At 43.8% G+C, this 60948-nt stretch overlaps 1 protein-coding gene across 1 annotated transcript; it reads left to right on the top strand.

The window, feature by feature from the left end:
- Window positions 1–32066: 32066 nt before the first annotated feature.
- On the top strand, window positions 32067–60363 carry SLC26A3 (solute carrier family 26 member 3). Its single transcript, XM_054988594.1, has 20 exons — window positions 32067–32261; window positions 34343–34482; window positions 34611–34721; window positions 36510–36664; window positions 40805–40969; window positions 42320–42472; window positions 44777–44859; window positions 46321–46468; window positions 46570–46683; window positions 46775–46852; window positions 48314–48409; window positions 49865–49971; window positions 51808–51877; window positions 51958–52050; window positions 52891–52986; window positions 54729–54962; window positions 55719–55773; window positions 57788–57936; window positions 58726–58791; window positions 59815–60363. The coding sequence occupies exons 1-20, from the start codon at window positions 32131–32133 to the stop codon at window positions 59836–59838; spliced, it is 2268 nt and encodes a 755-aa protein (XP_054844569.1). The 5' UTR covers window positions 32067–32130; the 3' UTR covers window positions 59839–60363.
- Window positions 60364–60948: the final 585 nt, after the last annotated feature.

Here is a 60948-nt window from a genome sequence, read left to right on the forward strand (position 1 = left end):
TAGCAGTATCTGGATATACAGACACCATCTGCACTGCAGGCCCTGTGCTACCCGAGCGGCACGGAGGGCAATCTAAACTCCCCTCTGTCTGGAGATCAGGGGGTGGGGCCACCAGCCATGTGACCATTTTCAAGAGGTTCCGGAACTCCGTTCCACTGCGTTCCTGCTGAAAAAAATCCCTGGTCGTAACGATAATAATTACACACTTTGTAAACCACTCTGAGTGGGTATTAAGTTGTCCAGAAGGGCAGCATATAAATCTGGCGTTGTTGTTGTTATTATATTATCAAGTCAATTCAATTGCCCATATCCTTTTTAGCTGCTCCCATTATAATTCACTTCACAACCAATATATTACTCCCTGGACTGAACATCTACAGAACATTTCTGAACAACAGAAACAAAAGATTTTACTATCAAGTAAGATAAAAAAAAGTGTACATGTGATCTAGCCATATTTATCTATGCAGTAATGAATTACTTATAAAATACTTCGACAGATAGCTTGGAGGCTGTTAAGTTACAGGGAAAGGAAAGGAAAAAGGAAAGCAAAGAATAATAAACAAACTCTTCTTTAGAACCGATAAAACTGGGATAAATTTGAGATTTTAAACTTCGGGGCGGGGGGAAATCATTAAAGTAAGGACAAGTTATAAGTACATGCATGGCTGCTGAAATAAATCCCCTTTGTGGAATGTCTTCCGTAAATAAACATAGCAGCAGTTTGCCCAGCTGGGAGCAAAGTGAGCCACAGTAGCATATGGATTATCTGGGGATAGAGATCTCAGGAGAGAGAGGGAAAGAGAGAGGAAAATGTAGTAAGGAATTTTTTTAACAGACGCATTTCTTTTTTAAAAGTGGGAGGGTTTGTTTTCGTTTTGATGTACGATTGTGCAATAGTGTGAGAACACATCAGCACAATAACAAAATAGCTCAGCAATGCAAAAATTCCTATTTAAAATTAATCCATTAGTGCTATTTTTTCCCAAAAATATAACACGGGTTAGTTTTGAAGTTTTGGTAATACTAAAAACTCTTATAAGACTATGGGAAATTGTAGCTGCGTGGGGCAAAGCATAAGTTACACGCGAGCACAAAATGCCAGACGGTACAATGTTTATACTGCTCACGTGGGATGGGTGTTAAAAGGGTCGCCTTAATTTGCCTTCCATGTTTGTTTGGTGACATTATCCCTTAATTTTTCTCTTAAGTAAAGTTCCCCCCCCCCAAAAAACATTACATAATTTGAGAAAGTTTTATGGAAAACAGGAACACAACTTCTGAAAACACTCTGAATGCATCTATTTTCTTTCAAATCTGGTAGTACTAATTCATTCATGTGGACTTTGATTTTGTGATGCAGAAATCTCACTATTGAGCAAATAGACTCTCCTTGATGGCTCACATTTATAGACATGTGCAAGTGAGGTAAATTACAGTTTTACAAGAACAGTGTGAACGTTCAGTCGGAGGAAACTTCTTACTACTTATGTAAAACGTGTAAACACTTTCAGGTGTCCAAAAAGATCTGGATGAAGTTTCAGCATGACCCACTTCAGGGACTCATCCAAGCCACCAAGGCCAACGAAGACAAGGGTTGCAGAGGCAGGCAATGGCAAACTACCTCTGTTAGTCTCTTGCCATGAAAACCCCACCAGGGGTCGCCATAAGTCAGCTATGACTTGAGGGTTCTCTCCTCCATCACTCCCTCTTTTATTTCATTTTTTTCATTATTGCAAAGGGGCCTGGTTGGTGATTAAAAAATACAGAATAGTTAAATATCCACAGGAGTGATATTTGCAAATAAAAGTCTGTCAAAGGTGAGGGGGGGTGATGAAAGGAGCCATTGCATGCAACTATAGAATTGGTGGGGGAGAGAGAGAGAGACGGCACTTGAAACTGCTGCTTGGGCACTGGAGCTCTGGTTAGCTTTGAAAAGGAATGTTCCTTATGGCCAGGGCTTTTTTCTGGGAAAAGAGGTGGTGGAAAGCAGTGGGTTGCCCTAGGAGAAAATGGTCACATGGCTGGTGGCCCCGCCCCCTGATCTCCAGACAGAGGGGAGTTGAGATTGGCCGCAGAGGGCAATCTCAACTCCCCTGTCTGGAGATCAGGGGGCGGGGCCACCAGCCATGTGACCGTTTTCAAGAGGTTCCAGAACTCCATTCCACCGCGTTCCTGCTGAAAAAAAGCCCTGCTTATGGCTACAAAGAGAGGTTTGGCTGCTTGTTTCCAGTGTTGTGATTGACTATTGCTGTTGCTTAGCTCATGCAAAGTATATCACTGACTCTAGTCGGCAGGACTCTAATCTGGGGAGCTGGGCTTGATTCCCTACTCCTCCACTTGAAGCCAGCTGGGTGACTTTGGGTCAGTCACAGCTTCTCGGAGCTCTCTCAGCCCCACCCACCTCACAGGGTGATTGTTATGGGGATAATAATAACACACTTTGTAAATGGCTCTGAGTGCAGCATTAAATTGTCCTGAAGGGCGCTATATAAATTGAATGTTGTCGTTACTACTACCCTTCTTAGCTTCTGAGATTTGATGAGATCGGTCTATAGCATGCCGCCTTCCCTCCTGGTATAGCCATTGCAGACAGACAATAAACAAAATTAAGCCATTTCTGGAAAAAAGGACAGGAGAAAACAGTTCCGGGGAAGGGGGGCAGAGAAAAATTGGAACAGTAAGGGACTGTTAACAAAGCTGTGTGGAAATACTGAAAACAAATGTAATGAAATGAACTGAAACTGGTACGTTAAGGCTGTCTAGAAGACGCCATTGTCCTTTCATATTAGTAATTGAAGCCAACTTGCAGTTTCTACAGATCCTTGTTGGTCTGTTTGCTTCCACTAGGGCAACCAGGTCTCCCTTCCAGCTTGGACCCCCCCCCAGCTTGGACCCCCCCACACACACACACACAAGGTGGTGGTGGAGAGAAATGAGGGGGTGATTCAGTATCATTTAAACAATAGAGTTTTTGGTGAATCCTAGAGAATTACACCTATGTGAAAACATTACTTCTGGATCATGCTGGAAGTTGTGTCATTGGCATAATGCCAGTCAGGTTGGTCCCCCCCGCCAGAATCTCTTGCCAGGTTCCAGTGTTGGGTTAGCAATCCTAGCTGCCACATCATCAGGTCACAAGCACAAGCAGTGAGCACAATTAGACCTCTTCTATAGCCATATCACGGCACCTCAAGTACTTTTGCAACTCATTCCACAGACTTAGGCCATTTCCACACTCTCTTAAAAGGACAACCCACTCACCGAATGCTGGCAGCTTTTCCCCAGGAATTCAGACGGCTGCATTTGCAAAACGGCCCTCAGCCGTTTTGCAAACAGAGCCATCTGGATTCCTGGGGAAAGCCACCAGCGTTCGGTGAGTGGGCCGTCCCTTTAAGAGCGTGTGGAAATGGCCTTATTGTGCGTGTGTGCGCGTGCGGGGGGGTAGTATGGCCTCAAATGTCACTTTGCTGATAATCCTAAATTTTTCCGAATATCTTAATATGGTTTTGGATCTCCACTTTTTCTCCTCAGGAGAAATGTGTAAGCATTGCATTGCCTATGTTTGCGTTGCTCTTATCCTGCAAAGGGAAAATGCCTCTTTCAGAATACAGATATCCATCCTGGATGTATTCAGGCCTCTAACCTTTATGGTGCAATTTAATGGCTTATTTAGTCACTTCAAGAAGCTGTGATTTTATCATTGTCATGTAAGCCTATTGGCTCATGCCTGTGAGATCACTAACAATGACTGGCACCTGTCTATTCCATGACCGTGCCATTTTGGGTAGTTTTAAACTATATTCCACACAATTCAAATGACTGGGGGCCAAGCTACAAGTGACGAATGACACTTGAACGGCAAGTGAACAGACTCACGTGTTCGAGTGGAGAGCAAGTGGAGCACAAGTGAACAGGGAGGAATACACGTGAGTCTGTTCACTTGCCGTTCAAGTGTCATTCGTCACTTGTAGCTTGGCCCTTAGTTTCCCCTCAAGTATTGCATCCCGAGTACTAGGAAAATATAACTTCTCCACAACTTTGGGGCAGTTGGAGATTCCTTAACAACAGAGTATTTAATCATTTCTATGTTTTGCTCCTAATTTATTCCCTAAGAGGAACCAACGTGACTTCCAAATATACAACTGAAAGAAACAAAGAAGTGTACCATATGCTAGATCAGAGGTAAAGTGTATTTAGCTGAGTTAGCTCAACAATATTGTTTCATTTAAGAAACTGTGTGCTCTGTGATAGTATGTATTTTGTATTTTGTCCCCCTTTCTACTCCTTTTGAATCCACCCAGCCTTCCCCCTTTTTCCCTATAATAAACCTTCTTTTTATAAAAGGCATTTTTGGCTTCCTTTGGTACATTTCTCAGGGATATTTCTCTGAATCTCTTCTTTACGTGGTTAAGTTGGCTATAAGGTATTTTTCAGGGTTTCCCCCCTGTTACTTGGTAATTTTGGTAGGACTGGGCTGGAAGGGCAGCTTCCTAGTAGATCTGTCTAGATGTTCTCAGAAGGTGCCTGAGTGGTATCCAGCAACTTCTAGGATACTTTCTAGGAGACCTTAGTCTAAAGTTGTTCCCAGCAAGGAAAACCACTTCCCCCCTTTTTCTAACCGTAACAATTTGGTGGTAGCAGTGGGATTTTAATTTGAAGAGATTTTTACCTGTTGCTTTTTGTGGAGGAATCCCATTTTTCCTTCTTGATCTTTGCGGAGAAATCCCAAGTGAGAAATGTGAGGCAAATTTGAAAGTTTTTTGGGAAGCACAGCAAACAAGCACACACATAGAAAGTTTTCCTTTTTGGTTTTGTTTTGTTGGTTTTAGTTAGGAATTCGGAAATGTTGGCAGGTCAGGAGGACCTAGACCTCTCACCATTCCAAAGGGGAGCTCCAAATCTCCTGGCAGCGTCTGCCACGCTGAATGATTCAACAGTGGTCCAAAAGGAAAGCATGCACCTTGCTTCCAGTTGGGAAGGGAGGAAGGAAAAGGAACTCCGGGAGGCAAGAGAACACAAAGAAAAGATACTGAGCTTACAACGGAAAGAGAGTGTTTACAAATGTTGAGAGAGAGAAAAGCACATGAGATGCTGTGACTCCAACTGGAACTTGCTAAGGCAAATGCAGCCTTGCCAAACGTGGGAGCAGGGCTTTTTTTCAGCGGGAACACGGTGGAACGGAGTTCCAGCACCTCTTGAAAATGGTCACGTGGCCAGTGGCCCCGCCCCCTGATCTCCAGACAGAGGGGAGTTTAGATTGCCCTCTGCGCCGCATGGCGCAGAGGGCAATCAACTCCCCTCTGTCTGGAGATCAGGAGGCGGGGCCACCGGCCATGTGACCATTTTCGCCAAGGACGATTTAAACTTTAAAAACCTCCCTCCCTTGTTCCAGCTGACCCAAAGTGATGTCATTGTGCAGTCCTGAGTTCTACCACCTCTTTTCCCAGAAAAAAAGCCCTGTGTGGGAGGGAACCGATTGGTAGATCCCCGGTATTTCCCCAAGTATACAAAGGACAGTGATACAGAGGCCTTCTTTTCTTTCACTGAACGTGCTTGTCAGGACTTTAATATTCCTAAGGAAGGGCGCATAGGTACATAGCTCTCTAACACAGGTTATCGTGGAAAATATTACTCACTGTTATCAAAGTTGAGTCAATACTAAGAGTTAATTAACTTCTGTACAGCTAATAAAAAGAGGACTCTTTCATGTTCTGTTCAAACCTCTGATAAAGCACCAATCATTTTTTTCTGTCTGTGATCCAGGGAACCAGAAACCAGAGTATCTGCGTGCCCAAGTGGGGTTGAGAGCCAAGCTACAAGTGATGCCTGACACAGGTTGGACATTTGTCAGCTTCCCTCAAGTTTTGATGGGAAATGTTGGCGTCCTGGTTTTACAGCTTGGCTCTCTGTTACAGCTGCAAGACCAGGACGCCTACATTTCCCATCAAAACTTGAGGGAAGCTGACAAGTGTCCAACCTGTGTCAGGTGTCACATGTAGCTTGGCTCTTAGATCAGCATTTTTGGGTTAGCAGCAGCCCTCCTTCCATGTCACATGACAATCCCCATTTGAAACTGAGGGGACAGATTGCAAAATGGCATGGGGGGGCCTGTTGATTTTTAAAACTCAAATTCCACTAAGTCTTTGGGTGTGTGTATGACCTTGGGTACATCTAGAAAAAAACGATATGGATCTCAGCCAATATTTGCATAGTCATAAATAAGAACAATCACATTTATTTCCTTACTTTAAGCAGTCATGATTTATCTGAATTTTTCCAAACTACTCAGAGGCAGATTAGCCACCAGGAAAGGTCCCAATGGGCCAATGGATGAGCGAGCCTTTCCTCAGCACCCTTACCCCAGGTCTGGCCATCTATTTCTCAAGTGCGAGACTTTCTTTTAAAGAAATAAACAGTTTACATATTTTAAAATTTCTGTGGTCATACAAGCAATCAGCATAAAGAGGCATGAATGAACAGGCTTCTGCTTTTATGGGGTATTTTTCCGAACTTACACAAGAGACTATAAATCTTATACAAGACAATCACATCATCACAATCTTTTATTTTGTTCTGTGTGCCATTAAATGCGAGATGAGACATGCGCAGTAGATACTTGTGTGCGCCTGAATTTTTTGACCAGCCATTTCTCTATACAATAAAATTTGCTGTTCTGTATTGATCTGTTTTCTGGACATTCAGTCAAGACGAGCCTTTCTGAATGGTTGTTGTTGATTTTGCTAAGAGATTCTAGGGATGTTGTAATGATTTCAGGGCTGAACTCAGAGTGGAAATACATGTTACAAAGAACCTAGGGCTGGGTAGAACAGAGGTGTTCCTGGAAGAGACCTCTGTCCTGGACCCACACTGGTCCGGGTTCCGTTCGGGTCATGGGACAGAGACAGTGTTGGTCGTCCTCATGGACAATCTCCATAGGCATCTGGATCGGGGCGGGTCAGCGCTGTTCATCTTGTTAGATCTTTCAGCAGCGTTTGACATGGTCGACCATGAGTTGTTGGCCCACCGCCTTGCCAATGTGGGGATTTGTGGGACAGCCTTGCAGTGGCTTGTCTCTTTTCTCCACGGTTGGGGACAGAGGGTGGCGCTGGGGGAGAGACTGTCTGCACGCCATCCTTTGGAGTGCGGCGTCCCACAGGGGGCGATACTCTCTCCCCTGTTGTTCAATATTTATATGCACCCCCTTGCCCAGTTGGTGCAGAGTTTTGGACTGGGTTGTCATCAATATGCAGATGACACCCAGTAGTATCTGTTGATGGTGTGACTCTGCCCCTGACACGCTGCTGAGAGCTCTGGAGGCCATGTCTGGGTGGGTAGAACAGAGCAGGCTGAAGTTGAATCCTGTGAAGACGGAGATCTTGTACTTGGGCCGTGGGCCGTCGGAGGTGGGGATCCTTCTCCTGACCTTTGGGGGGACAGCACTTGTGCCTGTACCATCGGTTAGGAGTTTGGATGTGATTCTAGACTCCTCCTTGTCTATGGAGGGCCAGATCATGGCTGTGGCTCGGGTGGCCTTTTTCCACCTTCAGCAGGCACGGCAACTGGCGCCCTACCTCTCGGCCCAGGACCTAACAACAGTGATTCATGCAACAGTCATCTCCAGGTTGGATTACTGTAACTCGCTCTACGCAGGGCTGCCCTTGGGCTTGATCTGGAGACTTCAACAGGTCCTGAATGCTGCTGTGCATGTCCTAACTGGAGCTTCATATAGGACACACATTATACCTATCTTGCAGCAGCTTCACTGGCTCTCAGTAGAATTTCGGATCTGGTTCAAGGTGTTGGTTCTGACCTATAAAGCCCTAAATGGACTGGGACCAGCATACCTAAGGGACCGTTTCTCCCCGTATGTGCCCCAGAGAGCGTTTCGTTCAACCGGAAAACATCTACTGGTGGTCCCTGGCCCTAGGGAGGCTTGGCTGGCCTCTACCAGAGCCAGGGCCTTTTCGGTCCTGGCCCCAACCTGGTGGAACTCTCTGTCTGAGGACATTCGGGCCTGCCAGGATCTTGTATCATTTAGGCGGGCCTGTAAGACAGGGATGTTCTGCCAGGCATATGGTAGAGGCTAATTTAATCCATCAGTGCTGAGCCTTCCACCAGTCTCCCTCTATGAGGGGTTATGGAGGGTTCACTGCTGGCTGCCCCAAAAAGGGATACAGTGATCTATCTGTCCGCTACTACCTCCCCTTTTTGTATGCTGACGGGCAGGAGTGCAGGACTGCCCATCTTGGAATGGTTTTATTGATTGCTGTTTTTATGCTATGTTTATTGTTTTTAAGTTGTATTTTAATCTATGTTATATCTTGCCCTGAGCCCGCTTGCGGGGAGGGTGGGTTAAAAATATAATAAACAAACAAATAAATAGGGATGCTCAAGTGAACCTCATTTCATATGTCCCCCCCTCCAACTTCCCATGCACTCACTCGCACAGTCACACTTCAATTTGCTCCATGTGAGTACATTCACGTGTTTGATATCAGTTCCTGCTCAACTGCTAAAAGTATCCCAGGTTGTTTACAACAGCCAAATTCCCAGTTTCCCCCACCTCCCACATCCATTTATTGAAATGCAGATCTTGACACCTTCTCACACCTTAAAGAAATGCAAATTGGCAAGTCGGAGGAGCCTAAAGTACTTGCCTTATGGTGTCCATCCCTGAGAGTTCTTGCTGGGAAAACAGAGCTGAATTGGAGCTCTGCCCTCCCAACTCGGCGTTCGTACTTGCAAATGCAATCACACAAAGGGAGCTCCCGTGAAAGTGGCATGCACGTGTTCTGAGTAAGACACAGCCTGCATGTGAACAGAGGACCACAGATAAAATCCTGCACTTGCCTGTCCCCAGGTAATTCACAATGTGTATTTCCACTGTCAGTGTGTTGTTTCCCTTCATCTCTATAACATCAAGAGATGTATCCTGAGTAGCTCACCACCTTTCACTCTACTTCACTGGCTACCACTGGCAGATGAGGAAGGTCACATACAGCATAATGACATCAGGACACGGGGTAACCTCTTCCAAATATTAAAGGACAGATGGGGAAATCTGATGTGCAGTTGCCATTTTCAGAAGCAACCCTGAGTTTCTTGTAGCAGCATTTAGCTTTTCCTCATAAAATTACACCCTGCTTATGTGTGTGTGGACACACCACATCTAAAACAGGCCTCTATTTTAATGCTGTAACCACAAGCATACTTGAGAATAAAGTGTTTAATTTGAGAGGATCATACTCTCTATTACTATTTTAAGCTTTCACAAACAACACCCCCCCCCCAGATCCTAGTTTGATACTCTAACCACTATATAGCAGTGATGCTGACCTCTTCCAGTTTGGCATAGTGGTTAAGAGCGGCAGGACTCTAATCTGGAGAACTGAGTTTGATTCCCCACTCCTCCACTTGAAGCCAGCTGGATGACCTTGGGGTCAGTCACAGCTCTTCGGAGCTCTCTCAGCTCCACCCATCCCACAGGGTGATTTTTGTGGGGATAATAATAACATACTCTGCAAACTCCTCTGAGTGGGTGTTAAGTTGTCCAGAAGGGCGGTATATGAATCAAATGTTGTTGTTGTTCTTGTTCTTGTTCTTGTTATTCCTCCATTTGACGAACAGAGTAACCCCTGAGATTCGAGAAACTGGCACCCAGACTGCTACGGGTAAAGGGTTACTGTACCTTTAACTGTCATGCGGCTTGGGAAGTGCTAATCTCGGATATGCTACAGCTACATTTGTTGGGAAGGAATAAGCACAGAATGCTCCTAAAGGCAAAGGTAGTCCCCTGTGCAAGCACCGAGTCATTACTGCTCCTAGGATGTATATAAATTGTCTTTTAACAACAAAACTCAGGTGCTTAGCTGACCCTTTGTTCTTTTGAAATGTTTCCCCTCTGTTGCTAAATTTAGCTAATGGACTTTCCTCTTATTTTCCTTGATTCGTGTTCATGCAGGTCATTTTTCCGCAGAGATAAAAGCTGAGGAATGCAGGCAAGTGCATGTGTTTGCAGTCCTAAGTTGCGACGCTGGTTCCTTACAAGGATGCCCTGCATGGCTCGGGGATAATCCACGTCGCTCAGCTAATGTTCTACACTGTTCAAATTGTGCCCTTAAGATAGTTAATAAGAAACAACAGACTTATTGATTCAACACACCAGATGTGTCAACTATTACTGAAACTTTAAGTCACCATTTCTAGCTTTGAGAAAGGTACTAAAACATTCAGACAGCCATCTGTCCCATCTACCTGTTTAATATGTTCTTATTTTTGTTGACTTTATTAGTACATTTTAAATAGCTATGTTTTATACATATTCCAAATGTCTGAAAATTGTGACGTGATATTGCTGCTAAAATCAACATGATCTTAGTTTCCAGCATTCCTGTTTTAAAAATCCAAGAAGCCATTGTACACAGTCAAATGCACCGAGGCAATTTCTTGACATGAAATTTACATTGGTTTCTTCCATTTGTATATCAAATTTAAAAGGCTACATGGAACACACTAGAATGTACACATGATTAGACATGGGCACGAACGCGAAAAAAGCGAACACGACGAACAATGTTAACCAAACATTGACGAACATAATGCTGTCACAAACATGTTCATTTTTCATGGGGGCCTGAAGCCCCCAGCCACCTCACCCCCAAACCACCCCCACTTAGTCACCCCTCCCCTCTAATCCACTTACCTGGCGGCAGGGGAGAATCCACCCTGGGCCTGCCAGCTGATAGTTCAAAGAGCCCTGACATGCCACTTGCAACACCAGCCCCCACCCTCCTACCCCACCCCAGCGCTGTCGGGCTTCTTCTGCCTGGTGCGAGCCGTGCAGGGAGATTCTCCCCGTCCCACTCGCACCTGGCAGGGCCAGCTCTCCGGGGCTTCACCTGCCCAGGGCTGCTCCTGCCCCATGAGAGCAGGGCAGGGAGAATCTCCCTGTCTCGCTCACACGTGGCAAGGCCGGCGCCCCGGGGCTACTCCTGCCCCGTGCGAGCGAGGCAGGGAGAATCTCCCTGTCTCACTGGCACCCGGCAGGGCTGGTGCCATGGGGCTACTCCTGCCTGGTGCGAGCGAGGCAGGGAGTATCTCCCTGTCCCACTGCCACCTGGCAGGGCCGGCACCCCAGGGCTACTCCTGCCCCGTGTGAGCAAGGGAGAGAGTATCTCCCTGTCTTTCTGGCACCTGATAGGGCTGGCGCCCTGGGCCTGCTCCTGCCCCGTGCAAGTAAGGCAGGGAGAATCTCCCTGTCTCACTGGCACCCTGCAGGGCCGGCACCCCGGGGCTACTCCTGCCCCGTGTGAGCGAGGCAGGGAGAATCTCCCTGTCTTACTGGCACCTGGTAGGACCGGTGCCTTGGGGCTGCTCCTGCCCTGTGCGAGTGAGGCAGGGAGAATCTCCCTGTCCCTCTTGTACCAGGCAGAAGAAGCCACGTGGCGCCGGCTCTCCCAGTGCTAAGACAGGTGGGGAGATTCTCCCCATCCCTCTCGCACCAAGAGAGGGGCAGCCAGCAGCAGCCGCTCATAGGGGAAGCCCTCGATGAGCAGCTAATTCAGGGGTTTAAATGCCCCTTTGGGTGCCGCTGAGCAGCGACATGGAAACGAGCATTTAAACTCTTTGATTCCAGGTTTCCAGGGCAACAGCAGAAGTTCAGATAATCCCTGCCTGAGTTGCCATGGGAATTGATTGCAGGTGCCAGACTGTCTGACCTGATGAACAGCAATGAACAACAATGAACGAGGCTTCCAACGACCACCTGTTCATTTGGAATGAGGCCTCACGAACAGCTTTCGTAATGCTGTTCGTGCCTATGTCTACACATGATATCAAATGTCCGTCTTCTACTTTCTACACTATAAACTACATAGGATGTGCTTATAGTACTGATATCCCTAATCTTCAGATTTCCCTTCCCCATTAATTAGATGCAGCTTTCCAATGGCTGCTAAAAACATATAGCACATGTTTTACAGTAGTTCTATCTTTTGTAAACAGGCTTTAATTTGAATTTTCTTTATTTTAACATTCTCTGTGCATGTTGTCAATGGTGATTCATTTTGAGTAATTACTAAATTGGAAAAGCAGCATATGAATGATTGGCAAAGGAGCATATGATACCCCTAATTAATTGGGTTTTTTAATCTTTTTTTTTATTCGAGTTTTTATTATCTGTTACATATGCAACATACATTGTTCATATATCGTCCATTTCGCTTTGCCATTTTTGCCCCTTCCTCCCCCCCTACCCCTCCCCTTCCCCTTATAGTCTCTAGTCTTTTATCCCCAGCCACGGGCACAAAGTCTGAATCTTCCACCGAATGTCTTTTCTTCCTTCCGTTGACATCCACCCTAGTTAGGTCTTCCATCTACTCCTTATTTCTTCATTCTTTTCTTGCCATGTAGTCTTCTGCCGTATCCTCTCGACAATATCTGACTATATGAATTCATACAGATAATTGTGCCAGATTTCTACAGTCCATTTACTTTTATCCTTCCAGCCCAGCGCAATAACTGCTTTACTTGCTATTAACATAGCCTTAAAAATGGCTTGATCCCCCTTATTTACTGTCAGGTTCCCTGCTATACTCATTACCATTAGGTTAAAGTCTATTTTTAAGGATACTTTGCATATCCTTCCTATACTTTTTAATATTTTTGTCCAAAAAACCTTGACCTCTTGACATTCCCACCACATGTGGGGAAACCACCCTTTAGACTGTCTACAGTGCCAGCACCTAGGGCTTAATCCCGAAATCATATTCGCTAATTGCGCTGCTGTTTTATACCATTTTGTAAAAAAATTATGTTCTAACTCGTTAAATTTCATCACTTTGATTTCCTCTAAACCTTTCATGATTTTGCCTGCTGTCTTTTCTGATATCTGACCCTCCTTACTCCAAATTTTTTGTAAATATGCTATTGTCTTATCTTTATTTGATATCATTCTCCTATAAATTCTTCCTGCTAAACCTTGTTTTGACTCTTGCATTTGTTTATATATTTCTTCCATTGGTTCATCTGTCCATATTTCCTCTTTTCCATTGATCGTTTTAACCCTATTATAGAGACCTATTATTTTTAACCAGTATTTCTTGCCTATCTCTTCTGCTATATCCTGTAGAGATTTTAGGGTTCCTCCTCTATACGTATCTCCCAGTCTATAATATCCTTTTCCTCTTAAGATTTCCCACCATTTAGTTTCTCTTGCCTCGTTGTACATAGTCTCTAACGGTGCCCAACTTGAAGGTCTCCTTAGCCATAAAGGTTGCCATTTCCTCCATACTTCTAATGTTGAGCACCTGGGCCCTATAGTTGACTTTAAATCTTTATTTATAACTTTTGAGAAAATACCAAAACTTCCTATGTCATTGTTAATCTCGTTTTCAAATCTCACCCATTTCTGATCTCTTCCTTCCCCTATCTCTAGTAAAAACTTTAATTGAAAGGCTTCATAATAACTATTCAAATCTGGGGCTCCCCAGCCCAATTCTGTTACCTCTAATTAATTGTTTTCCTTCATAAGGTCGAGCCTTTAATGAGCCTCTGAACAAACTCTAGACCACTCGCTTTGATTTATGCATGCCGCTGATATTTTCCAGTTTCCTGGCCATTCAAACATTTAGAACGAGTTCTTTTACAACCATAACAAATGTTGGCAAGAGGAGGCACATTTTCCAGGAAAGGACAGTGATTCACACAGCACTCATCAAAGTAGAAGAAGAAATGTTTCCTATTTTTTTCTGCAAAGCAAGCAGAAACTGATAAGCAAATGAGGGAGGTGATAAGTAGCTTGGTGCGATATTGGGAAATAGGTTCATATAACAGAAAAGTCCTTCAAGATAAACTTGGGCCATTATTTATCCACCGTGCTCAGCAGGTGGCATCCTTTCTATCACAGGGTCACAATCCAATACTAAGTTAGCGGTAGAATCAGTGAGCTTAAGTACACCTAAATGTTGGTGAATGGCCCCAGTTTTTTTTTAAAAAGGAGCATATACCAATATTACAGCCCTGACCTGGATAGCCCAGGAGAGCCTCATCTCGTCAAGTCTCAGAGCCAAGCTACAAGTGACGAATTACACTTGCCTGGCAAGTGAACAGACTCACGTGTATTCCTCCCTGTTCACTTGCGCTCCACTTGATCACTATGTGAGTCTGTTCACTTGCCATTCAAATATCATTCGTCACTTGTAGCTTGGCTCTTAGTCTCTTGCCAGGAAAATCCAGCCAGGAGTCACCATAAGTCAGCTATGTCTTGAGGGCACTCTCCACCACCAATATTACAATAGTACTTTGGGTCATGCAATCTGTAGACTTGCAAACAGCACTTTGTTAGAACTATAAAAGAGATTCAGATGTCTCACAGGAGAATGTTTAAGGAAATCGCAGCATATTATTTTAGTGAATTAGAGATACATCAACCATTCTACAGGGGAAACGGAAGACAAAAGAGATACCATCGGTGGAAGATTGGATTTTAAAAACATTGAGCTTGGCTGAAATGGATAAACTAACGAGGAAACTTCGAGAGGAAGATATGGAAGAGTATGTAACAAGTTGGGAGAAATTCAAGAATTACATAGAAAAAAAGTGGGACATTAAAGGGAAGGTGTGGTCTTTGGATACTTTCGGAGGGGAGGATAGTGTTCTGTTACTTTGAATTAATATAGAGGTAGTAATCATTATATTATATTAGAGGTAAAAAATCTAGTGTGTGATAATATACCATTTTATTGATATATGTAGGTACAATATGTTATAATTTACTAGGTTATAACGTCATGAATTGGATAAAAATATAAAGGATATTAATAATTTTGAACATTATAGATATGATAGATATATGTAATAGTGCTATCTAAAGATATGCAATGGTAAAAAATATATTACTATGACCCATTCTTAGAATGTAGTATATAGCTATTAATATAGGGGACATATTATATTGTAGGTTATTGGATATTATGGATAGATAGTACTAAAGGATATGGAATGTTAGATAATGGTATTTACCATTAGATAGGTATTATTATATTATATATATTTTAGCTTGGTTAAGGTTTTATTTAAGAGGTAATAAAGGGAATGGAAAACTGTCGGAAGTCAACAGAAAAGGGGGGGAAGGGGGTATTACAATATGATGGAAAGTTAACTGTGTATGTTTTTATATTTGTATAATGACCCATCCAATAAATTTTTTTTTTAAAAAAAAACCATTCTACAGGGAAAATAATTGAAAACAGGACTCTATATGAAGTATTGTACGGAGCCTGTGAAGTATATTTTGATTTAATTTGGAGAAAGCTCTCACAACACACTTCCCAGCTAACCTCATTTCTGGTTGTGGATCAGTACTAACTTCCTGGCCAGTGGCCACACACATTTTTCTTTTCATGAAGGACTGTCTACAACAACAACAAAGTTTATTTAGCCAGAGGCCATCACATTGTCAAAATCAATTCAAAATTACATGATTGCACATCAGCGAGACTGAAGGACTGTCTATTCCCATATAGTCCCGCTCACATTTTAAGTGTTTCATCCGAGATGTTGCTTTGGGTGCTGTGGCCTGTTAAATGGAGGAGGGCAGCTACTCCGGCCTTGTGTATCACAATGTCTTCCCTGAGACATTTGCTCGGCATAATCACTGTTGTTATTTTGGCACTAAGTGAAGATTTTTAAAATCTCAGTTGGCTTTTCCTGTGTTGCTAGTCTGTAGAAACATTGCCTCTGTTAACTGATGAATGAGCACTACATCACTGGAGATGGCATATTTTCTGCTGTATTTTTTATACTTCACTATTTTATTTGAAGTTGCTGCTTGCGGCGGTTATTATTTACTTCTGACTGCTGTGGTGTTTTATGTTCTGGTTTTTATAATTGCTAAGATAGTTCAGGATTGTTTTTATATTATCATTTTAGTATAATTGTTGCTGTATTTATGCTTTGATTTTGGGGTGACACTACAGATTTTGTTTTCATGGTTATTTTAATATGGGCCGATTCCAGATGACTAACCTTAAGGCGCTCCATGCCACCCTCTTCCGGATCGCGACGGGGAAAATGCGAAACATCGTGTTTCCTCATGCGAGTTTTGCGCGTCGTCTCGCAAAACTCGCGCGAGGAAACGCGATGTTTCGCATTTTCCCCGTCGCGATCCGGAAGAGGGCGGCATGAAGCGCCTTAAGGTTAGTCATCTGGAATCGGCCCTGGTATTTTAAGCCAGCCTGAACATAACTAAATAAAAGTTAGTTTGTGATTTGTTGTGTGTGGGGAAGTGAAACTTTCTCTCTCTTCCCTGTATGATAAATACATCTTTGTTTTTGTTTAAGTTTAAATGGCGTATAAAGAGACAAATTTCTAGCTATAATGAATGACTGTGCCTTCAAGCAGTTAATCTTGGAACTGAGAAGAAGCGGTTTAGGTGCACACAAGCACCTGAGGGCCAAGCTACATGATCAAGTGGAGTGCAAGTGGAGCGCAAGTGAACAGGGAGGAATACATGTCAGTCTGTTCACTTGCCATTCAAGTGTAATTCGTTACTTCTAGCTTGGCCCCCAGTTAGTAGCAGAATCCAAGGGACATACATAGGAAAAAGAGGTAAAAAAAATTAGATGCAGGCAGCAAAGAAAGAGCAGGCGATGGTTTGGATTGGGAAGAAGATTTCCAAAAATGGAAGATGACAAATTTTATAGCTTCTTCCTCATACTGCAGATCTTTGACCACACCATATGCTACTCCTGTTGGTCCCCTGTCACCCAAAAGAAATCCCTTCTCTCAACGGGAATTATTGCTGCATCCAAAGGAAAAATTCTGTAAGTGGTATATAAATCTAAATCCATAGCTGAGATTGCGTAAGGTTTAGCCTTTAAAAAAACCAGGAAACTTTTCAAATGAAGTCAACATGAAGCATAAAAAATTTAATAGAAAAAAATAAAATCTTGGTGGCCTTGTATTGTAAATGTATTCTATGACCAGCCCCTCCAAAATTGCAGCCTTTTAAATGTTTATTACTCTCTATCAAGTTATAAAATGAACTAAAATTCCTGCAGGCCAAGGGAAGGGCCTGTTTTTTTGCTATCTTTCACTGGAAATTTCCACTCCAGGCAACCATCGGAACAGTGAGAAAATGCTGCTTGGATAGTTACGCTTTCTACTTTGCCTGGAAAACCATCTCTTATACCTGTGTCCCACCCACGCATGTGCCTCATATTCTTAAGAGGCTTAGACAACCCCATAGGTCACTCTTGAGGGCAGCATCCAAACACCTTTCCCCGTGGCACATAGACGTGCCACAATGATTAACCTCCACATCTGCTCCATGTTCTAAGCCAGTGGCCATACGCACTGCAATAAAACTCTCTGCAGCTTTCTGGGAAAGGGCTGTCAGTGACAAATTTGTAAAAGCAGATCTTTGATCTGCATCTGAGATGAGTATCACAGAGCCAGGACAGTGTAGAGGATAAAGCACTGGGTAGATCAGTGAGGCAAGGGATGCAACAACACAACCATGGATGCTGTGCCCTCATTTGCAATAGCAATCATGCACAATAGAATTTTCTTTCTTTCTTTCTTTCTTTCTTTCTTTCTTTCTTTCTTTCTTTCTTTCTTTCTTTCTTTCTTTCTTTCTTTTTCTTTCTTGTAAATACAACTGAATTTCCCTGTGTGGGCAAAAAATCCAGCAGTGAATACACATGAACCTGCCTTTTACTGGTCCACTGCAATTGGTATTGCATACCCAGACAAGCAGTGGCCCTCAAGGGTCTCACAATGAGGTCCTTCCCGTCACCTACTGCCAGATTCTTTAACTGGAGATGCTGGGGATTGAACCTGGGACCTTCTGCATGCCAAGTAGATGCTCTACCGCGCAGCCTTGGCCCCACATTGTGAATTATTCCTAAAGTGCAACAGCAGTGCAATATCCAGTGATGTGTGAATGGGATCAAACATTTGACTAGCCGGAAGTTTACTAGGAATGTATCTGCACATTTGTCGAATATTGCACAGTTCTTGAGATATAGCATTCATTTGCAACTGGATCAGCTTATCCACACAGGAAAATCTAGTTGTGAATTATTGCTACAGTGAGACAACAGCTCACTATCCAATGTGATGTGGCTGCAGCCAAACTGACAATGGATGAGATGACAATTCCTCAGACTAACCTACATTGAAGCGATGGTTGTAAGGATAAAATGGGATTGCATTTGCACTATGCTGTGTTGTGGTATGTCATGAAAAACAGCCAAATCGAACAGTCGGTCTACCTTGCAATGATTATGATGGGGGTGTATGGAATTTGCATTGATACAGGGCGAAGCTAGAAGTGACGAGTTACACTTGAATGGCAAGTGAACCAACTCACATGTATTCCTCCCTGTTCACTTGCAACCAACTTGCTCCACTACGTGATCAAGTGGAGTGCAAGTGTAGCGCAAGCGAACAGGGAGGAATATATGTGAGACTGTTCACTTGCCATTCAAGTGTAACTCGTCACTTCTAGCTTGGCCCACAGTTCCAAATTCTGACATGAAAATACTTTACATATATCGAGCCAATTGGTACACTTTGATACAGTTTGTGCATTTGTTTTGATGTCACTGGTTGTGTAAGAGAGGGTTTCTGGAAGGCTTTTATTCTTGACACAAGCAAAAGGCTGAGACATAAAAACTTCTGAAGCTAAGAATTATGGGAAGCAAACAATGGCTAAAGCAAATCTCTCTTCAGGGAAAATGAGTAATTCTGCTTACATAGCTTCGTGATTCAGATAATGCACCACAAATCCCTATAGCACATCTATAGCTTAAGGAGAGCCAAAATGGTGTAGTGAGTGTTGGAAATCCCCCCTCTGCTACGGAGCTCACTGAGTGACTTGGGGCCAGACTTATACTCTCAGCCTAACTTACCCACCAGATTTTTTTGAGGATGAAATGAAGGAGAGAAGAATGATATAAGCTGCTTTGGGTCCCCATAGGGGAGAAAGGTAGGATATATAAATGCAGGGCTTTTTTTCAGCTGGAATGCGGTGGAACGGAGTTCCAGCACCTCTTGAAAATGGTCACATGGCCGGTGGCCCCGCCCCCTGATCTCCAGACAGAGGGGAGTTTAGATGGCCCTCTGCACCCTGCGGAGGGCAATCTAAGACCTTGCATGTGCACATGTGGTACCAGGGGCACCACCTCCCACCAGGAGTTGCCCCCTGTGCTGGCAAGCCCCTGAGTTCCACCCCCTCTTTTCCCAGAAAAAAAGCCCTGTATAAATGAAATGAAATAAATAAGGGTAAAAATCTAGAATTAATCTCAGACATGCTCAACAATCACATTCTTGCTATTGTCAATTCTTGGCACAAATGTATCACATTTGTAACCTTTTTTTCGTTCCAGAAGCCAAGACAGAACAGTGTAGGTGGAATTAACCTCTGTCGGTCTGTTAGACTAAAAAGGGGACTTTCCCAAAGCTATCCAGGGAGACTTCTAGATGAGCAACTGTTTTTTTAACCAACATTTCCCACCTTGAAACCCAAAACTTGAGTTTCTTCACCACACTGGCACAGGTGATCAATTGCTAGCAGGGCCTGTTGTCCACTACTTTCATGTAGTGTTGTTTCTGGCTTCATTGCCAGAATTTGCTCCATATTTCAGTGGGTCATCATCACGTATTTGTGGGTGGGAATTAAAATTCAAAGGACGGCCCTGCCAACAGGGTGTGAGAAGACGTCCACACAGAGCCAAGCTACAAGTGACGAATGACACTTGCCTGGCAAGTGAACAGACTCTCGTGTATTCCTCCCTGTTCACTTGCCATTCACTTGATCAAGTGGAGCGCAAGTGAACGGCAAGTGAACAGGGAGGAATATACGAGAGTCTGTTCACTTGCCAGGCAAGTGTCATTCGTCACTTGTAGCTTGGCTCTGAAATTCTATATGTGTAACAAGCTTAAAAGCCAGCTTTTGGGGGGGGGTGAGATTTCAGGATAGGAGCGACAGTGCAGGGAAAGGGAAGGTGAACTGAATAGCCATCCATATGGGACTGGGGTTTTTTTCCTCTTCTGCTTGAAGAAGCTTAAGGGAGTCACATTTAATTGGGGAAAATTGTGGTGGTGGTGAGTTCGTACACGACATCCTTGATCCAGATTAGACCCCTCTCGCCAAGTGCTTTTTAAGGGCAAAAATAAACATGTGAACTTCCAAGAATTGCATGTTGTTTGGCACTTATATTCTCCTTATGATTAAATTATTCTTCCCCAATCCTCCTTGAACCATTACATCTATCCAATACCTTATATTAAGAGGTGCTGTGGCCTTACATCTGGAAGTTTAGTTCCCCGGGCTCTCCAGCTGAAAAGACCAAGTAGTAGGTGATGTGAAAGATCTCTGGCTAAAATAAGATTGCTGACTCTGGCTTAGGAAATTCCTAGAGATTTGGGGGCAGAGCCTGGGGAGGGCAAAGATAGGAGAGGGAAAGAGCTCAGAGGGGAAGTAATATCATACCATCTGCCTTCCAAAGCTGCTGTTTTCTCCAGGGGAACACATCTCTGTCATCTGGAGATCGGCTGTAATTTCAGGGGAACTCCAGCCCCTGTTTGGAGATTGGTAATCCTAGCCTATGACCCTGGGAGAGCTATTTTCAGTCCCTAGTATTGACCTGGAGATGCCACTGTTTTGACTTGGTATCACACGATTTCATATGTGTATAAAAGAGCAAACAAAATAACACAACACAGTATACAAGTTTAACTCCAGAATTCTTCATGAGACAGGATGTGTGTGAGAGGGGGAGAAAAAGTTATTTCAGGCCACGACCTCAAGGCCTTCTGTAAGTGTCTTGTGCAGAATGCCAAACAGGTTTGCATACACAAAACAATGTTGGGTGACATGAAGAAGAAGAAGAAGAAGAAGAAGAAGAAGAAGAAGAAGAAGAAGAAGAAGAAGAAGAAGAAGAAGAAGAAGAAGAAGCATCCAACAGAGAGCTTAAATGGCTGAGGGGACATGTGAAGTCAGGTCTTTCAGGTCCTAGTCTAGCACTCTAACCACTATACCACACCAGTCCATCCCATGTGATAGAATAGTTAGAGCATTATTATTAGCAGAGACGATTAAAACAACTGCTTGAACTCAAATGTGGAAACTGTAAAATTGCTGAGTAGGTGGGTTTCTTTTGTTGTCCACCAAAGTAATAACCAGGGCTTTTTTTCTGGGAAAAGAGGTGATGGAACTCAGTGGGTTGCCCTTGGAGAAAATGGTCACATGGCTGGTGGCCCCGCCCCCTGATCTCCAGACAGAGGGGAGTTGAGATTGCCCTCCGTGCGGAGGGCAATCTCAACTCCCCTCTGTCTGGAGATCAGGGGGCGGAGCCACCAGCCATGTGACCATTTTCAAGAGGTTCTGGAACTCCGTTCCACTGCGTTCCCCCTGAAAAAAAGCCCTGGTAATAACGACAACCACACTAATTCTAAGGATCTTCTGTTTGGGCCATATGTTTTTAAATACATGGGACTGACTCTTCTAAGTTCCCTTCCACTTCTGTCAGATTTCTGTTGATCCCCTCTATGGCGGTCGACCTTCTCAGCCTTTCACATGCTACCACCCACCCTAAACTTCCCTTCACAGGTCTGGGGCCTCCCAGGCAGGTTAAGACTCGGTTACCACCACACACCAAATTCTCTTGAAAAAATACCCAGTAGCATTGACTCCTGGCTTGGTGTCGCAGGAAATGAGCTGAAGATCAATGCATTTTCACACTCCCTGCCACTAGGGTTGCCAGGGACCTGGACTCTCCCAGCAGGGGATTGGGAGCCAGCACTTACTTCCTGGTTTGCATGATGACATCACTTCTAGGAATGACATCATCACACAGAGGTCAAAGGGCGCCCCTGGGTCAGTGGCAATGGCGGCGAAAGTGGGTCACAGCGGCAGCAGCAAGATTGGGCCGTGGCGGTGGTGAGAGTGGGCTGCTCTTGCTTCCACCACTGCGGCCCACTCCCACCACTGCCACAGCCTGCTCTCATGGTGCAGGAGCACCCCCCACACCCAGAAGCACACCACGCTGCCCAGGGAGGGGGCACCCCAGGAAGTGCGCCCCTCCTCTGGCCAAGTAAGTGGGTGCAGGGGGGAGGGGTGGGATCAGGGATTCTCCTCCCTGGGTGGGGGGGATGGGAACCCTACTTGCCACCCAGGCAGGTGAAGGCTGGACGTCCATGGCCACGTGCCCCCTTTCTAGCCCCCACTACAGGAGGCAGCTTTGCGTAATGTTGTGTCCCAGTTACTGATTGTAGCTATTGTTAACATAACTGTATCAGCTATCTCAGGCTGAAACTAGATATGATTTTCCCCCAACAAATTGGGTCAGAGTTCCCACAGAGGTTTCCTCAACTCAGAGTGTCTCTACATGAGATACCTTGGTGCATGTTGGTCAAGTGTAGGGAGACACAACGTTAGCCAGGATACATATTTTAAAAAGACAGCGCCAGCAGAGATCACTCCTCAGAGGTACTGTCGAAGGTTTTCACGGCCGGAGAACGATGGTTGTTGTGGATTTTCCAGGCTGTATAGCCGTGGTCTTGGCATTGTAGTTCCTGACGTTTCGCCAGCAGTTGTGACTGGCATCTTCAGAGGTGTAGCACCAAAAGACAGAGATCTCTCAGTGTCACAGTGTGAAAAAGAAGCTGGCAGGTAACTTATATCTACTCAGGAAGGTAGGGATGGGCTGAGTCATCCTGTAAGAGTTTCCCAGGGTGTGGAATGCTAATGGAGGGAGGCTTCACTGTAACCTGAGGAGGTTCTTTTGCATATGGATTGGTGCTTGATATGCTAATCTTCTCTGCAGGGCTATTGTCGGGTATAGAGTATTTTGTTAGCCTGGTGTTTTCACTCCTCGGAGGGTTTGTTAATTTCATCTTTGCCTCCCCAAAGCTCTGTCAATTTCACCTCTCCAGTCTAAAACTGTGTGGAATTGCAACCAGAGGGCAGCAAGAAATGGAAATGGACTGGAGCTGCCTTCCAGAGCTGGAATTGGACCTGGAGAGGTTATAATGGGCTGAAGTTTCCCTTCTGGCATTTCACAGCCCATTCACACAGCTTGGGTGTATAGCAAAGTCTTTGCCTTGCCACTTGCTCTGTCTTTTTAAACTACCCTTCCTGGCTAACATTACGTCTTCTGCCACGGGTTCTTCATACGTCAGATGTGTAGAGAGACTCTTATTCCCTGCAATCAGACACCAGCTCCTGGGAACTCTCTTCCCAAGTGTTGCATGGCCAGATTCAGAAGGCTGAAGCCCCTTCTGCCCCCGCTCCATGGCCCTGACCCAAGTTGGGACCCTACTCCACTAGGGAAATTACATCCTCATAGCTGCTAGGTCAGGGGTATTCTGACTTGCTAAAAAATGTTACATCTCCTTGGAGCGCCACATGCCAGGTTATTGCATAGCACAAGCAATTCACATAACCTTTCCTAAACAAGTAGTGAAGCAGCTCATAAGATCCAGTTCCTTAAACAGTTAGTAGGTCTAATCGCAAAGTGTGCCATTCAATTGCATTACGGTCCCAAAAGTCAAGTTAAGGGTACTTCTGGGGTCTGGCGGCTGGGACCCTTGCCATGGATGCAGACATTCTCTTTGACCTCACAGCTGGTCTGACTCTGGCTCTCAATCCATCAATTGCTTGTTCACCACTAGATTTAAAGCCACTTTTGGTTAATTTTGCCCAGCGACACTAAGGTCATCTATGAGAACAAGAAGGAAAAATACAGAGTCCAATGCATGGTATTTAGATTGTTGAGTATCTCTTACTATAAAACAATATACTTTTTGTTCTTCCTTTATTTACCTGTGCAAACAAATATCCTCCGAACGGTGTAACTTTTTCCAGCGCCTTTTGATTTCCTTTAGTTCGGTCACTTACACATTCATTATTTGGCTACGGGCAAATCCACACGCCCTTGGCGCATCCCGGCGTTGCGCTAAATGTTTGTTAAACACCCGGAAGTATAGCGTCTTTCTAGCATGATTTTAGAAATCGCGCTAGAAAGACACTATACTTCCGGGTGTTTAGCGAACATTTAGCACAATGCCGGGATGCTCCAAAGGCGCGTGGATTTGCCCTAAGTTTGGATGCTAGAGAGAAGAGGTTTCTTTCATGCTTATCAACAAGCACTGCGGTGTTTCCATGCACCACTTTTTGGGAAAAATCACAGAAAAGCTGGACTGGCTGCCATGTTTTCCCGGTGTTTCCCACGTGGCAGCCATTTCCCCATCCGCAGTCCCTGTATTGGCCATGGCTCTCATACCACTAGGGGGCTTTTCTGAGCATTTTTTAAAAATTGGTAATTGACATTTAATGGTATGTAGTATTTTATTTATATTTGCATTTATTTATTTCTTGTCTGCCTTTCTCACTGAGACTCAAGGCAGATTACACAGTGTATTTAATACAACCAGCATCTGAGACATTCAATAAACAATACAGTCGGGTATAGGTTACGGAAATTTGAGAACAAGCAGAACTCTCATACTGACCTGAAACAAACATAAGCAATTTGATACACATTAAATGACATAGAAACAAACCAGTGGGGACATTCTTACAATAACAATCAGTGCACAGAAGTCTACAATCTCTATCCCTTATCAACGCGTCTTTTTGAACCATTTCCTTACAATACGACCTATTGCCTGTGTAAGAAAGCTCTCTGAATAACAGTGTCTGGGAAGCTAGGAGAGTGAGAGCTTTCTTGACCTCTTCGTGCAGGCCATTCTATAAGATGGGGGCCATTACAGGGAATCTGCATGTATATTTATAATAATAAATATACAATAAATATATGGGCAGCTGCTGATTTTGCACATTCGCAGGATGGCACATGCAGAAGGCCAGATGAGTGAAGCTGCCTTGGCGAAGCAAAGGGAACAAGGCAGTCCTGCAGGCATGAGGGGCCAATATCATTAAGAGCTTTGTACGTGACAGCCAAAACCTTGAACTGAGCCCAGTAACTGATGGGTTGCTAATGGAGTGACTGCAGAATGGGAGTAATATCCATGCTCCACCTAGCTCCTGATAGTAATTGAGCTGTGATGTTCTGTACCAATTGGAGCCTCCAAGTTGACTTTGAGGGAGACCTATATAGAGTGAATTACACAGGGCTTTTTTTCAGCTGGAACGCGGTGAAACGGAGTTCTGGCACCTCTTGAAAATGGTCACATGGCTGGTGGCACCGCCCCCTGATCTCCAGACAGAGGGGAGTTTAGACTGCCCTCCGCACCACTGGGCCACAGGCCATGTGACCATTTTCGCCTAGGGTCATTTAAACTTTAAAAAACTCCCCCCTTGTTCCAGCTGACCCAAAGTGACATCATTGTGCAGTCCTGAGTTCCACCACTGAGTTCCACCACCTCTTTACCCAGAAAAAAAGCCCTGGAATTACAGTAGTCTAATCTCATTGTTACCATGGTATAAATCCAATCCAGGTGGCCAAATTGCTGTGTAATCTTCTGGGCTAGACTGAAGGCACTTTTTGCACTTGTATTCACTCGCTTTTCTAGCAGCAGCACCAGCTCCAGTAAAACCCCTAGGCTCTTAACCAAATCTGCAAGGGTCAACTGAACTCCACTGAAGATGGGGAGCACAACGTCCTTCGAGATCTCTGCCTTCCCAGCCAGCATCACTTCAGTCTTGTCTGGGTTCAGCTTCAATTTGCTCACTTTCAGCCAATTGACCGCAGCAGTCAGGCAGCAACTTAAAACTTCTACTGCACCAGAAAAGCACCCTATTGCTCCTCACAAGCCAGCATCTTTAGCACCGTCGCTTCCCTTATCTTGCCAGGAAGTGGGGGCAACTGCTTTTGCAACATTTACAACTGCTTTTTTAAACATCCCCTCTCCTTGTTGGTCTAACCTGATTTTGGAATCTGTCTGGTGTACATCAGTGCGCCTCTCTACTGTTCTTATCCATATATTTGTTCCCATGTTAACCGATGCAAACCAAGAATGCAATTTAACTGAGTTAAGCAATCGGCAAGAAGTTCAGGAAACCATCCTTATCATCCTTATTGATCATAGGCTCAATGGTCAAGGCCATAATGAAATCTTCATACCCTGTAAAAGTTAATGGAAGTTAGCTATTACAGCTGTACATATGATGGAGTTTTCCACAGCTATATAAAGAGATGCATTTCAATAAAATACTCAGACACGCTTTGAGTTGTCTCTGGCTTTCTCCCGTCAAATTCCTAGCTGCCACCAGTATTCTCACTTCGTATTTCTTGCTGCTTGCTTCTAAAGAGCTTCACTAAAAACAACTTCAGGTAAGATCTACTTGAATATCTATACACAGGATTCAAAGCATGTTTATTTCATTTTTTTTTTAAACTGTATTTATTAGAGAACTACATTAAGAACAGCTTCAGTTCTCTAAACAGCCTGTGGCACATTTAAAACGTTCAAATCATCTGCAATCTGGATGAATGGATATGTTGACTATGTAGGTTCACTATTACCTTTTTCAGACATGCAGTTTTGTTACTTTACTCACGCATGATGGGACCACAGACCACCTGCAATCCTCCTGACATACATGACCACCAGTTTCTGTTAATAGGGCAACACACATATTTTTATATGTGAACTGAACACTGGATTTTTGAGGATATGTGTTCATGTGTATCACAACTGTACATGCATGGAAAAATACATGCATTGCCTAGTTCACACAACATGTGGATCGCAGGTGGCGTATGCTCCCATTCCTTGTTGATGGAGCACCAAAATCGAACATCTGAAAAGGGCTTGTGGCACGGCAAAATTCAGAGAACTACCCAGCCAGCTCTGTGCAATAGTTGAGTCTGGGCTGTTTTCTGCCAAATGTCTGAGAGCCTGCCTCAGGTATATAAAGAAATGCCAGGGAAAGAGCATTGCTGCTGTTTGCACTTTTGAGGTAGGTTCCCCCCATGTAGTTTAGCAGCCCACCAGCTGGGGAATAATATCCATTCCAATTCTTCTGATCCCTCAATGCCCAAGGCATAGCCAAACCTCTGAACAAAGACAACAATAAAATGGTGAATTGGATTATTTAATTATGCTCTTGTCAAGCAGCTCAACATAGAAAACACAAGAGAGCGGCAACAGAACGGCCAAAACTGTTGAGCCAGATGACAGAAATCCAGTTGCAGGACAAATGGTTTTTGTAACTTGAGAAGAACATGCCATAGAGTCAATGTAACCCCATCCAAAGGGCGTTCCAGGCAAAAGATAAGCAGAGGTGCTCTGCCATTGCCTTCCCCTACATACCACCCCAGTTTTCCTTGGTGGTCTCCCATCCAGGTACTCACCATGGCCAACCCCAGGGCTTTTTTTCTGGGAAAAGAGGTGGTAGAACTCAGTGGATTGCCAGCACGGGGGGCAACTTTTGGTGGGAGGTGGTGCCCCTGGTACCACATGTGCGCGCGCAAAGTGGGTGCACGTTCCCAGGACCAATGACGTCACTTTGGGTCAGCTGGAACAAGGGGGGAGTTTTTAAAAGTTTAAATCCCCCTCGGTGAAAATGATCACATGGCTGGTGGCCCCGCCCCCTGATCTCCAGACAGAGGGGAGTTTAGATTGCCCTCCGCGCTGCTGGCCAGCAGCGCGGAGGGCAATCTAAACTCCCCTCTGTCTGGAGATCAAGGGGTGGGGCCACCAGTCATGTGTCCATTTCCAAGAGGTTCTGGAACTCCGTTCCACTACGTTCCAGCTGAAAAAAAGCCCTGGCCAACCCTAGTCTAAGCCAGGCTGCTTAAGGGGACATTCAAAAGCAGTTTGTGTGATGGAGATTTTCTGGTTCAAGAAAAAAATGCCTGCAGTTGCTTTAGCCACAAGATGGCTTAAGCATATCTGAAGCGGTTGCCTGGACTTTAACCGTTAGTGTTCGCTAGAAGGAGGAACAGTAATTCAGGTATTCCAATGTACATGAATCAAAGCCACACAGCTACTAAGATCTTACTAGATATGAAGAAAAATATTAGAATGCTTGGAAATGGATCTGGATTGCTTTCCAAACAATTATAGAAGGGGCCTCGTACATACTGGGTCTGGGCTTCCACACACAGCGGCCCTGGGACAGTTTCAGGTTGGGAAAATGGTGCAGGGTGGAAGGCTAAAGCCCCTTTTCTGTGTGCATTGTGGGTTTTATCCTAATTGAGTACCACACACACAGGAATTGAGGAGAGCCATAACTCATGTAAAATAGTAAAGAGTCCAGTAGCACCTTTAAGACTAACCAACTTTATTGTAGCATAAGCTTTCAAGAACCACAGTTCTCTTCATCAGATACAACTTTATTGTAGCATAAGCTTTCGAGAACCACAGCTCTCTTCATCAGATGCAATTTTATTGTAGCATAAGCTTTCGAGAACCACAGCTCTCTTCGTCAGATGCAACTTTATTGTAGCATAAGCTTTCGAGAATCACTGCTCTCTTTGTCAGATGCATCTGACAATGCATCTGACGAAGAGAGCTGCGGTTCTCAAAAGCTTATGCCACAATAAAGTTGGTTAGTCTTAAAGGTGCTACTGGACTCTTTACTATTTTGCAACTACAGACTAATACAGCGAACTCCTCTGGATCTGTAACTCATGTGTGATTGTGCTACATCTGACCCATGGCAGGAACCTAGACTCAACCTGTGTCTAGTGTATGAAGAGGGATGGAACAGTAAGGTTTCTTTTCATATAGTCTGCCTACAGGTTCTTGGTTCAAATCCCTCTCTTATCTCTACTGACCAAACATTGCTAATACCTAGTCACTGTGACCTTCGTTGAGTGAAACTTTAGTTGTCCAACTATCTAGTTGAGACCTGTCCATATTGCAGAATTCTGTTGTCTGGGAAAAAACATTAAATGAATAATTGAAACCAGTTGGCTTTATGCCACCAAGTTGCCTCAGCAAAGCAATGCCAAAGTGACATGGAAGACGTAGCACAAAAATAATGACTGTTCTCTTTGGCAACTAAAGAGTCTCTGTGCTTAGCACCTGGTAAATAGAACCTGGCATCAGAATGTTTGGGGCAATAATTTAAAACAAATAACAAGAAACAAGGACATTATTTTTAAAAGAATGAACAAAATATGACATATTTCCTTCCCCCCACTTTTTTCAATGGTAAACCAGAGCAAAACAAATAGAGCAATTTATCCAAAGTGTGTATAAGGAAACAGTCAAAAATAGTTCCCATTTACAATCTCTGCAAGATAAACAAGGATGGCATGATGGAATACTTGGGATGGGAATATTACTGTAGTCGGATTTGTAGAGAGGAAACTATAAGGGACATATTTCTAGGGCTTAATTTAAACAGGGACAAACCCACAATGCTTTTGCTCATCCCTGGAAAACAACCAAGTAATTAAATAATAATTAAAAAGAAAATGTACAGAGTGGATTGAACTCACTGAGGAGTAACCACAACTAGAGGTTATGGGGAAAGATGGGTCCTTCAAGTAGGCTCTATTTCCAGCACTCTAATTTTGGAAGAACTTAATGCCTATTTATGAAGATATCATTTAAAAGGGCACCAGAGAAGAGTAAGATTCTTGAACAGACGTAGGGGTGAAAGACTTCTGAAACAGAGTTAGAGAAAGTGGTAAAGGACGTTAGAAGATGGGCTTTAATTTGGACCCTCCACAGTAGCCTATAGAAAGTGGAAAGAACTTATTTTCCTTTTGTAATAGTAAGATGTTCAGATACAACGCAACTCCTGTTTCTCCAGATCAGTGTTACTCACTCGGCAATTCGTGGAGAACGACATTCATCGTCAACAAATATTTATTGGAATTGCACTAACTCAAAACCCATAGCAAATGATACACACATCAGTTACCATCAACTAAAAGAGACGCATTTATTTGCATTTCCTTCCATCTCTGGCCTGAAGCCTGCACCTCAGGGAGGCTCACATCTTACCCTTTTCAAGGGAAGAACCAACTGCAAACCACAAGTTCCATTTTCCTGAAATATGGAGCAGGTGCCATACTGGGGAATGGTGTTCAAAAGAACCACAGGTGGGGGGGACAAAGAGCCACAGGTAGTTCCCAGTCCACTGAGCAAGTATCACTGCTCTAATGGCTGTGTAGGAAGATTTGGGCAGTTTTTCTCACCGGTGCACGTTATGATGCAACAGAGTCCACTGTGATTGGAAGCATGTTCATGTGAGTGCTGTTAAAAATAATTGGGCACAATCACCACTGTCAAAGTTTTAGGTGTTAGGGAGGCTCAGCAAATCAGGTTTGTCTCTTATATCTAGGATTCTTTGATTCATTGGGGGGGGGGGTTACGAATGGACCATGAAAAGCCCCATACATTTTGACAAATGTTTTCATTGTCAGGGGCCGTGGGATGTGATTCTTTTCTCTCACACAATTATTTCAATGAGCTCTGGACTAGGCAGCTGAGAAAAACTTAGGTGGTAGAAAATCGTCTTTTTCTAATAAAAACAGCATCCATCTCCAACCTTAACAGTGAATGGAAAGAATGTTATAAAAGGATTGTAGGCCATTCCATTCAGTTCCTGACATCATCTTATCCTGTGGGTAACTTTATAGCATGATGGTGATGGTGATGGTGACATGAGGGCGATACGTTTTCTTTTATACATTTATATTCTGCTTTTCTTTTATTGCACCCAAGGTGATTTACAACTCAAAACAACTGTAATTTGAATAGTTAGTGGTTGGTCTGGCAATATCTTGTCTTTTAATGAAAATTAAGAGCTGGGATCGGGGAGGGGAAATCAACTGTATGTGACCATATTGTTTTATTTATATTATTTATTTGTATTATTTATTTGTATTTATATTATTTATTTATTTATTCATCCCAGCTTTCTGCCCAAACAGGGCCTTTAAGGTGACTAACAATTATATAACAGGAATAGCATAAAAACAATGTAAAAAACAGAGCCAATAGGACATATATATAAAATACAAGACAGCAAACTAAAATATAAGTCAAGAAGGCGAGATCGTTGAAAGAATGCCGGGCTGGAAAAAAAATGTCTTCACTCACAGACAGCACTCTAGAGGCTGCCAAAAATTCATGGCCTAACTTCCGAAGCTTTTGAGGACAGCACATTAATTATATTAAAAGAAATGTTTGTAGACCAATGGTCCAGATAATTAAACAGTGAAGCCTGTGTTCTACAGTATCTTATACTGATTACTATTTAATAAAAACTGAATAAGAGTGTGCACATATGGAATTCCAATAATGGCCAGTCACCTCGTTTCCAGCTGTAATGCTTATAGATATTTCCAGCAAGAAGATATCCCTTTCTAGTTAAAGCCATGGATATTTCTATCATCTACGAATCTATTTATTTTCAAATTGAGTTACAAAATCAGGGTTTGCTGTAAAAGAGAAGGGAATCTTTTTTCTTTAAAACAACCAGCTAGGCAAATAGAGCAGCAAAATGTCACATAAACTGATAGAAATGGCAAGACTGTCTTCAGTATAACAAATAAGTTTCTTCCTCATGCGTTGGGGTCCCACAAACCACTAAAAGGAATTAATATTTGGGATGACATTTCTGTTAACCTAGGTACAACTCCAAATTCACAGTCCTAGGCTCAAGTTCCAGAATTTCCTGAAGTGTAAAGACAATGACCCAATTTTTTGGCCTGGGTCCATCTCTGAAGGTGAAATAACAGCCTCAAATTAACCAAGCACTCGGGTCTTATAGGAACTAATAGAGTTTGCCTTTCTCACGATTGTAACTGGAAACGTTTTTTTTTTTAAGTGATCATTTTCGTCTTTAAAGTACTGACTCAGAGATAAGCAGTCAATCTTTTACATTTTGGTCTCTTGTGAAAGGCTGTGCGTGGAAGTTTGCTGAGGTTGTTTTTCCTCCGGAGATAGATCTCTTTGGAGTGTGAAGAGAAAGGAGGAAGAAAGTCACTGGAGAAACGTGATTTCAGTGCCCTAATAGTCTTTTGTTTGATCTTCAAAGGTGGTAATGCTTAATTTGGAGTTCACTGATCTGTGGGTTTCATGATACTAGGTTATTTTAAAAGCACACTCTGTTATTTATTTTCAGCGTTTAAAGTGACTAACGATAAGAAGGACTCAGCAAGTTGCCACAGATACTTCTCTTCCACAGAAATGGTTGAACCTGTAGGCAACCAGTATGTCGTGGCCCGACCAGTGTATTCAGAGGCCTTGTTTGACGAAGAACATCAAAAAGTGCATAGATATCATAAAACCTTTCTGGATCATCTCAGAGTATGTTTTAGGTAAGAAATATTCTTTTGTAATTAATGTTCAACTAGCCAACTGTTTCAACTTCTCAGTCATGTTGACAGGATTCTCAGATAGTTTTCTGTTGGGTTGCTGGAGCACAGTACACTGATTTCCAAGTGCAATCCAAGATGCTTGGACTCAAATCTTGCTGGCCTGTAAAAGGCTCTTGGTTTTTAGGACTCTTCCCTTTATGTTCCACAGCACTCTATAAAACAATCCAAAGTATGCTGTGAAATGTTCTACCTGTGTGTTAAACTCAAAGAGGAAGAGTCTCACAGAAAAGTGTTTGTGGTTTGCTAACTCCACCACGACCACGTAGTGATCAAGTGGAGCGCAAGTGAACAGGGAGGAATACATGTGAGTCTGTTCACTTGCCGTTCAAGTGTCATTCGTCACTTGTAGCTTGGCTCTGAGTTCCCCCTTCCTGAAGAGGAATTGTCAAAATCAGAGCAGAACAAACCTTCAGTCTTTTCTCTCAATCTCTCTCTTCCTCTCTCTCTCTGCCAAATAGAGATGCACTTCACATATCAGATGGAATGGGCTCTAATTCATGAAAGAGTATGCTTTAATAAATCTATTTGTTTTTAAGTGATATAAATTTTGCTCCAACAGGCTTCTACAGCTTTCTGGAATTTGTTACTTTTGATGGCTAAGGTTGACATAAAATCCTAGTAATTTTTAAATAGTTTTTAATAATGTTAATATTAATAACAACAATAAGTAAAATACATAATACAAAAACACAGTAAAATCATAAAATTAGAATAAAATTAGCTCAAAATCTTTTTGAGGAATGGATGCCTCAAAATGGAGGAAAGACTAATTACCTCAGAAACATGGAAGAAAGTATGGCGTCACACTACTCAACATCAGTACTACTCCTGCATATGTGACACTCAAGTCATATCATCCAAGTAGCAGCCTTGCCAACCACTGTGTCAGTTCCCTTGGTCACACACAATATGGTGTCAGTTATATGAGGCACAGGGCAGCTGCACATTGGCATGGGAGCTTCACGTGAGTCATGACCAGGGCTTTTTTTCTGGGAAAAGAGGTGGTGGAACTCAGGACTGCACAATGATGCCACTTTGGGTTAGCTAGAACAAGGAGGGAGTTTTTAAAAGTTTAAATTACCCTCAGTGAAAATGGTCACATGGCCAGTGGCCCCGCCCCCTGATCTCCAGACAGAGGGGGTTTTAGATTGCCCTCCATGCCGCTTGGCGTGTGACCATTTTCAAGAGGTGCCGGAACTCCGTTCCACTGCATTCCAGCTGAAAAAAAGCCCTGGTCATGACTACATACATTGGTCTCAGACATAATCATTAACACTCAGTTTCATTTCCTCGCCTGCCAGACAGAAATAACAATAACCTCCTATGGGCAGCTGGGTGGTAAGGATGCCAACTCTTTTCTGACAGGGTCCCTCTGTTTAAAAACTGCTTGACAACAGCCTTTCTCCATTATTATGATTTTGGTGCTCCAATGCGCTACATGCAGTCTTCTTGATAAGGTACTTGCCGTTTTGTGTTTAGGGCAGTGCATATATTCTCTTGTTTTAGTGCACTTGGTTGAAAAACAGGGGTTTGTTAGGGTTTCCAATCAGCTGGAAAATATAATCGATACAAAATGCCAGCCACACATATTAAGAGGGTCACATCATGGGTAGCTTTCTTCCCAGTATACAAGGCAGGAACACCAAAATCATAATGACTGAAAAAGGCTAACCGTGCTGGTGAAGTTTTTCTTGGCTTGCAGATACATTTATGTGAAAATGTTTGCTGAAATTTGCTGGTGGTCATATAACAGTTAAAAACAGAAGTGCCTTGCAGAAGAGATTGTGAGGAGGTGAGAAGGAACTTGGTGTTCTAAAAACGCTGTTTAAATAAACGATGATTATCTTATTACTGTAAGAGTTCTGGTACTTTCAGGTTGGCTTGCCTTTGCTTGGACTTCTTGTGATACAAATCATATTAGCTTACGTTTATAAGTAATCCTTCTATCTATGTTCTTATCCTTTGGTGGCATCCCACCAGAAACACCTGTATCTAAAACTGTTGCACGCTTGTCTTTTCAGCTGCTCACCACAAAAAGCAAAGAAAATCACTCTTGGTGTGTTTCCTATTCTCTCCTGGCTACCAGCGTACCGCTTCAAGGAATGGATACTCAATGATATTGTTTCTGGTATTAGCACAGGGCTGGTTGCTGTTCTACAAGGTAAACAAGCGACTTTATCTGTTGTAAAAATGTGTTTTCAATCATATTTTTGCATGGTTGGAGACTCTGTAACTTTACATGCATTCATTTTCCTGATGTGATTTATGTTCCTTCTGTCTAATTTCTAGGCCTAGCGTTTGCTTTGCTGGCAAATGTTCCTCCAGGCTATGGACTCTATGCCGCCTTTTTCCCAGTGGTCATGTATTTCTTCTTTGGCTCTTCCAGACATATATCTGTTGGTAAGTTGAACTGCATTCCAATCAACCTCTCTGCTCCAATATGCCCTATACACTGTGGCCTTCAGCCTTTCCAGACCCAAGACCCAACTTTAATCCTATTAAGCAAGCAAGTGCACAACATCATGGTCATGTGACATCCATCATGGTTGAGGAAGCGAGCAAGGAATCCACCAAAGGTTACAGCCGTGGTAGAATTCTCTCTGCCACTCTGCTGTCCTGCTGTTTCTCTCTGCTTGCCGGCAAAAAGAGACAGGAGGTGCTCCGGCTTTCTGTGCATGCACATTAGCAGGTCCTTCCAAAAACCATCCAAACGGCAGCTCTGTAGGGTCTCCAGATCTGGCAGGTGGGGTTTCACAACCCAGCCAAAGATCCCAATAATAGGCTGAAGTCCACTGCTTCCATTAACCTTGCACTGACTTTCAACATTTGCATCGTATCCACGAGCCAGTTCTAAGAATTGCTACTCTCCCTTTTTTTTTGTACTGATTATCCATCCTGAAAAAGAACTTTAGAACAGTTTTTTTAAAAAAACCCTTGCTTTTTGTGATCTTTTGATTGGTCCTAATAAAAAAGTATTATACAAGTTTTATCTGGGGAATCGTTTGGGGTCTTGGCACCACTACCCAGGGCTTTTTTTCTGCTGGAATGCGGTGGAACAGAGTTCCGGAACCTTTTGAAAATGGTCACATGGCTGGTGGCCCCGCCCCCTGATCTCCAGGCAGAGAGGAGTTTTGTTTGTTGGCGCGGAGGGCAATCTAAACTCCCCTCTGTCTGGAGATCAGGAGGCAGGGCCACCAGCCATGTGACCATTTTCTCTGAGGGCAACCCACTCAGTTTCACCACCTCTTTTCCCAGAAAAAAAAGCCCTGCCACTACCTATAATCTTTGCATCAATACATTGTTTAGAGGGGGTATTCCATTAGCTATTCCAAACAACACCATAAAACAAGCTGTTGCACCATCTGAATGATGTTATGACAGGCATCTATACCAACATTAGTATTTAAGACCTGGGTATGCTTTTTTCCCTGTGAGGATACCACAGAATGAGACATGGAACAGGTAAAGAACATGTATGAGATCCAAAGTTTCACAAGGCTTTAAAGCATAGAGCTGAAGGTGATATTCCATTCACTTTCATGCTATGGAATATTCCATGAAGGCAAATGTAAATTATTCCATAACACTGCAGAGTTTAGAGCAGCCTTTTCTCACACAGAGCTTCATGTGTACCTTAGAGACTTTTTGTGTGCGTCCTAGTTACACATTGCCCAATGTGTAGGAAGTAGAAGTGGAAAGGTGCTGGAGTGATTCTCAGGTGATGAATTTACATGCACAAATTCCAGTGCTAGTAAACCCCCATTCATGTGATCCATATGTGGCAAGAGAGAGAGAGGCCGTTTTCACACTGCTTGCCAGCCACGGAACATCGCACCGAGCTCCTGGAACGACAGCGTCTTCTTGCTGCGATTTCGTGCGAGAACAGTAGTTCTCATGCAAAATTGTGCCAGGAAGACACTGCCGGGAGCTCGGCATGATGTTCCATGGCTGTAAGCAGTGTGAAAATGGCCAGAGAGAGAGAGAGAGAGAGAGAGAGAGAGAAGGCCTACTAGTCTACATATGTCAGCCTGGTCTTCTAAAGTGTAAGAACATGCTTATGTCAAAGGCCCTGCCACACTCTAAACTGCTCTGGTTCCTACCTGTCTAAAAATTATCTAGAAGCTTCTGAACTACCCCGGGTTCTTTCAAACAGAGCCGTTTTCCTCACATAATGTTAATGTTCGACAGGTCCATTTCCGGTTCTGAGCTTGATGGTAGGAAGCGCAGTTTTAAAGATAGTCCCCGATGACACTGGCAATAGCACACTCACGAACAGTTCGTTAACAGATCAACAAAGAGTCATGGTTGCAGCATCTGTGACTATGCTCGCAGGTATTTTTCAGGTGAGTATTTCCAAACAATACTATCGCTCTGCAGCTAAGTACATGCAATATCGATATATTAAATGTACAGTTCAGTATAGGTATCTCCCACCTTTTACAATTAAAGAGTCAAATTTTATTCAATTTCAGAGCAAGAGCTCAATGAACAGCCAGTATAAAAAAGTCTTTCTGTGTAACTTAAAATATACAACTGGACATTGCACATTAATTCTGCTGCACAAACCCAGCACAAAAATCTCACAAGAAGTAATATGTTGTGTTCACCTCTATCACCTTCCCTTTCTGTAAAGCATTTCTAAGAAAGCCCTTTATTCCCACGAAAGCCGTTTGCCGGCCATTCCCTTCACATACTGGTTGGTTATTCTTTTCTAGCCTCTGTCCCAAATACCCCTCTAATATACCTTAACTTGAAGAGTTGATTTTCTTTTTTAAAAAGCAACATGTGGTTCCATACTGAGTCACACTTAAGTCATAGGTTTCAGACCCCTGGTTTAGTATGAACTGTTTAATGATGATAACTTCATTAATAACCATGAATGCTAATTCACTAGACAAGCAAATAGTCTTCCTATTTAACTCTTCGTCAGATGCATCTGACGAAGAGAACTGTGGTTCTCGAAAGCTTATGTTACAGTAAAGTTGGTTAGTCTTAAAGGTGCTACTGGACTCTTTATTATTTTGCTACTACAGAACATGGCTAACTCCTCTGGATCTATTTAACTCTGTAAGCCACTCACCTGAAGGTCAAAAAGGAAAGTCTGAATAGCAATATGAATTGGGGCTCACGACTTTGTGTCCAAGGCAATTTGCCCCTGCTCCCAAACCCTGCTTAAAGAACAATTAGCTCTAAATTAATTTGGAAGATTTGTCAAACGTCTGTTATTGAACACAGTATACATTTTTATCCAAAGAAATGGCTAACTGCCCCAAGTCTCATGCGGAGGATTGCCAGTCTTCTCTAGGAATCGTTGAAAACTCTAAGGTTTAACCATTGAGTTTCAGCCAATTGTCATTTCCAGGTTTTCCTGGATGTGATGTAATACCATCAGCCAACAGCCATTTTTTAATTTTATTTTTCTCCCATTGCTACTCAGATTGGCAGCAGTAAGCACCAAGTGGGGGGATCCCCAAGGGGGCTGGCAACCCAACCCATGCAGCCCAGCAGGCTGTTTACAGTTAATCAAGCACAGACTTTCCATGGCCGTTTCCACACATCCCCCCACTCCCAAAAAATGGCGCAAAACTTACGGAACGGCGCACCTTCATAGCGCGATTTTCCATCATGAATTCGCTTCATGGTGTGTTTTCTGATGTCATCGCGCCACGAAGCAAAGTCATGTCGGGAAATCATGCCATGAAGGTGCGTCGTTCCGTAAGTTTTGCGCCATTTTTCAGGAGGGGGAGAAGACGTGTGGAAATGGCCCAGGTTGCTCGCTGTGACAGAGATGGTTGCCAGTGGGAGGTTTCTGGGAGCAGGGACATTCAAATGTGCATCACTTGAAAACAAGATGCCCCTTGAGGCACGAAGCTGAAAGTGAAATCAACGTGTTCGGGTGATGCTGTAGGATTTGGGGGGAATCCTAGCGCATCCACCGAAGCAATGACACGACTTCCAGTTTTGTGCCAGAAGTGACATTGTGCATTAAAGCAACATATATTTTCCCTCCTATTGCCCCTTTGCCACCCTGCTTAGCAGTGGCAGGGAACCTAGTGGCCAGCGACCGCTAGGCCACTAGGTTCCCACTTGCACAGTTGGCAACCCTAGACAAGCTAGAGTATTGAGTGGTAAGACTAAGGGCCAAGTTACAAGTGATGAATTACACTTGAATGGCAAGTGAACAGACTCACGTGTATTCCTCCCTGTTCACTTGCACTCCACTTACACTCCCCTCGATCACGTAGTCTTGCTGTCTTAGGGCCAAGCTAGAAGTGACGAATTACACTTGAATGGCAAGTGAACAGATTCACGTGTATTCCTCCCTGTTCACTTGCGCTCCACTTACTCTCCCCTCAATCACGTAGTCTTGCTGTCTTAGGGCCAAGCTAGAAGTGACGAATTACACTTGAATGGCAAGTGAACAGACTCACGTGTATTCCTCCCTGTTCACTTGCGCTCCACTTACTCTCCCCTCAATCACATAGTCTTGCTGTCTTAGGGCCAAGCTAGAAGTGACGAATTACACTTGAATGGCAAGTGAACAGACTCACGTGTATTCCTCCCTGTTCTCTTGCACTCCACTTACTCTCCCCTCAATCACGTAGTCTTGCTGTCTTAGGGCCAAGCTAGAAGTGACAAATTACACTTGAATGGCAAGTGAACAGACTCACGTGTATTCCTCCCTGTTCACTTGCGCTCCATTTGCACGCCGCTCAATCACGTAGTGGAGCAAGTTGGTTGCAAGTGGAGCGCAAGTGAACAGGGAGGAATACACGTGAGTCTGTTCACTTGCCATTCTAGCTTGGCCCTGAGAAGGCAGTTTGGGAGAGAGTGGATGCACTGAAGCAGTTAAAGACATAAGCAATGAGCCAAGAAATCCTCAGTTACCATTTTGGTTCAGCCATGAGCTCACTGCAATAGTCATAGTGACCTACCATAACCAGTCATTGTAAATATTATTTTAAGGCCAACCATCTCATGTCTCTATGAATATAGCTAAAGTGACTTTCCATGCTGATGGGGCACCACATTCTCTCTGCTTTGTACTTCACACAAGTGCATGCAGAGGGCCATACGCATAGCGTTAGTGACGGCTATCAATCACAGGGGCTCTACCCACCATATGGTGCTATTTATTTTCTCTTTTGCTGTAGGGAACTAGGACAGCCCAGACGGAGGTGGATACATTTCCAAATGTATTTCTTTTATTTATGTAGAAAATGTATATGCCGTCTCTCCAGAGACAAACAAAGGGCTGCATGTGTTTTTTGTCCCAACACAATCATTCAAACGCCTCTCCAAACATCAAAGCCATTTCTCGCCAGTGATGGCCAAGGCAATTGGTACCCTCTTTTAAAATGGTTTTTAAGCCACAGTGCAGTGGAAACTTTTCTGGTGCAATTGGCAAGAAGTGTGTACAGCATTCCTTCTTCCGTACAGAGCCCAGCACCAGGGAGTGCCTTAAGCAAGAGAACAGTAACATCTAAACCAGTGGTCTTCACTCAGTCCATGGGTCAGGATCTTCAGATAGTCACAGAGCCCACCTTAGGGTTGCCAGCCCTCAGTTAGCAATCCTTGGGAGACTTGGGGAGAGGGCAGAAACTAACTGGAATAACATCCCATGATGTAGCAACATCATTCCCAGGCTGTTTTCACACTACTAACCTGCTTCCATGATGTTGCAAAGCGCCGCGCAAAAAATGCGGAAGATAGTGTCTTCTCGCAAGAGTTTTGCGCGACATTGTCCTGCTCCCGGGGAGTTGCTCTGCTGCTGCTCTAACATGCCCTTCCCCTGCTCCTGAGCTCCTGGAGAAAAACTGGAATGAGGGCATGTTAGAGCAGCAGCAGATTCTTCTGCTGTCGCTGTGGCTGGAGCTTCACTGACGCGGCAACTTTCTCCAGAGCAGCTCCCCAGGAGCAGGATGCCCAGGAAGAAAGTAGCAGCTACCCGCCCCCAAACGATCGTTGGGAGCCCTCTTGTCCAGCAGGATTGTGACTGGAGGAACGATTTGCAAAAGCTGCTGCTGCCGCCGGCTTTCTCTGGCTCTTCAGGCAGCGATTCTAACAGAGAAGGGAAGGACACTCGGACTTCACTTCCCAGGAAAACCTGCAAAAACAATCAAGTGTTCTCCACGTGAAAAAAGTAACTTGTAGCTTGGCTCTCAGTAAGATAATCTCCACATGCTCAGTTTGTGTTTCCTGGATCTCTCAATTTAGTCCCACAGTTCTCGCCTTACAGTCACAACAATAACTCCCCGCTTCCTGTCATGTGCTTGCAGTTTGGTGAACCCCAAGTTCAGTGGGCCCCAGAGCTGGAAAGACTGAAGACTTTGGATCTAAATCCTGTCTTTATGATAAGATACGTGAAGTGCTTTGAGCATTTCAAAAAAGCATTATGTAGATATTATTAGGAGACTGGCAAAGCTGGCATTCCTTTTTTGTTCCATTCCCATATAAATTATCACTTTTGTTTTGCGTTCCAGCTGCTACTGGGTGTCCTACGGATTGGCTTCATAGTTATTTATTTGTCTCAGTCATTGATAAGTGGATTCACCACCGCCGCAGCTATCCACGTTGTAATATCCCAGCTGAAATTCATCTTCCAACTGCCAGTTCCTGGATACAATAAACCGCTGGGGATTATTTGGGTAAGTGGTTCAATCAAACCAGATATAAGCACTTGACCACAACAAATGCCTTTCAAATATATGAGTGCAGTTTCAGTTTTCTTTGAATACATCCAAGGGGAGGCTTATCAATGTTCCTGTGCATCTTTTTTAATCTCTCTTTCTCACCTGTAAAATCTGAAATAGGCCCTTCTTATACACTGGGAAGTCTCAATTCAAACTTCATCTCAACCAGCAATTCAGAGTCAAACAACACGAGACACCAGCCATGTGTTCTTCACATGTTGGGTCCTGCAAAGTTCCCTGGGTAGTGTAGTCTTACAAAGAACAGCCACTGGATGCAATTCTCCACCAGGGGAAGAGCGACGGCCGGGATTCACTCTCTCTTGCAAAAAGCTTCTGCTCAGGTTTTCCTCCAGGAGCTCAGGGGTGGCAGGAGGGGGTACATAACAGGAGGCAGGAAATCCAGGGTGGCTTTTTGCAAGAGAGAGATAGTCCCTCCCACCGCTTGTCTCCCTGGCAGAGAATTGCATTGCAGATTCTCTCTCTTTCTTGCAAAAAGCCACCTTGGATTTCTTGCCTCCTATTATGTCTCGTTCCCCCCACACCCAAGTTCTTGGAGGAAAACCTGAGCCGAAGCTTTTTGCAACAGAGAGAGAGAAAGAATCCCTCCCAGAGCTCTTCTCCCAGCCTAGAATCATATCACATCTGTTCTTTGGAAGACTACACTACCCAGGGAACTTTGCAGGACCCGACACGCACCTGGGCGTTTTGTGCAGTTTCCCTCTCAGTAGCTTGACTTAAATTACAGACAGATTGTAGGTTTTACAGTAGGTTTAAGGCTGCATGATTGAAGCATGGTGTACACACTTATCCCACTATTCTGGGTTCACAGAACTTTGCTAGAGGGACAGTAGGAATGACCATGCACAGTAACAGTATAGGGCATGATGCTTTTTTAATATAACTTTTAATGCAGTTTGAATTATTGTGCGTGTGAACCTCTGGCATGCCAATATGCTCTCAGCCTCCCACTTCCCTACATTGGCCTTGAATACTTGAACTGAGTACCAACTAAGTACCAAGGCCAATTCTCCAGCCGAGCCACTGCATGGGGCAGTACAGTGTTCCAGAGAGAATTGGCCAGCAGAACAGGAAGTGATTGGAATCACTTCCTGTGGGCTGTGCTGCCTGCAGCTACATTGCAGGGTCCTGGCTTGAACCTGGTGGGGTGCAGTGGGGGCCGAAGAGGGAATGGCTGTACCTTGCATGGTGGGCCAAATACCTTGAACCAGCCCTGATAAATGCCGAGCAGTGTCATTATCCCTGTTGTATAATGTTAAACGACATCTCTTTTTTGCTCTGTGACAGACCCTAAAAAGCATATTTGAACAGATTACGGACACTAACATTGCAGACCTCGTCACTGCCCTCATCATCTTGGTCATTGTCTTTGTGGTGAAAGAACTGAACGATCGTTACAAAGCCAAGCTCCCAGTACCAATCCCGATTGAGCTCATTGTGGTAATCATATTCTGCTCATCTTCATGGATATTATCAAAGCTTATGAAATAGGGAATAATAGGGAAGATGGCACATTTAACAATACTTGCTTTATGTACTGTAACAAACAATTCAGTCTTTGGCCTTTTCCACACGCCCTTTTAGGAACGGTCCACTCACAGAACGCTGGTGACATCTCTGTTTGCAAAACATTTGCGGGCTGTTGGCTTCTGTTTTTTTCAGTACCTTTTTGGGAAATGTGTTCCCAGAAAAGGCACAGGAAGTCTATCAGCCTGCAAATGTTTTGCAAATGGAGACATCTGGAGTCAAGGGGAAAAGCCGCCGGTGTTTGGTGAGTGGGCCGTCCCTTTAAGGATGTGTGGAAACAGCCTTTGTCTATCATTGAGAAAAAAAATTGATTCAGTATCTCTCATTCACAATCACTTCTTGAAATGGGATTAGTTGCGGGGAGATGCAGTTCTGGAAGAATATTTTGGGATTTTGTGAGCTAGAGTTTCCACCTTCACTTCTGGCAGGGTCTCACATTAATAATAGATGCACAAAACATAAGAATTCAACAGACATTGATTTTTTCCTAGCTGAGAAATAAGAAGATGCTTTGTCTGCTGCATTTTTGCCTTTCCATCCAGTACAGGACCCTTCCCAAAAGAGAATGGTAGCAAACAACCTTTCTGTTGGTGATCCCCATTGTGAGACTACTGAGTTTCTTACACTGAAAAATATTGTGTTCTTCACCTACTTGGATTATGTTTTGTATTGTATAATACCACATGTTTGTACTGGATGAATATTATAATCGTCCTTTCCAATTAGCCAGTGGATATAGATTTGAGGGGCAGGAACAGCGTGACTCAGCTAGTGAACCAAGAGAGAAGATGGCATGAGATACCCTCACTATAAATCACAGACTTGCTTGTTATTAGGAAAGAAATATATTATTTATATACAAAAGGATAGTTGTGCAACGCAAACCTTTTGCAAACCTGTAGCTAAGAACCAGACTCTAAAAACTGCATCAGGTTGTTATTGTCAGTGTTGACTAGAGATGGGCACAGACCAGGGGGAAAAAACGAACTGTGCGGTTCGTGGTTCATTGTGTTTCATGAACCATGAACTTTCACAAACTTGCCTCAGTTCACGAACCAGTTTGTTTGGTTCATGAAAATATCACTTCCAGGTCAGCAGAAAGTCTGCAGAAAGCCCATCCCCTCATTGCCTAGGAAATTGATTGATCGGCGGCAGGCTGTCTGCAGTGACGAACTGAAAAACAAACTGGCCTAAAGTTCATGGCTGTTCATCAGAAACGGGCTCTGACGAACTGCCGGTTCACGAACCACGAACCAGCCCGGTTTGTGCCAAACTTTTGTTCATATTTCAATTTGTGCCCATCTCTAGTGTTGACTAAAAAAGAAACACAAACTGTCAGGCTGGTGTTAATAAGCTGACATGAAATGGGCTTCACTACTGAACTACTCCATGAGGAAAGAACCCCTTGGGAACATCAAGCATTTGTATGAACTTTGCTTTTAGCTGCTTTGGGTGGGTTTCCTAGGGACTAGACATTACCCCACAGCATTTTTCCTGTCACTACACCAGGGTCCCAGATTTCTATCAGCTAGAATCTGTACCTGGGTTTAAACCACCCTAGCCTGGATGGATCTGAAGGAAGGAGGTAAATGACAGGGACAAGAATATTTGCTTTCAGAGCTGTGGTAAATATTAACCATCAACCAGGAGCTGTGGGATATTAGCTTTTACGCAGTGTATGCTCAAGGGAAAACCCCTCTCTCAGGCAGGTTTATAATGTCCCAAAACAGCACTCTGTTGTAACTTTAGTTCACAGCAGACCCACCAAACCCTGTGGCCTGTTGTAACACCTGTGTACACTCAGTTCTTCAGAGAGGGAAACTTAACCAAAGATTTGATATCTCCACAGATCTTTAATTCATACTCCTGTTAAACTAACCCTTCTATTGCACTCACAATTGCTAACCTTTAACTCTCTACCATCAAAACCCAACTGACTAAACCTTCCCGCCAGATCTCTTTCCCCTGTCTATGGCTCCTATTAGTTCAGGGTGACATAACTGTGTTGCACAACTGTCATTTTATATAATATATTTCTTTCATTGTGCGTGTGACCTTGATGGACCAAGTGTCTGATTTGCTATAAGGTAGCTTTATGGGTTCATGAGCATTCAATAATCACAAGATAAACAGTCTATCTACTAACATGAAATTAAAGACTAGAAAACAGAGGAATGCATTGCTGAATTTTATTTAGGATGTTTTGTTTCCTTCTAGACGGTCATAGCAGCTGGTATATCCTACGCTTGCAATTTCAAAGAAAAGTATGGAGTGGATGTTGTTGGCAGGCTAGATAGGGGGTAAGTCCATGCTATTTGCACTCCTTTCTGATAAATCACATTTCATTTCAAGTAAAATTTTGGCCAGAAAAATTATCACACCTTGATTAAAATTTACAAGAGCGCCAGAGATAGAGAATTCACTAGCCACCCTGATCGTCTGTCTGAGGTTGTACAAAGATGTGAGCAATGTGCTAGATTTTCTTATAAAACAGTTTCAAGCTCTTTTGTATATGTATCATAATATAATAATAGCATTCAATTTATATACCGCCTTTCAAGACAACACCCGCTCAAAACAATTTGCAAAGTATGTTATTATTATCTTCATGGCAATAACACTGTGATGTAGGTGGGACTGAGAGAGCTCTGGAAGAGCCTGTGACTGACTCAAGGTCATGCATCTGGAAGAGCAGGGAATTAAACCCAATTCTCCATATCAGAGTCCTGCCGCTCTTAACCATTACACCAAACTGGCTCTCAAACAGAAGCAAAAACAATTGAACAAAGACTCCCACAAAGGTCTTAGTCAGGGCTTTTTTTCTGGGAAAAGAGGTGGTGGAACTCAGTGGGTTGCCCTCAGAGAAAATGGTCACATGGCTGGTGGCCCCGCCCCCTGATCTCCAGACAGAGGGGAGTTTAGATTGACCTCCAGAGGGCCATCTAAGCTCCCCTCTGTCTGGAGATCAGGGGGCTGGGCCACCAGCCATGTGACCATTTTCAAGAGGTTCTGGAACTCCATTCCCCCGCGTTCCCTCTGAAAAAAAAGCCCTGGTCTTAGTGATTTTGAGCCCCGAGCAAAAATCCAGGATGGGACCCCAGAATCACTGCCAAGCAGGGACCCATGTGAGGCAGGTAGGAACTGTCAACAGAAGCTGGCTACCTGAGCCCCAGACAGAGGAGGCACAAGCCACTGAACCAGTTGCCTGTACCTTGGATGGGTCTGGCACAAATGGCTGTTGCTGTGAGCAGGTGCCCTGAGCCCCAGATGGAATGGATGCAAGTGGAGGTGTTAGGAGCTTATTTTCCTCCTCCTTTCCCCCCTCTCTTGTGTGGGTTGGGGCCATGGGAAGTTGGACCCCAAAACAAAGGCCCAACAAATTGCCCATTGACTAAGACTGCCCCTGCACCCGCATGATGATCTTCGGCACAGCAACACTGTTCCACTTCTAATTTCTTCCACCTCCATCACTTTTACATGATGAAAAGGACACAAGCCCAGAATTCCATTTTTAGAAAAGGCAATCATGAACCAGGCCCATCCAGACCTCTCATCAGCCCATAAATGTAGGGTGAAGATGCACCAACTGGGCCTTTAGTCAAGTTTAAAATTTGCCGCGGGTACTAATAACTTTATCACAGTTAATCACACCTGAGCCAACCTGCCACCAATATATTTTGTGTTCAGTTATGATATAAATTTGTGAACAACAGCAAGGAAATGATCTGTTTCTTAGAATTCTGAGTAAATGAACATTTCAGATTTCAGGCTCCAGCTTCACCAGATATGAGTACCTTCCAAAGCTGTGTGGGTGACAGTTTCTCCATGGCAATCGTGGGCTTTGCTGTAGCCTTTTCAGTGGCTAAAGTATATTCCATCAAACATGATTACCCCATAGACGCCAACCAGGTAAGCAAATCAATGCCAGCCCTAAACAAACTGCCAACGAAAGCGAGAATCAGAAATGCTTCATCTGGCCACTAAATACAAATATCATTTTGATTTTGAAGGAATTAGTTGCCTTTGGAATAAGCAACATCTTTGGTGGTGCATTCAAAGGATTTGCTGCGAGCACTTCGTTGTCACGATCCGGTGTACAGGAGAGCACGGGAGGTAAAACACAGGTATGGTGCACTTCAAAGCATGGAGCAAGTGTGAGATGCAAGAAGGTGGTGGTTCTACGGTACGGGTTGACAATGGACTTTTCTCACACAGATTGCCGGCTTTCTCTCGGCTATGATTGTGATGATTGTCATCCTGGCCATAGGTCATCTTTTGGAACCATTGCAGAAGGTACGGACTTTTTTCTTTCATCGAGGGTTCTGCCCTGTAGGTAGGTAGGTAAAGGTAGTTCCCTGTGCAAGCACCGAGTCATTATTGACCCATGGGGGATGTCGCATCACGACATTTTCTTGGCAGACTTTTTACGGGGTGGTTTGCCATTCCCTTCCCCAGTCATCTACACTTTACCCCCAGGAAACTGGGTACTCATTTTACCGACCTTGGAAGGATGGAAGGCTGAGTCAGCCTTGAGGCAGCTACCTGAACCCGGCTTCTGGAAATTGTACGATTTCAAACTGAAAACTAGAAAAGAGGGGATTGCACCCCAACAGGGCAACAATATAAAGATTGTATGAATACACTATTTCAGGTAGAACAATAAATAATTAAACAGCCACAATGAATATAATAGAATTTTTAAAATATTTGTACTTTATAAATATACTAAAGTGCTAAGTGTTCAAAGTGCTAGATAAACTTATTTATATGTAATGGCATTACTTCATAATAAATATATTAGAGACAACGTATAAAACCTAATCAACAACGTTATTAACAGGGCTTTTTTTCAGCTGGAACGCGGTGGAATGGAGTTCCGGAACCTCTTGAAAATGGTCACATGGCTGGTGGCCCCACCCCCTGATCTCCAGGCAGAGGGGAGTTTAGATTGCCCTTGGCACGGAGGGCAATCTAAACTCGCCTCTGTCTGGAGATCAGGGGGTGGGGCCACCAGCCATGTGACCATTTTCTCCAAGGACAACCCACTGAGTTCCACCACCTCTTTTCCCAGAAAAAAAGCCCTGATTATTAACATGTTGTTAATTAGGTTTTATATGTTGTCAGGGGGAAGGCCCTGAGAACAGGCCTGGGAGGCAAAGAACCTCCCGGGCCAGCAAGCAGTGGGTGCACTCCTGTTGGGTGCGACGGCATCACTTCCAGAGTGACATCATCGCACCCAGTGGCGGGCATGCTCCCTCACTTCACAAGGGCCCAAATTGGCTAACTAACACTTGGTCAATCGCTCTGATCATGGAGTCGAAACAATTTCTTGTGGATGGTCTTAGTTAATATCTGCAAGGCTTTGGAGGATCAGGGACTGTGATAGGGGAATCCAACTGGTACGGTTCTTGGGATTGCTGTCTTAGGGCCAAGCTAGAAGTGACGAATTACACTTGAATGGCAAGTGAACAGACTCACATGTATTCCTCCCTGTTCACTTGTGCGCCACTCGGATCAAGTGGAGTGCAAGTGGAGCGCAAGTGAACAGGGAGGAATACACGTGAGCCTGTTCACTTGCCATTCAAGTGTAATTCGTCACTTCTAGCTTGGCCCTTAGTGACATATACCAAGAGCGAAAGGAAAAGAAGGGAGAGGAGCAGTACCTTGGGATACACATTCTTTTGTTTTGTTACTGATCATTCTTTCCTCTGTTTAACACCAATGCTTAAAGTATATTTAATTTATCATTTACAGTCAGTTCTTGCTGCTTTGGCTCTTGGCAATTTAAAGGGAATGTTGATGCAGTTCAAAGAGATAGGAATTCTGTGGAAGAAGGACAGATATGACTGTGTAAGTAAATAATAGTCTCAGTGCAATTACATTTGAGGGTAGCCTTAAAATCTCTTTAAAGCATTGTGAACATTGGCTATTTGGGAAAATGGCATTGGTCAATCCACATCTCTCTCACTGTTGGCATTATTCGTGTTGCCTGGCCAAAAGGCAGTTGTTGTCCAGGGCAGACCAATTTGTGAACGATCTCTGGTTTATTGTATTGTTATTGATTGATTGTTTCTTGAACCATTGTGAAAACATGCAACATGAGTTTATGAGTTACGCTTCTCTATAATTGGAAGATACTCACAAATGCATATTTCTGTAAGATGACAACTGCGGGAAAGTGCAGTTCCAGAAAAGCGCCCCAAAACCAGAAACCAAACAGCCTGTAACCATTTTGCAAACAGAGACAAAACTTCAAGGGAACTTAGAAAACTTTTATAGTACTCAGGAAAAAATCCTAAGTGCTATAAGAACTCCTCAGAGAGCACGGTGGCACTCCATGGCTCTTTGTGCTTATGTGTCATGATGACCCCCTGACCAGCCAAATGACTCTTACTTGGAAGGCTTAGAGGAAGGGCCTGAGGCACCAAGGCCAACCTTGCTCCATTAGCACCAGAACCTGCCAGGGAGACCTTGCCACCAGCCTTGAAGATCACCGCTACTCCTGTGCTAGCCAGGATGCAAACCCAGACCTGTAGCCCCTCAGGATCAGCTCCCACTCTGCAAGAGTGGCATTGGCGTAAGACCTGGGTGGAGATATAATGTTGCCAGATGGGGTCCGGCCTAATACCAGGCCCTGGGGAGAGGAGGGGGGATTACCTCCTGGGCGGCATGGTGACATCAGGTAGGAAGCGATGTCATCCTGGAGCCACTCCTCGGTGGCACCATATAGCTGCAGGTGGCTGCCCAGGCTGGCTGGCTACTCTTGGGTGTCGCCCCAGTGTTGCAGGAGTCCAGGTGGATGTCCAGGCTGGCTGGCCACTCCTGGGCAGCATGGCACAGACGTAGAAGTCCGCCTGGAGTTGCAGCTCACTTTCCTGGCCTGGCAGCTGCTCTTCACAACCACAAGAGGCTGGGTGGCTAGGCCAGGCAACCGACCGGAAAGGGGGAGGGGTGGGGATCAGGCCAGGTATCTGGTATTTGGGGGACTGTTTTCCTGGGCAGTCCCCCAAAACACTGGACTGTCCGGGCCAAAACTGGACACCTAGCAACCCAACTGGGATAGGACAAGGAGGCAAAGTGCCAGACTGGCAGCAGGCAATCTCCACTTATCCCCAGAGAAATACTGGTCACAGGATTCTGGCCAAGGCACAGCTCAGTCTCAGGAGCCTCAACATCCACCAGCAGATGCAGCTGAGCCAGGTTGTTTCCATGAAGCCCCAGTCACCCAGATTTTTTTTTGTGCACATTCCTACTTCACAACAACGAATGTATTAACGATATCTGGGTTTTGTTGATTCTTGACAGCTTATTTGGGTTGTAACATTCTTGGCTGCTGTTTTACTGGGACTGGATATTGGATTAGCAGCAGGAGTAGGATTTGAACTCCTGACAGTTATATTCCGTGCACAATTGTAAGTAAATATTTATTTATTCCTTTTCGCCCTGATTTTCGTCCCAATGCATCTTACAGTAAAATCTATAAATACGATTAAACACAAAACATCTACACAGTAAAAATAATACAATATGATTAATTCATCATAAAACCATTATGAACAGATAATATACACCAGCATCAAATTATCATAAAAATAAAAACAGTGTTAAGCACAACGATCAGCCTTCTCAAGTACTCATGTTGACCGTTTTAGGACAAGGGCAATGAGGGCCGTTTCCACACTACTCACCTTCATCCGGAACGCTACGGAACATCGTGAAAAAAACACGGAAGATAGCATCTTCTCATGGGAGTTTTGCGCGACATTGCGCAAAACACACAAGAAGACGCTATCTTCCGCAGTTTTTTCGCAATGTTCCGCAGCGTTCCGGATGAAGGTGTGTAGTGTGGAAATGGCCGAGGTCTCTTCGAAACAACTTCTGCAGGTTCTTCATAACATTTAGTGTTGATATCTCTGGCATATCCGTCTCCCATGAACCTCCCTTCTACACAGTCACCTCATCAGTCACATTTTCTAGGTGTCTGGCTGTATTGCTGTGTACAGCCAAACTAATTTCATGCAAGTATGACTCACATACTCTACTCAATTAGGGATTACATGATGGTCTTCTGAGTGTGTGCTCTTGGTCCCATTGCTGGCCTGCAGAATTTGTAAAGCAAGTCTGAGCTGCAGAAATAGGTAGAATCCACCATATTTTAGTTCCAGAATATTTCATTACAGGATACACCCCCCTCCCCCCAGAATGCAGAAGAACTTGATATGAAGAATGGTGGTGGTTTCTCATCCTGTAGGAAAGATTTTATACCATAATCTTGAGAATAATTCCCCCCCCCCCAAGATTAGAAAGAATGTTATTCTTCCTTGGACCTTATTCATACAGATTAATCAGTTTCATGAAAATATCTGCCAAAATATATGGAACATATTTACTAGTTCACTTCCACAGGAATTATATTGGACCAAAGTCTTTTGTTTCATGACAGCAGAAGCAGCACTTTTGGAAGTTCTAAGAGAGAGCCTAAGGGTCTTTTTAGATGCTACATTTCTGCACGGGCAGGGATTGGTTTTAACACGCCCCCTGCAGTCACACATCAGCTGAGGGGAACTGCTTTTTTTAAAAAAAGGAGGATTCAAACGATCTCATAAAATCGATCTCATAAAATCCACAACAACCATCGATCTCATAAAAGTGCCGCAGGGGAAGGAGACGCTCCTGCCCTCCCCCGATATCATTTTCTCGCATGAAAACTGTGTCTGAGGGGAGTCATTTCTCTGATTTTGCATCTCCATGAGAAGGGCCGATTCCAGACGACTAACCTTAAATCGCTCCATGCCGCCCTCTTCCGGATCGCGACGGGGAAAATGCGAAATATCGCGTTTCCTCGCGCGAGTTTTGCGCGGCGACGCGCAAAACTCGCGCGAGGAAACGCGATATTTCGCATTTTCCCCGTCGCGATCCGGAAGAGGGCGGCATGGAGCGATTTAAGGTTAGTCGTCTGGAATCGGCCAAGAACTGGTGTACAACTTCTCCATGTGGAACATTAGTTGGCAAAATGATTCCCCCCCATGTGCTGTTTTCGTGCAGGAAATGGCTTGGGGGAAGGCAGGAGTGCAGAAGTGTATCATCTAGAGTGGCCTTAATTCAGCATTTCGAATGAGGCAATGAAATTCCTTTGAGTTTGTGGTACAGATATTTTTAACTAGTTATACCCTTACTACAAAGACAGTTGTTCATTTTTACTCTGTGGCAATCCACTCATTTGACCCCCCCCCCCATTTATTTTACAGTCCAAAATGCACAGTGTTGGCCAACATTGGGAGAAGTGACATCTACAGGAACAGAAAGGATTACACTGATGTAAGTATCTGCTTTTTAATAAGGTTAACTCAAGTTTGGAACTTGAACTTCTTAAATAACCTGCATGCTTTGTGGCGTAGATTTTTGAGCCGGAGGGAGTGAAGATTTTCAGATGCCCATCTCCAATCTTCTTTGCTAATATCGAGTTCTTCAAAGACAAGTTGACTGCAGCGGTAAGAATTTTATTAGCAGGAACTTTATAAAGAGAGGGGAGGGGGAGAAGGGGAACTTTACACACACTTTGTCTTTATCATCCTTTCCTCGCTCCTGAGGAGATCAGGGCAGTGTGCCCATTTCTACTGTTCATTTAAATTACCTAGATGAGCACACAGCAGATAACATGCTAACCTTTCCATTGATAGCAAATTTAGGGCTAGAGTTGCCAACTCTGGCTTAGGAAATTCCTGGAAATTAGGGGAGTAGAGCATGGGGAAAGTGAGATCTGGAGGTGAGAGGGACCCCAGCAGGTTATAATGCCACAGAGTCCATCTTCTAAAGCAGCCATTTTCTCCAGGGAAACTGATCTCTGTAGTTTGGAGATCAGTTGTAATTTCTGGCGAACTCCAGGCAACACTTGGAGGTTGGCAACCTAGTTATGGCACAGGGGCCAGAGAGGTTTGAAGGCTAAGAATATATTTCAACACAGAACCTTGCATCTTCTAACTTAGCACCAAAGAGAAAATGTGCCATTCTGATGGCAGTGCCCAAGTTCTAAGGTAACATTCCAAATCAAACCAATAGTTAAATATTTTATTTCTTTAAATGTTATTTTATTTAAAACATTTATGTGCTGCTCCCCCCCCTCCAATATCTGTTAATGGAAGATAATACTGATAAGTTGTTGTAAAAATCACTGAAATAATATATGTCAGGAGAATTCATATACAGGATGTAAGCTACATAAATACAGCTCACTGTCATACAGTTATTCTCTTTTAATTACCCTCTTCTTGAAAAAAAATATTTTAAAATTACGAGCATAATGATAAACCAATACAAATGTAACATTCCAGGTTGGTTTCAATCCACTGAGAGTGCTACGCAAGCGCAACAAAGCCCTGAGGAAAATCAGAAAGATGCTGAAGAAAGGAGATCTTCAAGTGACCCCTGTAAGTATCTTGAGTTCCTGAGGGCAAGCAGAAAAACTGAGCAAGCGTATGTTCTTAACGTTTTGCGCCATTTTCCAGTACAACCCACCCACCCCTAGCCACTTTTTGCCTCAGAAGGGAAAAGATATAAGCCTTCGACCTAATCTTCAAAGTGTTCCATTAATGTCAACAAACTATACCTGGTCACAAGGTTTTGAAAGTAAAACATAAGGGCAGAATAAGTGTTTACCTATCCTTAATGTTTAGCAGGGTACAAGATTCAAAAAACAAGGTTTATGGCTAAAGTCATAAAGATAGGTTTTATAGCCCAAGAAGAGTGCCTCAGTAAGAGGTCCAATTCGTGTACGGTTCAACCAAAAGAAAAAGGAGATGAGGATTTTGGCAATCAAAAAATGGTTATAAGATTAAACACAACATTGGAACACAACAGGAACTTGGTTGTCTGAAGAAAGACTGAACCACCATCACAGAGGGTAAGAAAAAAATTCCACATATATACAACGGAGGCAATTCTAGACAGGCCTTTCTTGTCAATGCGGTAGTGTACCTATACACACTTCAGAACCAAACCCAACTTATTCCACTTAAATGATAGGACAACATAATCCAACAGGCCAAATTCTTGAGAGGAAGGAACGGCTATAATTACTGAGGTACAAAGGTGAGGAAACAATTTCCCGCCAGCCATGTTGAGAAAAACATATGGGGCATGGCAGCATTTTTAAGCAACTATTCGTATTCGTAGGAGAATCACTTAAATGGTGGTTTATTTAAATCCATTCCCAGGGAAACTCCTGTGCTTGAAAACTGGCCATATAGAGCAGTTCAGAGAGACAACAAGGAATGTATTGTCGAAGGCTTTCACGGCCGGAGAATGATGGTTGTTGTGGGTTTTCCGGGCTATATTGCCGTGGTCTTGGCATTGTAGTTCCTGACGTTTCGCCAGCAGCTGCTGGCGAAACGTCAGGAACTACAATGCCAAGACCACGGCAATACAGCCCGGAAAACCCACAACAACAACAAGGAATCGTCACTCTTTACTAAATTACATTGTCTGTCAATTAGAGTTGCGGCAGTGTTACGAGCTATTATGCAGAGTTCCCACAGAGCAACCAAATGGCTTCATACTGTTTGAACCCACCCTGGAAAGGAGGTGGGAAAGTGGTTGGCGAAATTGCAAAAATCTGGGGGAAAGCAGTGTGTGAAGGTCACAAACCATTTATTCATTTGATCTAAACCAATGGAAGTCTATGGAAAATCTGTGTGCTGCCAGAGGGCTATTGCTAGTCTATTTAGAATAAACATATTTATGTGGATGACATATTGGAGGCTGCTGCTGGCTGACTTCAAGCTGACTTCAAGCTTAGCAATGCCATTTTATAGCAAGAGGTAGAAAATAACATTTCTTGGAATATTTGGGAGATTATAATATCTATTGATATATTCCTCAGATTACGTCAATTAGAAATCGACACACTTCAGAATAAAAATCTAAGGTTCCTTGGCTCTATCTAGAGCCCAGGAATCACATAAACTGTGGCCTTGAGTAGCATTCTGCCCATTTCTCCCTTACATTCTTTTACGATTCGCAAAGCAAATCAGTCTTATTTAAATAATTCCTCTGTCCACAAATGGCAGATAAACAGCTTACTTTTCCTTGTGGAACTGCCGCTTATATACTTTGAGTAATCTTTTCATGAATCAGCATTCTGACTCCGTCTCCCCTACCTCCTTTAAAACAGAAAGGTTTTCTTTGTACTGTAAGTGGCCTGAATGATTCTGACGAAGAGCTGGACAACAACAGTATTGAAGAACTGGACAAGCCTACAGATACCAAAGACTTGCCAATTCAGTTAGACTGGAACTCAGACCTTCCTGCCAATATCACTGTTCCCAGAATTGACATCCATAGCATCATCCTCGACTTCTCGGCGGTGTCGTTTCTTGATGTTTCTGCTATGAGAGTCCTAAGAGAGGTAAATGCAACTTCCATGCAACTCCCTGCTCGCAAATGGAATAAAAACAACATGTGTGCATCACATTTTATAGCATATTGTTAATGAGCAACGGCTGCTTATATTGGCCAAAAACCTGGAACCATATGAGTCAGATAAATTCTGAATATCTTAGAAAGCCACCGATGGCAAAGAAGTAAAGATTTACTTGACCATATACAAATGAATATGAAAATTCAGCCTATTTAATATATTAATACTTAGCATTCACATGTACTGTTTCATTAATCCTTATAACAACCCTGAAAGATAGGTCAGTATTAATATTGTGGATAAGGGAGAGGAGCACTTCTGCCAGTATAGTGTGAAAGAAAGCCTAGGACTTATTTTGCCATGCCCTGGCAATTTTTGACAGGTTGTTTTTGATGTTCTGATTAACAGAAAATAGCTCTAACATTTTTAACACACAGCGTGTGCCCTACACTACACTGTATTCAGGCTATCCTGTCCTATATTCGACCTAAGCAAATGAGAAACATCTCCATGCCACCGAGCCATAGGGGTACCCAGATTGTCCTGGTTACTAGTACATTCGTAACAACCCCTTCCCTTGTATTTTTATTGATTTTTATTATTTAGTACTACTATTATTGACAAAAGTTTGGCTGTGGGGGAGCCTAGCTTTGCCTGCTCTGAAGCAAGGAAAGTGGGTTGCTGCAAAGTCTCGTGACAGAGACATTGTTGACATATCTCTACCATACTCTTTTCTGTTCACAGACTTTAAAAGAATTTGTCCGGATATATGTAGATGTATACATTGTGGGAGCACATGGTAAGCTGATCTAATGCTGTTTATGATTATTTGGTGGCAGAGAGTGCCCTCAAGTCATAACCGACTTATGGTGACCATCGGTGGGGTTTTCATGACAACAGACTAACAGAGGTGGTTTGCCATTGCCTGCCTCTGGTCTTCCTTGGAGGTTTCCCTTCCAATTACTAACCAAGGCCAACCCTGCTTAGCTTCTGAGATCTGACAAGGTTAGGCACGCCTGGGCTATCCAGGTCAGAGTTTATGATTATTTAAGGAAGGGCAATAACATGCTCAAAGTATGTGCTCAGTTCTGTCATGAACACCTTAAGCATGTTTAAAGGTAAAGGTGGTCCCCTGTGCAAGCACCAAGTCATTACTGACCTATGGGGGGATGTCACATCATGACATTTTCTTGGCAGACTTTTTACGGGGTGGTTTGCCATTGCCTTCCCCAATCATCTACACTTTACCCCCAGGAAACTGGGTACTCATTGGAAGGATGGAAGGCTGAGTCAACCTTGAGCCGGCTACCTGAAGCATGTTTACTTGCACACAATTCCCACTAAAATCTCAATAGACCTCATTTGTAAGCTTTGGACATTCAATGCTAAATGTGGAAATTAAGCACACTTATCACACTGGCCATTTTCACACTGCTTACCAGCCATGGAACATTGCACCAAGCTCCCGAAATGACAGCATCTTCCTGGTGCGATTTCTTGCAAGAACGTTCTTGCGTGAAACCGCACCGGGAAGATGCTGTCGTTCCGAGAGCTTGGCGCGATGTTCTGTGGCCGGTAAGCAGTGTGAAAACGGCCACCGTATACCTTCCGAGGATCACCCTATGAAACAGTCGGTTCAAGGCTTCCCTATGGCACCTGACTGGTCACTGTTGAGATCAGAATGCTGGACTGTGAACTGTCGGTCTGACCGAGCATGGTCAGTCTTATGCTCAACTTTAACATTCAGGGCCATGTGGGCTGCTGCCCTTGGGCTTTCCTGCGCCAGATTTCTGCTCCAGCGTGGCTTCTTAACTGCACTGGTCTTTCCCCTCCTTTATACACAGTATTGTGTGCTGAGTGTTGTTCTTTCTCTTTTTCTTCCAGTGTGTTTTCAGACCAACTTTTGCAGTAGTTTGATAAAACAGGAGAACACACACGCACACAAGCACACATAAAGGGAAAGCAATGACTGGCAACTGATATTTTGTGTATGCTGGGCAGGGCTGGTGCGTCCATGAAGGCGGGTTTGGCAGCCGCCTCGAGCACTGAGGCACCAGAGGGGGTGCAGGGGGTGAGGGTGTGTGCTGCGGAGCTGGTGGCAGCACTGTTGGCGGCTGAGCGAGAGGGCTTGGAAACTGCCCGTGTGCTGCCCCAGTCTCCTGCTACACCTGGCTCGCAGCTGCTGTGCCCAGCTGGGAGCGCATGTTGGCGGCATCAGCGTGGGGCAGTCTGAGCGGGCAGCCTCCCAGCCCTCCCGCTTAGTTGCCCCATGCTGCCGCCACCACTGTCACCAGCACACAACTGCAGGCCAGGTGCGGCAGACGGCCAGGGCAGTGCAGGGCAACTGAGCGGAAGGGCTGGGGGGCCACCCACGCGCCATCCCAGCTGCCTGCCATGCCAATGGGGCCGGCTCGCAGTGGCATGCTGCGTGATGACGTCATCACATCGTCCGGGTGCCCCAGACTAGCGAGCAACTCTGATCCAGAAGCCTTTATGTGATCCATGGAGTACCATGTGACATGCTCGGATTAACCAGTGTACATAATGGAGTGGGATCACACTTGATGCCCCATAAACAGTTTACCTGTTCAAAATCTGTTACAAACTTGAGCCCTGATAATAAAAGTCAGCTGCAACTTAAATGAAACATTTATTTTTTAAAAACGAGTTTTAATCTGTAGGCCTTCAATCAAGTTATCAAACCTTCCCTTTCCTTTTCCAAAAGACAATGTGTCCTGTGAAAACAGAGATTACGTTAAACATTTATACAGGAGCTATTTTCCAGGCTTGTAAATCTTTTCTTTCCTTTGCAGATGGTCTTCTGGATAAACTGGAAAGATATGGATTTTTTGATGATGAAATTAAGCCATCAATCTTCTTCCTGACTGTTCATGATGCAGTTCTGTTTATATTAGTAAAAAAGGATATTGCAGACAGCTCAACCAAATTCAAACCCATTACAGTAAGCATCCACTACAATTTTTGTGCTGTGCTTAGGCTAGCAATGTTAATGACATATTGTGAATGTCGTTGAAGGCAGACATCTACAGACTAAATCCACACAGCAGTGGTTCTCACGCTTTTTGAAGCTGAACCCACTCCTAAACTTGCACTTCCTTTTGGGAGCCACATACAAAAGTCTTGGGGAAGAAAGTGCATTGATCTCTGGATCTGGTTGGAGGCTTCCTGTGGCCTCGTCCATGTGGGCATAGAAAGTGCAATGGCAGAAGCATTGGTCTGGAGCCTGATTTAGTTAAATTACAGTGCAATCAGGGCTTTTTTTCTGGGAAAAGAGGTGGTGGAACTCTGTGGGTTGCCCTCGGAGAAAATGGTCACATGGCTGGTGGCCCCGCCCCCTGATCTCCAGACAGAGGGGAGTTTAGATTGCCCTCCGCGCCGAGTGGCGCGGAGGGCAATCAAAACTCCCCTCTGTCTGGAGATCAGGGGGCGGGGCCACCAGCCATGTGACCATTTTCAAGAGGTTCCGGAACTCCGTTCCACTGCGTTCCCCCTGAAAAAAAGCCCTGAGTGCAATACTATCATGAGTTACTCCAATCTAAGCCCATTGAAGTCAATGGACTTAGACTGAAGTAACTCTCCATAGGATTGCATGGTTTGTGCAGCTGTGGGTAGGCTTGTAAACTCATGGCGCTGATGCCAATTTTGCAAAATTACAAATGAATCAATTTTTTAAACCAAAGAAGAAAAAATTGTATTCCTCCCCAACTCTGACCCTTCTGTTCCACCATAGGAGAAGGAAAAGAAAGATCATTATATTATCAATACAAATGGAGGACTCCGTAGTCGGGATATCACGGTAAGTCAGTACCCAATATCCTTATTGTTAGAGCATTTCTCAGGCTACAGCCCTAGTCTTTGAGTACTAGAGGATGATCTCTTTGGCCTGAAGGGCACAGGAAGGCAGTCGTGGTTTGGCAAATTGTAGAACGTACCTGGACAGGAACCCATTTCATCCTACCTGCAGAAACACTGTATCACTTGCCCACTCTTACTGCCATGTAAACCATGGCTTACAGCAAGACTTGGTAAAGATATAATTCCATTAAGGACTTCAGTACAGTTTAGAACTATTCAACGCCAGTGTAGTCTGAGAGAAATCTCAGAGTCTAATTTGATCGTCTTTCAGTGGTGATAGTCCATATAGAAGTTAATGAGGCTTAATGGCCGTTTCCAAACTTCACGGTACAAAAAGACATCAGTGAGGCTATTTTTCTCAGAGCACGTCTTATGTCTTGCATTTGTGCTCTGCTATTGGCAGGGAACCTCAATTATTCAGAATCTGTACTTAACCGTATTATAGAATGTGACCATCATCTGCAAAACTTTGCGAGAGAGAAGGTACCAGCCATGTCAGAAAAGCATAATAGACTCTTATCTAACCTACTAGGCAGGGAACAGAACCAGAATGAATCTGTGGCAGGCATGAAAATGCTATATAGAAAAAGCTTTCTTCCCATCATTCAGCTACAAACCAGCCCCAAGAAGAATATTCTTGTAGATTGGCGGGGGGCAGTCGTTACAATTTTGGTAGAGCACGCTATGCCGAATTCTCTTGATAGACATTTGCCTTTTTTGTGTGTGAATAGTATAACATAAGAATTTTCAGGCTTCAGTATTCATGACCCAAAACTCTAAACACACATACACACAGCCATATCCCTACAAGGTGGTAGTTGAGCATGGCACACTCTCCCAGTATCAGAATGCCAAAAACATAACGGGGAAAGGTACAGGAGAATCTGCCACCAGGACACAGCTAAAATGCATTAAAAGCTCTTCTTATAGATATGTCATTCATTTGTTTCTTTCCACCACTCAGGTGCCACCAGAAACAAAATTCTAAACAGATTTATCAGAAAAGAAACACCAGCAAGTAAAACACCTGGAAAACAATGTAAGTGTTGTCACCAGGGCTTTTTTTCTGGGAAAAGAGGTGGTGGAACTCAGTGCGTCGCTCCGCGGCGCGGAGAGCAATCTAAACTCCCCTCTGTCTGGAGATCAGGGGGCGGGGCCACCAGCCATGTGACCATTTTCAAGAGGTTCCGGAACTCTGTTCCACCGCGTTCCAGATGAAAAAAGCCCTGGTTGTCACTACCAAGAACTACTTCAGATGTTGAAGTCATCTTGTAACATGGACAAGTGTATATATGTATAGTATAAAAATTATGTGAAATGTGTTGAGGTTGCACAATACTGAATTATCAATCTGCAATATCAAAAAGTTAAATATCAAGAATCTCCTTTAGGCTCATGTATATGTATGTTTGTAAATAATTCCTTTATATGTAAACTGTACAGTCACAAGTGTATAAATTGTTTCTACAACATTACAAAAGGTTTTCCATTTTATACTGTACCTTAAAATATTTTCTTGTATGTAACTTGCATAAAGGTTTTAAAATGCCCCCCTCATATCTGAATTCTGTATCCCACTGTATACTTATATAATGCCATAAATCAAAAACAGTACACTGGTCTAGATGGCAGCATAGTTAACAACAAAGACTCCTTTGCAAAAGTTCTGTAATCCAATAATAATAACAACAACATTTGATTTATATACCGCCCTTCAAGACAACTTAATGCCCACTCAGAGCGGTTTACAAAATGTGTTATTATTATCCCCACAATAAAACACCCTGTGAGGTGGGTGGGGCAAAGAGAACTCCAAAAAGCTGTGACTGACACAAAGTCACCCAGCTGGCTTCAAGCGGCGGAGTGAAGAATCAAACCTGGCTCTCCAGATTAGACTCCTGCTGCTCTTAACCGCTACACCAAGTATTCAAAAGAGAATGGGGGAGGGAAGAAAGGAGCTATAATCGGAAGAAATTATATTACACGAGGAGGAGGCCTGTTAATACATTTGGTAATTCTAGCCCACTTTTCTCACACAGCAGGGCTCCAAATGGATCATTTCTGCATGTCCTTAGAGGTGCTGTTCACCCTCGGAACT

Source organism: Eublepharis macularius, chromosome 9 (assembly GCF_028583425.1).
Source record: "Eublepharis macularius isolate TG4126 chromosome 9, MPM_Emac_v1.0, whole genome shotgun sequence".
Taxonomy (NCBI): domain Eukaryota; kingdom Metazoa; phylum Chordata; class Lepidosauria; order Squamata; family Eublepharidae; genus Eublepharis; species Eublepharis macularius.

What these genes read in the sequence shown, in the direction of transcription:
- SLC26A3 (XM_054988594.1), top strand. Translation starts at nt 32,131, where the DNA reads ATGGTTGAACCTGTAGGCAACCAGTATGTCGTGGCCCGACCAGTGTAT. An exon ending in GCACGGGAGGTAAAACACAG is followed by an intron (nt 46,684 to 46,774) that starts GTATGGTGCACT and finishes TTTCTCACACAG; the next exon opens with ATTGCCGGCTTTCTCTCGGC. An exon ending in ACAGAAAGGATTACACTGAT is followed by an intron (nt 51,878 to 51,957) that starts GTAAGTATCTGC and finishes TTTGTGGCGTAG; the next exon opens with ATTTTTGAGCCGGAGGGAGT.